Below are 71727 nucleotides of genomic sequence, written 5' to 3' on the forward strand. Positions count from 1 at the left end.
ATAGTGACGTCCCTTTCGCCCGAGGCCTGTATCTCCCGATGCAGGTAATGATTTACAGGTTGATTATTCAGAGCTCTAGGATTCTCGTACCAACTACTTGGTGAGCCCCAATTTTTTCGGGGCATTATCATTACTTCACAGTCTTTCAATATTTACAAACAGTTAGTGTTTTCAGTACTTCATTAGAGTCTTCATAGACTACACATAAGAGTAACAATTAGATAGTGTCGCATGTTTTTCATATTAAGAAATATTTGGTACATATATGTTTCAGAATTATATTAATGTTTCCGCACTTGATTTATATCATTCGGACTTTCTGTATATCATCATGTATTAGCTTATCTTCCGCATTCAATATATTATGATACCACATGTTGATTCAGTCAACCAATTGGTTCGCTCGGTCGCATGTAATCAGGCACCGGATGCCGTATTACATCCAGGCCAGATTTGGGGCGTGACATTTGTTCTGATTATGATGTTTGAGTTTCATATAACAAGACTACGAGTTAGTTATAGACCAAAATTTGAGTTATGGAAGTCCCAACCTTTGAAAGTATAAGTTTTTAGCTATTGTGTTAGTCTTTGATTTATAGTTTTTCTTTTTAGAAGTTCCTTTGGTGGAATGAATCAAGAGTTCCAGTAATCTAGGTTTAGTTACGATCTTTTTTTAGGTGTGTATCTCATGTCTAAAGCTTGAACATGTTAATACTCAAAAAACCCTAGTGAACAATCCGATCACCTTTTTTATTAAGCTCTTCCTGCTTTGGATTTTGAGATATTCAAGACTGGTTTTGCTTGGAGAACTATTTAGAAAGGAGTACAGATTTCTAATGGATAGAAATCTGAAATTGCTATACTCTTGCTCCCAAATTTTATACTGAAAAGTTTATAGCTGAAAAGAAAATTCAAGATATTGAATATAGGATACAGAAACAAGAGGAAAAGGCAAAAACGAAGAAACATGAGAACTTATTAGAGATAGAAGTAAATATGCACATCGGAATACAAACTCCCTGCACATAGTTACACAACAAAAGATTGAAAACTAACTTGCTGCCCTAGAACCTTCGAGCCCAGCCCGCAACTCCCTTGCAGAAGACTCCCACTTCAACTTCACCTCCCTAACCCCTATCTTAAAGGGAAGATGGTTGCTTATCTCCAGAAGGAATTCAAACCTAGGTACGTGGCGACACACAAGGACCAATCCGTAAAGACCATTCTTTTGTCTAATATGCCTAACAGCCGCACAGATCATTCCAGGGGAAGCGTATACACATCATATATTGCAGAAATTTTCTTATTCGGACACTTCTTTTTCCAACCACATTTCTTCCTTTTTTTCCGATTTAAAACCCGGGGGGGGGGGGGGCGCATTGGATAATTTTCTATGTTCTATTCACTGAACATCTAAACTGAAATTGGTAATTGTGATGACAGGTTAAGCATCAATCTCCAGATGAGGAGTACGTTCTTGTATACGCTTCATTCATCTTTGTTAGATATTTCATGTCTTTTCCTCTGTCCTACTTCTACTAGTAAAATTAGAAGAGCTTCACAAACTTGAGATGCATCAGCCTCCATCGGGTCATCGTTTAATGATGAATATACCATCCAAGCATGGTCTAATTTCCGTTTTGGCCTAATGACCACAGACCCAGGGACTTCTGCATCACGACAAGTGACAAGCCCGTCACTCTTCTGACCATACCTGATCTGAAGAAGCTGGGCACATGCCGCCATCACAGCACCAAGAGGCATCACCACCGGAAACGTAGCAGGCTGGGCAGTAGAAAAAGTTGGCATTTCTGCGTGCGCCACACGGGATAATGTGGCCAAGACCGCTGGAGAAATGCTGGCCTCCGTTTGGAAGGAAACAACAGGAAGCTCCTTTGGCAAGTGGTATTTGCTCAAGAACTCCTTCCTCCTCTCATAAGTCAAATCTCCCAAAGCTTGCATGTCACCCTTCAAAACAGTTGCGGATATTAGAATACCCTAAGAGTAAACAGAAAGCTCTGAAAGAAACATAACATGCATCGGACAAATGGAATATGGCATCTATCGGAGTTTATTTCGCTTTGTTGTGTATGAGCAGCATAAAAGCAAACAACATGCAAAGAACATCCAAGACAAGGGATAGGCATGTTTCAGGACAACTCGAACTACACCCATTTGCTCAAAATGTAAATTTTGATGTGACAGAATCTGATCATCCAGTCTAAAAAAGGCAGTGGTGGAGTAGCATAGTACTATTGTAAACCCGTTTGGGATTCTACTACACCTGATGAGGGACATGTGATATATTATCTAACACACTCACATACGTGTGACCTGGTTCTAAAGTTTACACGGGGACTTGAAAGATTTTTTTATGAAGAAAGAATTTTCTTGGTGGAAGTAAGAGTTGCTTGAAAGGCTAACAAAGAGACCTGGAGTAGAGAGAGACAACTGACCACTAGACCTGTATAGCAGATACAAAGAGTAATCTCAACGGGATAAAAGTTAACCGAGAGTAACTTAGTGACTCAGAAGTGCTGAATATAGAAAAGAAACCTACAGAACTATAATAGAGAGAGAGAAGAATCATAAAAATGAGCTTGCCAAGTTTGATTCGGACACAATGTGAATGGATCTGAGCATCCAACCCAATATATTAAGGCAGTGAACAGAGTAGTACTGGACAATTATAATCTTATAAGTTCCAGATTCAGACCATTAATCGGAATCTTAATATCTTAAGCAAGATATTAATCATGATATTCAATTTCTGAAACTTCCATAGGGCATCTCCTAGCTCATGTACAAATCGTTCTCTAAAAACAGGGATGAGAGTCTATCATTTCCACAACCATTACATCCAGTCACCCAATCTAAGCGTGTTGGACCACACAATGTGCTTTCCCCAACTTATTGGAGAAGGTCATACTCTAATTGGCATAATTAAGTCATAAATCCAAAAAAGAGAGAAGGCATGTTTTTCAGTTTATAGATGATTAAAGTACTAGTCGTTTCAAGCTTAACCTCCAAGAAATTTACAAGTAGCATTAGATCAGTTTTGAGTCAATGCTTGGAGCAATATATATGGTTAAAAAATCACTATTCATAGTCGTATCATAACCATATTCAAGCAGAAACCATCTATAACAACTAGGCCATAGTGTCTTGAAACAATGTGCCCTTATGCATGAAGCTACTAATCCATCATAAATAATAAGTGAGAGATCCCAGAATATGACCAAATCTTGATGAGAATTCTTTAGTTTTACAAATTATCGAGAATTCTTTAGTTTTACAAATTCAGGTTGGTTCAATTTGAAACTGTAAAATAATACTTCAAATATATCTCCTCTTTTACACCTCCCTCGCCGGGATTAGTAAGGTAAAGTCCACACAGGAACCTTGCTCTGGCTGGTATTATCTTTTCAGAAAGGAAAAGAAAACAAGAGCTCACTGATACATTCTCACCAAAATACCCTAACAGTACTCTACATAATTTCTCTCCCAATACAGGTTTAAACAGCACTTTCCTGAAAGGAACTAAGATAATGAATATATTGAAATGCCTTCCAACTTCTCATCTATGAAAACAGATTATTTTTCCATACCCTCTCTCTCTCTCTAATCCACTCCTAATAACAGGAAGGGTAAAGAAAAACTGCAAGGCTATGGACGAGTCTCTAGGACACCATAAGTGACTTAGGGGTCGTTTGGTAGGGTGCATAAGAATAATGCTGAATATGGTGTACTAGTAATGCTAGTATTAGTTATGATGACATTAGTTATGCTGACATTAGTTATGCTGACATATTTCTTATCGATTGTTTGATTTGAAGAATTAAAGCATTGCACAATTTCTAAAAGAATTGTTTGTTTACAAAAATACCCTTATAACCAATCCAATGTAGAGTCAAAATTTATAAATTTATAATGAAAAAATTGGCGGGGCATAGATATAAATAGCGGGAGCAATTTCAGTGTCAAACTTGCATTAATATAATATCATATTTTAATCAAGCATAAATTTTGAAGGGTAATTTTGTCTCTAAGGGCCCCTTTGGTATGAGGGATAAGGAATAATTACCCGGGACTAATTTAAGAAGAGTTTATCCCATGTTTTGTTGGTAGAAAACTGCGGTATAATTAATCCCGAGATTAATTATCTCGGGATTGTAGTGGTTTTTATCCCCATGGAAAGGTGGAATAACTAATCCCGGGATAATTAATCCCGGAATAACTTCTTTCCAACCAAACGACCCCTAAGTTAATGCATGTATCAAAACCCATTGTATTGTTAATACCATGGTTTCCTATGCATTAGTTATGCATAGGATAATACCAAATAGGGTGTATAACTAATGCATATGTTCAAAAAATGTACAAAACAAGGTACTATTAATACCCAAAGCTAATGCATGCATTATTTTATCTAATACATCCTACCAAACGACTCCTTAATGCTTTATCACCTTTCGTAGTTTGATGACCTAACTTCAGTAGATGTCTTTAATAAATAACTACGCACCCACTAATACCTCTACTAATGGGTAACTTGTCAACTCCAAGTTTGAACTTTTCTTGACCACAATCTTTACCTTTAATCTCTTTCTTTTTATCGCCAAGAACAAAGCCATACGCAATCCTTGTCAGAAATACGTATCATGGGAATCTTGTATTACTCTTATCTCTTATTTGTACAAGTTGACCCACAACGTGAAACAGAGAATTTCCCTAGAGCTATTGATGATTTTAAGCATGACAGAAATTTCAATTGCTTGTACTCCATTGGAACAGAAAACAAGACAATCCCATCCCACACTCTTTTTTCATCCCACACTAGAAAAACAATGCACATCAATAACAAATAAGCAATTACTGGTGGATATACCTTGATTACTTTACAGATGAGAATCTCCATAATCTTGCGGATGTTTACATAATCACCAAGCTGTCCTTCTCGCAGAATGTCTGAAGCAATTGGACTTCCACCATAGGGACTTTGCGCTAAAACCAGCCCTGCAACCTTATCTTTCAAATCAGACCAATACATGGACAGAGCAGCTGCTGCATCTACTCCACCTTTACTGTGTCCAAGAAGTAAGACACGTTTATTGGAGCCCCAATAAACTTCTTCAATGTAATCCTTTATTTCTCTAGCATTCTTTTCCACAGAGGCCTGCATATGTCATGTTCGATGGTAAGAGATAAAACAATAAACTGCACATATGGTTTACAAACAAGAGAGATACCTCACTATGAATTTTGGCTATATGACAAGTGAGTCCCAGTTTTGAAAAGCTTGTTTTTGTATTAACAAAGTAAAGTGGTCCATGATTGCTAAAGAGACCTGCACAGAGAAGAGACGACTAGCAATTATCAGGAAATATGCTACTAAAGATGATTAGCTTGCTCATAAATTCAAGACTTCTTGAATGATAAGATCATTTTTCCAGCATCCCCTAATAACTAATAATTAAAAAGATCACGGATATAGCATGGTCCAACAGTGGTCAAAGACACGTGCAGGGAAATGAGGGAAAATAATCCACATAATTGTACTGATGAGAGAGACTTTTGGCACAACTAGTGTGCTTTAAATTCTATGAGGCTGATCTAGTTTGTCCAACAGTGGTCAAAGACACGTGCAGGGAAATGAGGGAAAATAATCCACATAATTGTACTGATGAGAGAGACTTTTGGCACAACTAGTGTGCTTTCCATAAATTCTATGAGGCTGATCTAGTTTCAAATATTAACCATTTTGGTTGTTTACTATCGCTACTGATAGGAGGAAGGGTGCTTTTACCTGGTACTAACAAGTAAACCATTGAATTTGGTAATTTATGTAGTCCATGCCTGACAAAAAAGATCCGAACAAGGTCAACTTGTATTCGAGTAGACAGTCGCAGTCAATTTGTACATATGGTGTTTGTACCTAATATCGTCAAGGATTTCCACAAATCTATCAGTTTGATCTTCGACAGGAGGCATATGTGAAGCACGCTGTAGCCATCCAATATCATCAGCTGACCCACGAACTGTCCTTCTCACCTTCTCTATAAGGCTAAAAATAAAATGCAAAAACCATGAGGAAAGGTACTTCAATAAGAGCACGAGTTATACCAACCGGTAGTACCACAAACATCAATTGTTTTTACAAAATCAGTAGAAAAAGAAATAGAGTGAGTTTTACGGAAACCAGCAATTTCTATGTAGTTTCAGTTATCCATGTGCAGATGATTATACATACATGATTATGTCTAACAAGCATATGATCTGGCATTTAACATGCCAAACTTGTATCCATTCAGATAATCATACCCTTGGAAAATAGAAATGCCATTTGGGCTGGCCTGCGTTGATTGAACCTGTGCACAGGAACTGTCAGATAGATCCTCTGAGTTCCTTGTTGCACTACCACTTTGAGAAGACTCTCTAGATAAGGTTCTACTTAATCCTTCATGGAGAAGCGGAGCATCAACAGATGGCTGAGATGAGTTACAAACAGCTAAATGACTTCCACTTGAAGAAACACCACTGAAGGCGGGGGATCCTCTACTTTCTGCAGAACCAAATGTAACCATCTCTTGGCCTCCTAAGCCTCTGGAGGCAGGTTCTGCTACAGCTGGAAGTAGAAAACACATCATACAAGCACTAAATTGCAAATCCATAACTAGATTTCATATCAAATTCTAGGAGAAAAGAAATTTGCTGGCGCCAGAATTCAGGAGTTAAATATCATGTCATTGACATTTATGACCAAATTGCATCTCAAAGAGAAGGGGGAAAGGAAAAACGGAAGGAAGCGTCTAAAATCTCAATTCACAATTTTCCAGAGCCTCAAAACCTAAAATTCAGTGGCACTAAGATACATGGCTTCAATTTAAAACAAATATAATCCAAGCATGCAAACAAAAGAACAGGATAGTTATTGTATCCCTCACCTAAAGGATTAAAACTAGCTTTGCTTTTGATCATGGTAGACAATAGACATCTTACATTAAGGAAATCAACATCTTCCATTAGCTTTTGCCACATAATTTATCATCAGAAGTCTAACCTGGAAGATATTACTTGGGTACAATTGGCAAGAAATTCGGAAGGAAATTTTTTTAATACTCTAAAACAATAAAATAGAAGACTTCAAAAGGTAGAAATTCGACTATTCATGGAGCATATAAAATCTTAATGCATCAAAAATCACGTAGGGACCAATCTCAGCCAATCATCATTAACCAACAAATTGGGGGAATAAAAAATTTACTACGGGGGGAGAGAAGGAACACATGAAAAAGTTCATGAAGCTCACCAGAAAAATCCATGAAACAGCGAGTAAATAATGATGTTGTATCAGCAAGATAGGAAGCAGCATCATTGAGAGCTGGGACAGAAGTAAGTAGCTGAGGGATACCCCTATTGCTTCTCAAAGAACTGTCATTCGCCTGGCCGAAAAAGGAGACAACATTAGGCAAATGATAAAAGACAAGAAATGTTTTCAGAGGTTAGGGACCAAATGATTCAGAACAGTAGGTAGAGGATTATCAATAGACATGTACACTTTAAAAGATGAAACACAAGGATATCTGATAGAAGTTGATAACTTTAGCCCTTAGTTCTTGGACAAAAAGTTGATATCTGAACAGAGACCAAATCTGCACAAAATGGTAGTGACCTTTCCAAGCAAACAGAGACATGAACTTCCTGGAGCAACATGACGGAAAAAGCAGAAATGCCAAATGCAGTTATGGATGATAATGGGCCGACCTTTTACACTATATAGGCCGCCTGAAACCACCTGAGTCTTGATGTGAGTAGATATGTGGATTTGGTACTGGAGAGGAGATGTGGGCAATATAGGTATTCTTAACCACCCAGTCCTGCACCACAGTTTTTTTCTTTCTGGTTATAAATCTTGTCTGACGTAATTTCATGTCAACACAAGGATTTGGATATACAGGACTGGCCATAAGTCACACTGCATAATGATAGTTGAAGATTGCAATTCACACTCCTAGTATCAGGAACTATTTTCGTCACAGCCCACAACCCCTAAGCAGTCAGCTAGTGGATCTGCATAAATTACTGGAGAGTGGAGGCTAATCCAAACCAGGGCGAAAAATAGAGAGTGTGAGTGCAACAACAAGATGTCAGTAGGTTAACAACCATTTAGGATAAACACAATGTAGTCTCCTCTTTTTTGGATAAGTAACTACACAATATATTTACTTAATATATTGGATCCTTCACCTTCAGTTCACATATTCACAACTTCTTTTCTAGGCAATTAATTCCAAGTACTTCAGTCACTATAATTTTCCCAACAGGTACATTTGGTTCAGCCTTAACTCACGACTTCCATGTACTTTACTTCAATTCCATTCAGCACTTACACTAACCTAGGAAGTGTCATTCAGCTTCCTCTAACTCCTGGTTACCATCTCTCATCAAGCATGAAATACAAAATGCAATGCCTGAAAGTCATTCCTCATCGCCAACAATCTTCTAATGCTTTCCCGATAGAAGCAAGTTAATACAAGCTTATATTAATATTGAGCAGAAACGACAGGAATGTCCATTCACAAGGCAAAGGTTTTTCCACGTAACAGATCGAAATCAAAAGTTCAAGAATGAGACATTTCATTCGACAAAATGCTTCCCACTTTCTACTTTCTCCCACCTCAGTCTTAAGTTTCCATTAATTGAAGCCTCAAATTCGTACCTAACTATTTTCACTGTGCTCAGCTGCTCTGTCAAATTCCAGAACTGCATGTGATTTTAAGCCAGATTTGTGAAAACAGAAGGAGGTCAAGAGTGAGGTTCTAGCTAAGTGCTACCGAACAAAGAGAAGTGCTCCGAGTCTCAGATGCTTGGTTCTGTGGGCTATGGCTACCTGAGAACTAGCCCTCCCACTTAATTTTCTTATATAGCCACTACTAGAGGAAAAACGTAAAGATTTATAAAGTGGACAATCCACTAAATTATGATTCAATAATTTGACAAGATCAACGGGGAATCCTGTCCATGCTTAATGCAGATAGTTTTAATATGTCACCATGTCAAAAAATGAAAAAACTCGGACTTAAGATAACTCGAAGAAAAATCACGAAAATTTAGTAACTCTGTCCATGAACCAGTCCTTGTAGGTGACAGCTCCAACGATCCTGGTACTACAAATATAGAGGACTTTCAAGCGGATGGGCTCGTAACCAAACGATCACATTAGTTGACAATGCAGCCAACCCCAACTAATGCACTCTTCAACTAATAGAGAGAAGAGGAAAGGAATGCCACAAGTAATATGTTATTTGAAGTTGAAAGATGTCAAATCAACACATTACAATTCACTGCCACACAAAAAAACAAACTCTAAATTTCAACTGAAAAGCAATCTGAATTACAGTGACCTAAATATAATGTTAAAAGCAGAAACTACTTGAATGTACAAAGAAAGCTATAACAACTATTAGTATTCATGGATAAGTCTTCTTAAACTATTAGTTTTCAGTGGGAAAAACACTCTCGTTTGAAAACAAAACAAGCCAAATTTTGAAAAAAGATTTATCATACGGGACAAGCCTGGGATGCCAGACTAAAAATGAAATGGGAGAATTTTCAGGTATTGTGAAATACGTGCTGGATGCTTAGGGAAAATGACCAACGCATATTCTATGCCTTTATGGATGGAAGACAACTTTAAGGCAAAGGTCAAAGTGTTGAAGTACAGTATAGAGCTCTGCAATTCAAATGGTATATATTTTGTCTCTAAACTTCATTACTCTAGTATATAATTCGTGGTGAATATCTCACACAGGGAGAGCTTCGAATGACATCGAAAATATCTAAAGCTTCTATCCCTACCCAGAGGCAAAATTATAGCACTGTTTTATGTAAGCAAAATCATGGCAAATTCATAAAGATCTTCCTAGCACTAAAGTTTGCTTCGATCAAACTAGACGAGTAATTCAAAACGTACATCCTTGGATATTTAAATTTCCCTATTTGTTTTCAGCATAAATGAAACTGGTTCCCACCATTCAAGATGGATTTTCTATTGTTTTTATTTAATTTCATAAATTAGTAATCATAGGCAGAGGAACCTTACCACAAAGGGGTCACTCGACTCCTGAGTTGTGTTGTTACGTCTGTCCATATCATCCACTGCTAATAAAGCAAACAAATAAATAAAAGTTATCAACAAAATTTAAGTAAAAAACATGAAAACACATCTTCAATGAACAAAATCTTAAAATTAGGATGTGATTAAAAATTTGAAATACACCAAACAATACTTAAAAAACTAAAATTCAGAGTATATTAACAAAAAGCATGTACCTTTAATCTGCAAAAGAGATTGAATTATGCTTAGGTAATTTTAAGATTCTGGGAACAAAAATAATTGTTTTTGCCAACAAAATAAAAATTATAAAGAGGAGGTTCGAGAATGATGGAGAAAGGGTAAATTGCTTAATTGCAAAGCAATGCCAAAGTTAACGGACACTTCATGGAGAAGAGGAAGACGACTAAGAAATCACAAGAACGACGTCGTACCCAAACTTACGTACGAAGGATTACCGATTAAATGTGAAAGAAAATGACGGTTGTCGGGGAAAAAATGACGGTTGACGGTTAGGATTAGCGGAATAAAGATTGGTAAAAATAGCACGCTATAGCCAATTTTGGGACTTGTTATTCAAAAATAGCCAGCATTTATGAAGGCAATGAAAAATAGCCACTATTTTGCTGCAACAGAAACCGATCCAGCATAATATACTGGAGTTCGGTGTACCTCTGTATGAACTCCAGCATATTATGCTGGACCGATATACTTTGCTGATTCAAGTATAATATATTGAAGACTGGAGCACCGGTGCTCCAAACTCCAGTATATTATACTTGAGTTCTAGTGTACTTATGCTGGAACTCCAGTATAATATAGTGGCGTATTTTCCGGGTTTTGAACAATATTTTCGCTCAAATTTATCTTTACATGAAAAGTGGCTAAATTTCGATTACTGTTGAAACTGGACTATTTTTAAACGATAAGTTGTAAATCCGGCTATTTTTGAATTTCTTCCTAAAGATTGGGCACCGCCCTAGGTATTTGGGCTGGGGCCCATAGCAGCTGTTTTTGGACTAGTCTTGAAAATCAATCTATTTCTCAAAATGGATCTTGATCCAAAAAAACATTTTTGAGTTTTGATATAGACTTTTTTCCTAAAAGGGTAAATAAATCCTTTTTACTTTAATTTTTTGGCCAAATTAATTTTTTTTCTGATTGAATACCACATCCAAAAGAATAAAGATGTATATGTCCATTACTTGGTTTGTTTTTATATGTTGATGGCTAGTAGTATTTAACACATATATTAAATATCATATGGTATCCTAGGATAGAAATAGGTGAGTAACATGTGAGAGCTAGTAAGATTATGCTGAATGCATAAACAAGCATGTTCACACCATTAGTGGATAAATTTAAATCATTTCTCCATTAATTTTCTTTCATTTATCATATGACATTGTTCCATAGTTCCAGTAACTTTAACTAAAATTGCATGAGTTGTGAACTCATGTCTCTTATTTTACCTTCGTATTTAGGAAAGGAAAAAAACAGTGAAACAATTTTGTTCTGTCTAAGGACAGTACAAAGAAAATGAACAACCTAATATCATAACATGACATTTAGAGACTCCTAAGGAGAATGCCTTCAAAAGTGATGCCAGGGCCAAATGCTAAAGCAAGTCCCCATTCTTCACCACCATTTTTCTTATTCTTCAACTCTTCCCTCATATACTCCATCACATAGAATATAGTATTGCTACTCACATTTCCATAATCCATCAATGCCCTTCTGCTACAATCCAGTTTCTCACTTTGTAACTTCAGTGTGTTCTCCAATCTGTTAAGTATAGCCGGTCCGCCTGGATGAACAGCCCAGAACAAGTCATTGTACTTAGCTTCCCTCAAATCAGCCTTAGCTATAATTTTCTTGCAAAATTCCTCAATGTTGTCCTGAATTTTCTCAGGCAGGTCCCTTCCTAATTTGAAGTTTATCCCTTCTTCAGTAAGTCGCCCATCGATCACATTATTTGTCCCTGGCAAGAATTGTTGAGTTGCAAAATTCAATTCCATGAAAGGAGATTCTTTTCCCATAATTGGTTCAGTTCCAATTATAACAGCAGCAGCTCCATCACCGAAAAGTGCAGCACCAACAAGATCATATGGTCTAGCATTATTTGGTGGCCTAAAACCAAGAATTGTGGTCTCAGAAGTTGTCAATAGAACTCTGCTCCCTGGATTATTTTCAGCTATATCTTTGGCAACTCTAAGGCCTGTGACACCACCATAGCAACCCAAAAAATACAGCATTACGCGTCCAATGTCATTCCTCAATCCAAGCTCAGTTGCAAGGTAAAGATCACCTCCTGGTAAACGTATTTCGCTGGAGGAAACATACACAATGTGTGTGATTTCCTCTGCTGATCTTCCCCATTCCTTAATGCAAGCTTGGCTTGCTTGTTTTGCCATTTCCACAACTGCTGGATTTGCAATTTCTAGCCTTTGTTTGATTGTTGGTGTGCCTTCAGTTGCTAGTTCTGGATACTTGTCCAAAATTTCTTTTGACATCACTGTATATCTGGTCTTCACAGTAGTAGTTTTACCTACAGAAAAACATGGAAAAGTCACTAGAAATGTTTTAAAAAGTTTAACTTATATACACTGACAGTCAAAAGAGTTTTTCACACAATCATATCATCAAAAATAACTACAGGTGTCCAACAAAAGTTGGACTTGTAATGTGGAAAATTAGACTTTTTACCTACAGCATGTTAAAATACGTTGATAGTGTAAAAAGTCTTTATATTGTTAGTATATACAAGTTAAATTCATGAAAAAGGTCAGGATTATAAGCATGAAACAATAATTAATGGAAGTAAATTTTTGCTTACAAAGGCGCTCTAACTTCTCCTTAATAGCCAAATCTTGACAGTTGGTATCGCGAATGTAGCCTTCAACCAAGCAATCCTGAGGGACAAGTTGTGCAGGGAAGGCTTTGCCCATGGCAAGAATGGTGGCTTTTCCTGGAGTAGGAAGGCGCGTCGACGGCTGAAAAAAGTACTTGGATGCACCATTAATGTTCTTGCCGTTCTGTGACATATTGGATAAAATATGGAAGCTAAGAGAATGTGACTTGAGATTTGCTGTTGTCTGATGAAATCTTAGTATGAGATTGTTTCAAACATGTTATTGCATCAAATATAAATGGAGAGCTAAATCTGTAGTTGGAGAAAGGTTGGTATAATTGTGTTAAGAGAACTTCTGGCATGACAAATTATAAAAACTAGTGCATGCTTTAAGAGTGTTGCAGATTTTAATATATTATGATTGATTCTTGTGGCTTGTTTGTGTGAAAGTATAAATAAAACGAAAGCAGTCTTTTCACTTTTCACACTTCCTTTTGTTTTTTTCTTTCTTTTTACTGATATTATTTTTTAGATTTTTTTATGCGCGGGGGAGGGGGCAAAGAGGGTAATGCACCAACTAGCTGCACCACTAGTCATTGTTCAAATGTTAATTCTATAAATGTGTTGTGTTTGTCTTCTTATTTTTCATTGCTAAAATGTTGTTGTTCTTCTTCTTTTTTTGTCGAAAAGATGTACTTATATTATAGGGAATTAAACAGGTACATGAGAACAGTTTACAAGATACATAAGAGGCATCATAGTTACTAAGCTAGAGTTTACTACAAAGACCCCCGTATGGGAATCATTACAAGAAAGATAGTTAGTACTAGATAGAACACTACTATTAGTACTAGATAGAACAATACTATTACACAAAGTAGTTAGAGCAAAGAGCGGTTGTGTTGAGTTACTGGAGTTGATTGTAACGAACCTCCTTTGTAGCGTGTCGATATGATCTTGGTGGTAAGAAGGCTCTGCAAAAGATGATGGTCTCCCACAAAGTATGCAGCTCTCCTGTGCATGCATGACTTCATGTTTGGCTAAACTATCTGCAACACAATTTTGCCCTTTGTAGATGTATTGTATAGGAGGGCTATCCAGCTGTAGGAGTAATAACCTGCAATCGTTAATGAGATTAGTGTAGTGCATAGTAGTTGAGTTAAACATACCGATGATTGCATGTGCATCTGTCTCAATGATGATGGGGTTGAGATATTGTTGCACAACAAGTTTCAATCCCATGAGTAGTGCAAGGAGTTCTGTCTGAACATTTGCGCCTGGATTGGATTTACCTGCAAATCTCATGATCCAGTTGCCTTGGTAGTTTCGAAAAACTCCACCAATACCATATTTTGCTGGGTAGATGAGCAAGACCCATCAATGTTTAGTTTATAGATAGTAGCATTTGGTGGATGCAATTTTATGTATAGAGGTGTTACAGATTTGTTTTTAAATTTTTGATTCGTTAAAAAATAATATTCAGTTGCCATATTTAGTATAAAAGGAATATTTAAAGGAATTCTTTGATGATCTAAAGTGTTCTTGTTCCTTATAATCCAAAGATGCCATAGTGCAAAACTTTTCCCTTCATTCATGTGGAAGAGTTGTAGTACAATGTTCTTGTAGTGGTTGTGCAATTTTTTGAGAATTTTTTTTTTGATTTATCAAAGTTGATAGTTTGTCCAGAGTGATGTGTAAAGTGAGTAATAGTATTAACAATTGATTGACAAGTGTTGGTTGTAATTTTTGCTGTGAGAATAATATCGTCAGCAAAAAATAAATGAGATAGCTGAGGTCCCTTTTTAGCAAGGGAGAGTGGTAGTTAAGTATGGTAATCAACTGCTGTATTTATTTTTCGCAAAAGCATTTCAAGGCAGAGGATAAACAGATAAGGTGATAAAGGGTCTCCATGTCTTATGCCTCTCGTGGGTGTGAAATATTCCGTAGGGTTTCCATTAATAAGAATTGAAGTTGAAGTAGTTGTTATGCAAGACATAATTAATTAATTTAGTAAAAGTTGGGGGAAAATTTAAGGTGATTAAGGTATTATGTATGAACGACCATTCTAATTTGCCGAAGGCCTTTTTAAGATCCAACTTGAGAAACATATTTAAATTGTTACCCTTCATTTTTTGGAATTTGGTAATGATTTCCTAGACAATAAGAGCATTATCTGCAGATCTTCTATTTTTCTGGACACTAGATTGAGTTGGATGAATAATGTGTTCCAGAATAGGTTTTAGTCGATTTACGATTATTTTTGTGATGATCTTGTAAATAATATTACAAAGACTGATGGGTCGATATTGAGATATGGAAGAAGCATGCCTATTTTTATGAATTAGGCAAATGAGTGTAGTATTAATGGTAGGGTTGATTTGATGGTCAAGAAAAACTTTGTGACAAAAATATTTGACGGAGTTGCCTATGGTGTCCCAATATTTTTTATGGAAGAAAGGGTGTAGACCATCTGGTCCAGGAGCTTTAAAAGGTTTAAAGGAGTGAGCTGCATTAATAATTTCATAATCTTGTAAGGGTTTAGTTAAGCAAAATTGATCCTGATGAGTTAATACATTAGAGGGTTGTATTGTATTTTTTATAGTAGAAGCAGTTTGTTATGTTGTGAAAAGATTTTGGTAATAATTTATAATATTATTCTTAATGATATGTGGGTCAATTATCCAATTTCCCCCTTGATCTTGCATCGCAGTTATACGATTATGTCTTCGACGATTTAGAGTTGTGAGATGGAAAAAATTAGTATTTGCATCGCCATCATTTAACCAATTAATACGAGACTTTAATATCCAAAAGTCCTCCTCAAGCTTGAGTAGATGATTGAATTCCATCCTTAATTGATGTTCCAGATTGTGTAATAAAGTGCTATTAGGATAGTTTATAGATGATTGGAGACCACCTAATCGAGCCAAGATTTTCCTTTTACGTTTAAAAATATTACCAAATGTACTCGATTTATCCCATTCTTGGACTAGGTCAGTGAAATGATTAATTGTTGGTAGCAACAGTAAGTTATCATGCCAGGCTTGTTTAACTATAGATGGGAAAGTAGGGTGTGTAGTCCAAATTGTTTCAAATCTAAAAAAAAATTGCCGAGGTAATGGACAGCGTTGTAATTCTAGTAGAAGGGGACAGTGATCGGAATGAGTACGTGGAAGATGTATGACAAGTGCCTCAGGGTATTGACTTAGCCATTCATAATTTGCTATAATACGATTAATACGTTCAAAAATATTATATTTATTATGCCGACCATTTGTCCAAGTGTATCGGTTTCCTTTATAACCTAAATCAGTAAGGTAGCAGTAGTTTATACAATCTAAAAATTTATTAGAGCGTGAATTGTTAATTTGTAGGCCACCAAATTTATCAGTTGCATGAGTTATTTCATTAAAACCTCCCCCTATAATTCATAGACCTTTATAATTATCATATAACTATTGTTGTTCTCCCGACATATCAACTTATAATATTTGCACTACGAATACACGATATACTGTTAAGATTATTATTATATTATTATTATTATTATTATTGTTGTTGTTGTTGTTGTTGTTGTTGTTGTTGTTATAATTATTATTATTATTATTATTATTATTATTCAAAAAATTACTACTGTATAATAATACTTTTAAGTTTTAACAGTAAGTAGTCCCAATATTCAGAAAATCGCGTGAAACATCGCTTACAAACCCTTTAGTTGAAATCTCATGACTGGTCAAATGAGCCACTTTTTCTTTTTCGAGTTTACTTGCATTCTTTCGGAAAATAAAATTCTTTCTTTTCTTAGCATATAATTTACTTTCTCTTCTCTTGTTAATACTGGTGATCTGAAAGAGAGTTCTCTGTTGAGAAGTTTCAGCTATGGCAGAACTGTAAGTTCTAGAAGGTGGAAGAATGAGAGAAAGTCCGAAAGAAAGCTCGTTATGTTATTGAATACTAGTACAAAAGCTAGTAAACTACTCTAATTATATTTGTACAACTAACTAACTCTAAGTGGTTACAACTAACTATATACTTAATATAAATAGCTGGGACCCAATATACTCAACATTCTCTTACTTTGATCTTTTCTTCTTCCTCAAAAATATTTTTTTTTTCTTTTTGATAGTTTTGATATGGACAAATTATGAAATATGGATTATAACGTGAAACATCAATAAGAATCTACCCAAAATGTAGAGTTGGTCTGAGAAAAAACAAAAGATTGGGTAAGTAGGCCGTCGAAGAAGCCCAAACTAGAATCAAACCTTGGGATAAGAGTGTCAAATAGGCGAGTTGAGTGAAATTTGGTCGGATCATGTTCTGCAGAATTTGTTTCCTTTACATTAGATATTTGTGACCTTTGGATTAACAGCAATAGCTGATTCACCATAAGATACACATATATCTATGGACTGTCTTAAGGAATCAATCGACATGAATGATCCAATGTTCAATCCAAGAGAAATAAGCAAAAAAACAAAAATAAATGACGAGAGCATCACATGAAAAATTATTCAAATTTTTCAAGTCATTATTGACATTAGAAATTTTATTATGTAAAAGATTGCCGGCCAAAGATAAAGACAATAATTGATGTAAATCACTGGGAAAAAAAATATTAGTCGTCTTGCTATATATCAGTATTAATGAGATGTAGTATATATGATTCAGATAGCTACCTCCTACAGTCCTAATATACATCTCTAAAGTCTTAGTTGTGGACCACTTAATAACCATGGAATCCCAAAGAGTCATTCCTGTTATCAGATTTAGCCAAGAAAACATGAGCCCAAGTTCAAGTTGTTGGGTTTCAACATGCCAAGATGTTCGAAAAGCTTTCGAAATCTATGGCTGTTTCTTAGCAATCTATGAAGAAATTTCAATGGAGCTATGTAAACAAGTTTTCCAGGCAGTGGAGAAGTTGTTTGATTTACCTGTGGAAACAAAAGCTAAAAACACTTCGACAATTCCTAATTTTGGTTATATTGGACCAGAATCCGACACTCGGCCTCTTTATGAAAGCATGGGAATTGAGAATGCCGTCAATCTTGAATCAGTTCAAAGCTTCACAAATGTCATGTGGCCCTCTGGAAATACTCATTTTTGGTATGATTTCTGAATTAAGATTTCTTTTCCTCATACTAAATTAGAGCCCGTTAGGACATTTTAAAAAAATCACTTTTTTTGAAATTAAGGTTTGGCCATTAAATTTTAAATTTTCACTTGAAAATGAATTTTGAAATTTTTCAAAAATTTGAAAAACTCCAAAAAACTGTTTTTCAAAATTTTCACTCAGATCACTCACAAAACTTCAAAACAACCCAAAATTATATTCATGTCCAAACACAACTATTTTCACTTGAAAAACAATTTCACTTTTTTTGAAATTTTACAATTCTTATGTCCAAACGCCCACTAAATTTTGGTTTGCACATCAAGGAGGTTTTTTACGATCCTTATAGCCTATTTGGCCAAGTTTCTTTTGGCCAAAAATACTTTTTTTTGTCAAAAGTATTTTTTTCCCAAGATTTTTGGTCAGAAACATTTTTTGAAGCAGAAAAAATAGCTTATTCCCAAAAGTATTTTTTTGAAAAGTATTTTTGTGAAAAATACAGTTATAGCCTATTTGATCAAGTTTCTTTTGGGTCAAAAGTATTTTTTTCCCCATAGTTAAGGTGTTTGGCCAAGTTTTTAGAAGAAAAGAGTATTTTTGAGTAGAAGCATAATCAGTTTTTGAGAAACAGAAAAAAATAGTTTCTCCCTAAAATTACTTTTTGAAAAGTATTTTTGAGAAAAATACACTTAGAAATACTTTTTAAAAGTTTGATCAAACATTAATTGTTATTCAAAAGTATTTTTCAAAATAAGTAGTCAACTTAAACACATTTCTTGTCACCAAAAGTCATTTTCAAAAAAGATACTTTCCAAAATAAGTTGATTTTAGAAACTTGGCCAAAGACTAGTAACGGTATATCGTTACCTTCCCTCCTCAATTTCTCTTCTTTTTTTTTCTCCTTTAATATTCTTAATTTTGTTTTTCCATTGGCCTTTGTGTGAATAGTGGACTACTTCATTCCCATTCAAAGCAATTGATGGAACTAGACAACATGGTGACTAAAACGATGTTTGCAAGTTATGGTGTGGAGAAACATCATGAATTGTGTGTTAAATCTAAGGGTAACCTTGTTCGTGTCATGAAATATGGAGTTCCAAAGTCCGATGGGCCTAACATTGGTCTTCCACCTCATTGTGACAAGGGCTTCATTACTATACTCCATCAAAATCAAGTAAATGGTTTGGAGATCGAAACAAAGGATGGTCATTGGATTTCTGTTGAATTTCCTCCTTCATCCTTTATTGTTATCGCAGGTGATGCACTTAAGGTTAGTCCTATATCTTTTTCCCTATCTATGAAACTTTAATTTATCTGTCACTCCTTCTGTTTCATTTTATATGATGATATTTGACTAGACGCGTACTGAGCATAAGAAGAGAAAAATATTTTTTGTCGTTTGACTAGGCATATAAGAAGTTTAAGAAGCAAAAAACACTTTTTGTCTCATATACCAAAAGTACGCACGGAAATTATGCTCTTAAACATATCAAAATATTTTAATGGCTATAGGGATCAGTGCCGGCTCAAGGGCCAAACAAATGAAGCAATGGCCCAATTTAAAATTAATAGTATATATTAATTCTATGGTAATTTTCTTTAAGGAATATTAACTATCTATAGTAAAAAATTATAAGATATGCATAAAATAGGAAAAGAATTATTTTGTCAATGTGATTGATGATGACTAATACTTAATTTATATTCTAATATTAATTTTTATTTTTTTTGTCATAATAAAACTTGTATTTTATATTCTCTTTTTTCCCTCTAATTACTAAGCTGTCTATTCTCTAAAAAAAGGGAATGAAAAACATGGAATAAATTTTTATAAAAATTTATTATTCTGAAGTCCTCAAGCATTACAACAAACAAGTTAAAATAATGGAATTTTATTCTGATATCAAATTATAAGCTTTTAGAATCGTGTTCTATAGTAGCCTATTACTTTTTATTATTTATCAGATTGCAGGTATGTCAACTATAAAGCATTAATCAAATTAATCAATGTGAATTTCTTTCTAAAGTTTGAGGAATGAGAAGCTGAAAGAGTTTCAAGATAAAAATGATGTCATTCTTTTTAATATACTAAAAATGGAAAGAGTATCATATAAAATAAAATGAGTGGAGTAGATTGTAAACGCTAATTATGCTGTTTAACTTGATCATGCAAAAATTTGGGTTTTTATTGGCTAAGGAATGGAGCAACGATAGAGTACATGCTGTTACACATAAAGTTACAATGAGTGGAAATGAATCAAGATATTCACTTGGGCAATTTTCACATCCAATGAAGATAGGAACACTAGAAGAGCTCATTGCTTCATCCTCTGCAGTTTAAGCCTTTTGATACTATGGAACTGATTCGTAACCATAAATAAATGGGGTGAAGAACCACAAGATGAAGATATTCTGAAGGCCTTTCCTTCAAGTGCTGATAATATTTAATTTGATGTTTTACTTCTACTATTGGAGAATAATGGACTTGATTGTTGTTATCTGTATTTACTGCTCTTTCTGTTCATTTTTACTTTTCACGTCCTTTAAGAAACAATAAATAAAATATATATTTTATAATTTTACCATAATAATGATAGTATTTCCAAAAAGTCTTGAAAAATAATTTGCGGAATGAGTAGTTAATGATAAGGGTAAAACAGGAAAAAGAAAAAAAAAATTGTCTTTCTCTTAATTTAGTATAATGGACAAGTAAAAGTGAAACTAGATTTCTAATACAGTGGATAAGTAAAACTGAATGGAAAGAATATTATATAAGCATGAAACTTCAACACAAAATTAAAATGATGATCGACTTGTCTATGTATCCTTCTTGAAGTGTATTTCATGTTATGATTAATACGTGTATTTATAACATAGAGAACGGTGAGGAAAAGAATTGGAACTTCTAAATCAAATAATATTTCATGTTGCCGAATTGTTTTGTTCCCATTAATTATTAATTAGAAATCTGACCCATCTAGTAGTAATGTATACGCGATTTTAGCAAACTCTATGAAATATATATCATTTCTAACCAATCACATAAACACCTACTTCCTAATTATTTACCTGGATCCTTCTTTTTTGATAGTTACGGAATATTTATTATAATAACTAGAAGTCTTTTAGCTTGTTACAAGTAGATGAAAAGTTCCCACTCATTGGTGGAATATCACAAGAAATATTTTGATTACCTAAAGTTCCAAGCATATTACAAGACGTAGTTGCTACAGATTTTTCAAAAAGACAGTTTCGATTTTGTTCCGTCGTCAATTGTAGCTTCACAAAAAGAGGTGGAGTTGCATGGAGCCTTGGCCTGTCCGAACTAAACGGCTTAAAGTCTTTTTTGGTGGCGTCTTTAGCTAGTAGATACACCACTTGATTGCCTTCGTGGAAATTATGTCGAAGCAGGAGGTCCTTCTGCTGGTGCTTTAATGGTCTGTATGCATAAACAATGTTAGAAAAAGCTATATGGTCTTGATGTATTGCATTGATAGCCGCTGTTGAATTTGTTTCCACCTCAAGGGGAAAAAGTTTGAAATTTGTGGCAATTTGGAGCCCCTCGTATATTGCTTGCAATTCAGCATGTATAGGAGAAATGGCAGTATCTTGTTTTTGGAAGCCAATGATCCAATTACCTGTGTGATATCTGAAGACTCCTCCTATTCCTGAATTCGTAGCACAATTTTTGTATGCTCCATCAGTATTAAGTTTATATCAATTTTTATGTGGTGCATGCCAGCTTATTTTGACCGACATTTTGCTTTGGAGAGGTGCACTTGTGGAGTTTAGCAAGAGGAATTCCGGAGCATGCTCTATTATGGTTTTTAGTAAGGGTGGGAAATTTGTTTTGTTTGAGTTGTTTTTGTTTCTGGAAATCCAAATTAAATACCCCATAAGATGAAAGGGAGTATATCAACCCATTTAATAATATTCATTTTTAATGTAGGATTTAAGTACCTTAAATTGAGAAGCCAATGGTTACTACCAAGAATACTATTGATGTTGATGTCAAATGACTTTCATATTTCTCTAACATAGGGGCATTTTAGAAAAATATGTGTAATGTTTTCATCATCTCTACGGCAAATAGTGCATTGAGGATCAATATTTAAATCTATACGACAGAGATATTGACGACAAGGAATTCTATCATTGAGACATTGCCATAGGAAGAATATAATTTTATTGGGGCAGTGTAACTTCCCTATCCAGTTGAAGTCAAGTTCCACTGGGGGTATATCATTAATCAATTGATAGCATGTTTTAGCGGTGAATGCCCCATTGTTGTTCAGGCTCCATAAGGGCTTGTCAGAGTTGCCTTGATTGAGAGGTTGTGGGATGGCTTTTATGTTATTAACAATGGTAGTTGGCAATTCGAAGGAGATCAGAAAATTTTTAATTACCATTATGAATGATATTTTTGACCTTAAGATACAATTTCTCAATATAGGAGAATTAGGGATCCAACGTGTGTCTCAAATGTTAAGATTTGAGTTTTGGCTTGGTTGCCAGAAAATACCTTTAGAGCACGTAGCCCATCCTTTGAGGATGCTTTTTCCAAATGAAAGAGGGATTTTTTGTTTTTTTTGATGAGAATATTTGTCCATGGGGCGATGCGATTGGTAAGGATTCACCATGTTAGGCCACTTAGAAGCGTCATGTTCTTTGAATTAGCATTTTAAATGCCAAGCCCTCCAAATTCTTTAGGCTCTGTAACGGTATTCCAATTAATAAGATGAAGCTTTTTCTTCTCATTAGTAGTTTCCCAAATGAAGTTTCTTTGTATTTGATCAATTTATTTTTGGATTTTGGTAAGAAAGATAGTGCATTGCATTGCATGATTAGGGATAGAGTTTAAGGTTGATGAGGCTAACGTGGATCCTTCACAACTAAATATCATGTAATTCTTCAATTTCTCGGAAGATAAAAGCGATTTAATTACATTTAGATTATTAAGTTTCCTTATTATGCATAGCTAGATCTATACCACAATTACAAATCCTTCATTTTTTTAGTAATTACCTAATTTTACAGAATTCAAATGAGGAAATAATTTATATAAGTAAAGTTTTAGTCGATTTTTAAATTTCTAAATATTACGAGTTCCTACATATATATAGTTAAAATAAAGAAATATAAAATATTCAAAACTTTAGTTAAATTTAAAGTTCTAAATATTATAAAATTTTAATTGATAATTTTATCTTATGTGAAATATATATTTAAAAGGTAAAAAAGTATATACTACTTTAGTTGGGTGCTTTATATTTTTAGTTGTGTGTGTGCACGTTGCGTGAGTGCATGCGTGTGTGTCACACATTCACAATTGAGTGTCTCTTATTTTTCAAATAACTAGTTTCATTCATTATGAGCAGTTAATTAAAATTATTTTTTAGATGGCAAATAATATTTAAAGAATTTACAATATTCGTATATAAAAGTTAAACTCATATCTAATGTAAATAAGAACAAAGTCTTAAACTAAGCTCGGTAGTTGAGCTTAGCATGATCTTATGATTAGTTGTTATGTCCAATCTAACAAGTTGATATATATATATATATATATATATATATATATATATATATATATATATATATATATATATATATATATGCTAATTTAATACGAGCAGATTAAAAGAATATTAAAAACAAACCACATGCATTAGGTTGTGTACGATAATAGACCTGAACCTATCTTAATCAACAAATTTAGAAAATTATTTGTTTCTTGACGTCATACGTACGATTGATAAATATTAATCATATTTAAGCATGTCTTGATTAGTTGAATAATCCTACGCCAAATAACTCTGTGGCATTTTTATTTATTTGCTAACATTTTGTTAAATATAGTTTGTTTAAAACAAAGTATTTAGACTCCAAAAGTGCCCCTTCGGAACATTGGATAAATTATTTTTTTTTTTAAAAAGGACTCCAAAAAGCTAATTATAGTTTGCGCAACGATATACAACCAAGGCAAAATACAAAAAAATAAAATGCTTCTGTGAAAGTCGAACTCAAGACTTCCACTTGCTATGGGGCACTCTAAGTCTCTAACCAACTAAATTACGAGAGCTTGTTAATCTCTTACTTCAGTTCAAAAGAGTTAATCTCTTGTTTCAGTACTACAAGCGGATTTGCTATAAAATTCAAATATAGCTACAAAATGGTAATTTTCTAAAAGTATAACTACAAACTATAAATACAATGTATATATTTATTGTATCGCGTAATTTTTTCCATAAATGATCTAGCTTTGACAGAAGACAGTCGCCATATTTTAATTTCATTAATTCTTTAGTCAATGCACTTATGCACCCTAAAATCATAAATATATAACAAATATGAGCTCATGCATGAGCACATCAAAATTTTATCATAAACGAATCAATCCCAGTGATGGCTACTTGAAATTCATTTACAATATATCGTACCAACTATGTATCATAACTAAAATAATTCAGCTTTGATTTTACGAAATAGTTTGCGAGGTTCGGTAATGAGAAAGACAAGTTACATTTCTCAAATTGACAGTATGCTGAAAATTTCATTAATTTGAGCAATCAAACTTAGTAAATTTGTCATAAATTGATAGCTCATGTAGCTTACTTGGTCTCGATTCAAGCGTTATAATCGAAGAAATTCTTGACTGAGAATATTTTTTCCTTAAACAAATCCTACGCGACATGAATCTAGTATAGCCGGGCTAGTGGATTTCGATAACAGATGGTTAAACCCCAAGAAATATTAAAAGTTTGATTTAAAAAACTCAAATAAATTTGTCATAAAGTTTAACATGAACAATAGTCATTTGTGGCCTCTTTATCTCAATAGTGATGATTTAACCTCAAATTTTCACTTTTGAGCCATAACTTTTATCCTTATATAAAAGTGGTTTTGATCCCTCCATTGAAAATTCCCAGAAATACTTTAGCCTATTCTTTATTTCTTATCTTGGGATGCGGAATACAGTTCTAAACTAATCTTCTATAGCTTCAGAAGTTGGAAAAAAAAAAAAAACTCACTTTTAAACTAGATATTTGGTCTTTTACTAGGCAACAAAATGGGTGAAAACTTACCCAACGTCTACTCATTGATATTTCATTTTCCATGATGGATCTGATCGATCATTTATTATTTTTTCATGACAGAAAACAGTAAACCCCCACCCAACCCCTAACCCAAAATACTTTTGGTTTTCTTATTTATTTTCTAGTGTTCAATTAAGTATCAGAAAAACTCTTATATACTATATATATACTGTGTATAACTTGAAAGAGTGACATGCATTAATATTCCCCACATACTTTGAAACGTTCTTGCTAAATAAAACAAAACATTATGTCTCAAACACTTTCTAATGCTCCTATTATTGATCTCACCAAATTAGAGGATTCAAATTCTTGGCTAGAATTGTGCAATGACGTTCGTCATGCACTTGAAGATCATGGTTATTTTATATCACTTTATGATAAGGTTTCTTCTGAACTTGAGAATGAAATTTTTGATGTAATGGATGAGTTGTTTGATCTTCCCATTGAAACAAAGAAGAAGAACTCTTCTGACTTTTATTTCTATCGATGGGTTGGTCAGCTTGAGGCAGCTCCTCTTCATGAAAGCTTTGGGATTGTATGTCCAACTGATATTCAAGCATTACAAACCTTCACCACACTCATGTGGCGACAAAGCAACGAAAGATTTAGGTAATATATATAGTTACTTGCCCTAATTTTCTTGGTTTATATAATTTGACTTGACACCAGAGGCGAATCCAGGATTTAAATTTTATGCGTTCAATTTTTAAAGTTGTTAGCATATTTTTAGAGTTATAGGTTCATATCTACTGTTTTTGCAATTTTAATGAATTTTTACATATAAATTTTATTCCGCGTTGAAAATTATGGGTTCAATTGAACCCGCACTTAACACCCTACGTCCGCCTCTAGTTGACATGAAATTTAAGAAAAATAAAGTTAAAAAATAATTATATATTTGACGCATATAATATGAGTACAATATACTTAAATACCATCCACAACAAGCGCTAAGTCATTTCAATAACATATTAACAACAATAACAACAACAACAACGACCCAGTATAATCCCACAAGTGGGGTCTGGAGAGGGTAATATGTACGCAGACCTTACCCCTACCCCGAGGGGCAGAGAGGTTGTTTCCAGGAGACCCTCGGCTCAAGAAAGCAACAAGAGACGATATATTAGTACCACCAATAGACTCATAATAAAATAATAGCAATATAAGAGATACGAAATACGGAATACGAAATACGAAATAAATGGATGGTGTAGTAAAAACCAGTAGATAAAGCCATGCATCAGTAGACGACCAATAGCATCCTCAGACTAACTCCTAACTGGCTAGTCTCACTCTATTGTGCTGTTGAAATATTCACAACTTTCCTCTAACCTACAACCTTAATGCTCGACCTTCACAATTCCCTGTCAAGGGCCATGTTCTCAGTAATCCTAAGTCGCGACATGTCCTGTCTGATCACCTCTCCCCAATACTTCTTAGGTCGCCCTCTACCTCTCCTCGTGCCCACCACAGCCAGTCGCTCACACCTCCTTACCGGTGCATCAGTGCTCCCCCTCTGAATGTGCCTGAACCATCTGAGTCTTGCTTCCCGCGTCTTGTCCTCCATGGGTGCCACGCCCACCTTCTCTCGAATATCTTCATTCCTAATCTTATCCATCCTTGTATGCCCGCACATCCACCTCAACATCCTCATCTCTGCTACTTTCATCTTCTGGATGTGTGAGTTCTTAACCGGCCAACACTCAGTCTCATACAACATGGCAGGCCTAACCACTGCTCTATAAAACTTACCTTTTAGTAACGGTGGCACTTTCTTGTCACACAGAACTCCCGACGCAAACCTCCACTTCATCCACCACACCCCTATACGGTGTATGACATCCTCGTCGATCTTCCTGATCCCCTGAATAACCGATCCAAGGTACTTGAAACTACCCCTCTTGGGAATGACTTGAGAGTCAAGCCTCACTTCCACTCCCGCTTCCGTAGGCTCAACCCCAAATTTGCACTCGAGGTATTCCGTTTTCGTCCTGCTCAACTTGAAACCTTTAGACTCAAGAGCATGTCTCCAAACCTCTAGCCTCTCGTTGACGCCGCCTCGTGTCTCATAAATTAGAATAATGCCATCAACAAATAGCATGCACCATGGCACCTCCCCTTAAATATGATGAGTTAGTGCATTTATCACCAGGGCAAATAGGAATGGGCTGAGCGCAGACCCTTGGTGCAAGCCCGTAACAACTGAAAAATGCTCGGAGTCGCCTCGTACTGTCCTAACCCGAGTTTTAGCTCCAGCATACATGTCTTTAATCACCCTAATGTAGGCAACCGGGACCCCTTTATCCTCTAAGCAGCTCCATAAAACCTCCCTAGGAACCCTATCGTACGCTTTCTCCAGATCAATAAACACCATGTGGAGATCCTTCTTCCTATCCCTGTATTGTTCCACCATCCTCCTAATAAGGTGGATAGCTTCTGTGGTAGATCGCCCCAGCATGAACCCGAACTGGTTGTTTGAAATAGGCACCGTCCTTCGCACTCTCATTTCTACCACTCTCTCCCAAACTTTCATGGTATGACTCAATAATTTGATACCCCTATAGTTGTTACAACATTGGACATCACCTTTGTTCTTATACAACGGAACCATTGTACTCCACCTCCACTCTTCAGACATTCTGTTAGTCTTTAATATAACATTAAACAATCCAGTAAGCCATTCCAAGCCTGCTCTACCCACACACCTCCAAAGTTCAACCGGAATTTTGTCTGGCCCGGTAGCTCTGCCCCTTCTCATCTTACGCATTGCCTCCATGACCTCATCGATCTCAATGTCCCTACAATTACTTAATTCATGGGGACTGTCGGCATTCCTCAATTCCCCTAGTACAATATCCTGATCCCCTTCTTCAGTTAAAAGTTTATGAAAGTAAGTCTGTCACCTCCTCTTAATCCGGTTATCTCCCATCAAAACTTTGTCGTCATCATCTTTTATGCACCTCACTTGGTCCAGATCCCGAGTTGTCCTCTCTCTCACCTTAGCGAGTGGAAATAACTTCTTTTCCCCACCTTTGTTCCTTAGTTCCTCATACAGACGAGCAAAAGCTATCGTTTTAGCCTCCGTTACTGCCATATTCGCCTCCTTCCTAGCTACCTTATACCTCTCATTGTTCGCTCTCTTCTCCTCCTCGCTAGTGCTCCCTACTAACCGCAGGTAAGTCGTCTTCTTTGCTTCTACTTTACCTTGGACAACTGCATTCCACCACCAGTCCCCTTTGTAGCCACCGGTGCGGCCCATAGAAATCCCTAACACCTCTCTCGACGCCTTCCTTATACAGTCTGTCGTCGTCGACCACATAGTGTTTGCATCCCCACTACTTTTCCAAGCTCCCATTGCCGATAACCTTCCTTCCAACTCCTTATCTTTATCCTGAGTTAAGGCGCCCCACCTAATTCTCGGGCGTCCTCGTACTGAACTCTTCTTCCTCCTTATCATAATACAAATGTCCATCACCAAAAGCCTATGATGCGTTGCGAGGGTCTCACCTGGGATAACCTTGGTCGCATCTCCTGAGGAGGAGATAGTCAATCTGAGTCTTCGCCACCGAACTTTGGTAAGTAACCAAATGCTCATCCCGCTTCGTAAAACTTGAGTTCAAAATCACTAGATCGAATGCCTTGGCAAAGTCCAACAGCAAAATGCCCCATCCGTTCCGCTCCCTGAAACCAAAGCCGCCATGCACCTTAGTGTACCCACCTGCAGATGACCCAATATGACCATTGAAATCTCCTCCTATGAATAACCTCTCGGAAGGCGGAATACTACGAACAATCTCATCCAACCCCTCCCAAAAGCGCCTTTTAATCTCCTCATCCAAGACTGTTTGCGGCGTGTATGCACTAACGGCATTTAAAGTACCCTCACCCACCACCAACTTAATAGTCATTAGTCTATCATTCACCCGCCTGACCTCTACCACCGACTCTCTAAGATGGCTATCTACCAGGATACCCACTCCATTCTTACCCCTCAGGAATCCAGAGAACCACAACTTATACCCATCCACGTTTTTCGCCCTCGATCTGACCCACCTAGTCTCCTGGACACACGCTATATTAATCTTCATCTTCTGAAGGATTTTCGCCAACTCTATGGACTTACTCATTAGTGAACCTATGTTCCATGACCCGATTCAATAACATATTAAGCAGATAAAATTTGTTATATCCAGTTTATCATAGGTGTGGACTGTATATAGAGCTTTTGTACGATGAGTTATAAAATTAAAGACGCATGTATACTTTTCATTAGCACCAAACACATCAACCAAATTTTAGAATTTGAATAAGAGAAATGAGTTGTTTCCTATCCTAGGCAAAGATTATCTATATGTTTAATTATGTAGAGGCTCTTGTATAAACGGGTGATTTTCTTAGTCATTTTTTCAATAATGCTGAATGATATAACTTTTATTAATCTGTATTAACTCAAATATTATTCTACAATAAATATCCTGTAACAAAAAATAGAAACAGTGAAAACAGAATTAATGCAGAAACTGGAAATAATCAGAAAATAGAATCTAAATATATGTTGGAATAAAATCGAGCCCACTGAATGCATATTGTGCCCTTAAGAAAATTATTCCCCTCAAATACCTGAGATGATGGAATATTATCCTCCCAGGTTAGAACGATTAGACTCACCAGAGTATCGGTATCTAAAACGCTAGTGAACTGCGAACCACTCGATGGTTGTAATTCACACTAGATTTTATTTGAGCAGAAGAAGAAGTTTAGAAAATTTCATTAGGAAATATTCTGGGATCAAAGCGAATTTATAGCCATTTTATGGAACTGTTTTTGAAAATTTGCAACCTTTCATAAAGTGGGAATATCTGGATCGCGGTTCTCGCGCGCGGATCCTGGGTTATTTTGGGTTGATCACATTAAATAATTAAATAATTGAAAGAAAATTTGTCCAAAAAATTAATCAATCAATCACTGACCAAAGCCGAGGCCGAGCAATGACGACGATGGCGTGAGGCTTACCTTCTTTCCAATCCATTTAACACCAAAGGAAGTGCTTTCTTAATATAAGCACATTCCATTTTCTTTCCACTACCAATGAAGGAAGCGCGCTGGTTGTTTTAGTTCGAAATGGAAATTCCTTCTCTCTCTTTTGAATCCCAGGGATTGCCTCAGGGAAAAGGCCAGACCCTGAAAAAGCCATCTCGATTGGTATCATTCAAATGCGCAATTGCTCTTTCCAAAGCATAAGGGAACAACTCACTTTCCCTTCTCATTTCTTCCCTCCATTTCCCATTCACCAACATCCAATCCAACAATCCCTCATATGAATGGGGAATGACTATAAGACAAAGGAATACACGGATAAGTTTGTGATTTACAAGCAAGGATTAATTATATCTGGACAAGTATGTTTTCCTTTGAACTTTTAGTAGTGAACTTATATCGGATATACTTGATCAATCAGTAGATTTGATATTTTTGAACCGTTGAGCTTTGTTGTATACCTAGACAACATAAGTCACAGAATCAACTATTAATCATCTATGGTTCTCACGGTTGTGTTTGTTTCAGCCATGAATACCGCCTGATTTTATGAGTGCATAGAGAATGGGCCTTTACTGAAGCGGCTTACACTTCACACCCACATAGGTGATTTCTAAACACGTAGTCCTATAGCCACATTATCTAGTAATTTTCTTTCAGACTTAGCAAATCATTAAAAAGCTTTAAGCTTTATTGACTCATCAAAAAGCCTTAATGTTTTACCCTGATTTCTTAACATTGTCTCCATCACGAGAATGGGTTGAGTTACTTGACAATTTTAAACCATCATTCATAACTTTGTTTGATCTCTTTGAAACTAACTCTTGGGATCTCCAGTCTGCTAGGTAAAGTTACCGCCATGATGACTTGTCCTAGACCTTAACCCCATTCCCTTCGATGAACTTTCAACTGTCTCTCTAGATAGGCCTTTTGTAAGTGGATCCGATACATTATCTCGTGACTTCACGTAGTCAATCGTGATAACACCACTAGAGAGTAGTTGTCTAACGGTATTGTGTCTTCGTTGTATGTGACGAGATTTTTCATTATACATAAAGCTCTATGCCCTACTTATTGATGCTTGATTATCACAATGCATGCATATAGGTGTCAAAGGCTTGGGCCAAAATGGAATATCTTCTAAGAAATTTCAGAGCCATTCAGCTTCTTCACTGGCCTTGGCTAAAGCTATGAATTCAGATTCCATCAAACAGTAAATATTCTGTAACAAAAAACAGAAACAGGGAAAAAAAGAGGTAATGCAAAAACTGAAAAACATCACAAAACAGAATCTGAAAATATATGTTGGAATGAAATCGAGCCCATTGAATGCACAGTGTGTCCTTAAGGAAATTATTCTCCTGTACAAAAAAATTCGTTAGGAATTTTTCTGGGATATTTCGGGTTGACTTTTGATAATTAATTAAATAATTGAAAGAAAATATGTCCAAAAAATTAATCAATTAATCTTTGAGCAAACCCGAAGTCGAGCGATGATGACAGCGTGAGGCTTACCTTCTTTCCAACCCACTTAACACCAAGGGAATTGCTTTATTAATAAAAGCACATTCCCTTTTATTTTCATTACCAATGCCGGACAATTGCTCTTTCCAAAGCATAAGGGAACAACTCACTTTCCCTTCACATATCTTCCCTCCATTTCCCATTCACCAACATCTAATCCCAACAATAACTAATGAATAATCGGATAAATATGTTAGTAATATTCATGCTTGTTAGAACAAAATGATATTTTTTAGTAGTGGGGACGCAAGCGCTATGTGGACCACGACTGCGCAGTGCATTAAGGAAGCCGCGAGAGAGGTGTTAGGGGTTTCAAAGGGTTACTATGGTGGTCACAAGGGAGACTGGTGGTGGAATGGAGAAGTACAAGGAAAACTGAAAACTAAGAAAGCAGCGTATATGAAACTAGTGGAAAGTGTAGATGAGGAGGAGAAGAGGGCGAATAGGGAGCATTATAAGTTGACTATGAAAGAGGCAAAACTAGCAGTTACGGCGGCCAAGACTGCAGCTTTTAATCGTTTGTATGAGGACCGAGGTGGGGATAAGAGTTTTTTCAGGTTAGCTAATGTGCGGGAAAGGAAGGCGCGTGACTTGGACCAAGTGAAGTGCATCAAGAAGAATGTAGAGTTTTGTTGGACTCAGATGGGCTTATCCGTCGAAGATGGCAAACCTACTTCCATAGTCTCAGGAATGGGGAGGGGGACAGAAGCATTGTACTGGGTGATTTGAAACTCTCCGGGAGTCGCTGTGACTTTGGGTATTGTAGGCGGATTAGAGTTGATGAAGTTTAGGGGGCTATGCGTAAGATGAGCAGAGGCAAAACGACCTGGCCGGATGAAATTCCGATAGAGTTTTGGAAGAGTGCGGGCAAGGTAGGCTTGGAGTGGCTCACTAGGTTATTAATGTCATTTTTAAAACGACGAAGATGCTCGAATAGTAGAGGTGGAGCACGATGGTTCCTGCATACAAGAATAAGGGTGTATCCAAAATTGCAATAGCTATCGGGGTATCAAGCTGCTTAGTCATACTATGAAAGTCTGGGAGAGAGTGGTAGAGCTAAGGGTGAGAAGGAGTGTGTCTATTTTCGAGAACCAGTTTGAGTTTATGCCGGGATGTTTGACTACAGAAGTCATCCACCTTGTTAGGAGATTGATGGAACAGTATAGGGAGAGAAAGAAGGACTTGCATATGGTGTTCATCGGCTTAGAAAAGGTGTACGATAAAGTTCCAATGGAGGTTTTGTGGAGATGTTTGGAGGTTAGAGATACCTGTTGCCTACGTTAGGTTGATTAAGGACATGTATGATGGAGTAAAGACCCGAGTGAGGACGGTGGGTGGGGACTCGACCATTTTCCAATTATGATGGGGTTGCATCAAAGGTCAGCACTCAGCCTTTTTTATTTTCTCTGGTGATGGACGTACTGACGCGCCACATCCAAGGGGAGGTGTTGTGGTATATGCTATTTGCAAATGATATTGTATTGATCGACGAGACGTGAGACGGTGTGAACGCGCAGTTAGAGATATGGAGGCAGAATCTGGAATCTGAAGGTTTCAAGTTGAATAGGACCAAGACAGAATACTTGGAGTGTAAGTTCAGTGGCGAGACTCAGGGAGGGGAAAGGGAGGTGAGGCTGGACTCGCAGGTCATCCCTAGGAGATGGTGTTTTAAGTACCTTGGGTCTATTATTCAGGGGGATAGAGAGATTGATGAAGATCTCACACATCGTATTGGGGTGGGATGGATGAAATAGAGACGCGCTTCTGGTGTTTTGTGTGACAAGAAGGTGTCACCGAAACTTAAGGATAAGTTCTACAGAGTGATGGTGAGACCAACGATATTGCATGGGGCTGAGTGTTGGCCAGTCAAAATCGCTCATGCCCAAAAGATGAAGGTAGCAAAGACGAGGATGTTGAGATGGATGTGCGGGCACACCAGATTAGATAGGATTAGAAATGAGGTTATTCGCGATAAGGTGGGTGTGACTCCTATTGAGGACAAGATACGGGAAGTGCGGCTTAGGTGGTTTGGTCATGTGAGGAGGAGGAGCACAGACACCCCAGTGAAGAGGTGTGAGAGGTTGACATTGGAGGGCCTACGAAGAGGTAAAGGTAGGCCTAAGAAGAGGTGGGAAGAAGTGATTAGGCAAGACATGGCGCAACTTCAGCTGACCGAGGACATGACCCTTGATAGGAAGGTATGGAGGTCGAGGATTAGGGTAGTAGAGTAGGTAACCTATATGTTCATAACAATAGTATTGACACGCAGTCTCGCTTTCTGTTGGTAGTAGATTTTTATGACCAACCGTTGTTTTCTTTCATTGTTGATCACCTTACTGTCTTGTTTTTATTCTGCTTTTATATGGCTTTTTGGTACTGTCCCTTGTCTATATTTTCATTATTGTGGTGCTTATGCTTTCCTGAGCCGATGGCCTATTGGAAACAACTTCTCTATCCTCACAAGGTAGGGGTAAGATCTGCGTACGCACTACCCTCCCCAGATCCCACACCATAATATTAGGTATGTTGTTGTTGTTGTAATCGATCACAACTAGTTGTCATTGAGACAATCGTTTGAGTACATATAAAGTACAGTATATTATTAACTTGAAAAATAGTTCTTGATAAATAAAATTAATTTTTGTTTTTTTCTTTTTCCATTGTTGGCTGAGGGGTTAGTGAAACAGTAACATCGTACGTAAAGGCAGCAGCAGAACTAGAACAGTTGGTGGACAAAATGGTGTTCCAAAGCTATGGAGTAGCAGAAAGGCACTATGAATCTCATATAGCAGCCACTACATATCTCCTCCGTCCTACGAAGTATGCAACGCCACCACCGTCTGCAGACGATGACGGCGCAAATATTAATAACATAGGTGCAAATATACACACAGACAAGAGCTTCTCCACACTGCTCTTTCAGAATCAGATTAATGGTTTGCAAGTTGAAAGTAAAAGTGGTGATTGGATTGCCGTTGATGTCCCTCCTTCTGCATTCATCTTCATGGCTGGAGATGCTTATGAGGTCTAATATTTTTTAGTATCTGTTTATTTTCTTCTTGAGTTTAACTTCATATGACAGAATAAAAGAATTTTTACAGCATACCTGAAAGATACCAGTAAACTGCACTAGACCACAATTTTTTTAAAAAAAAATTAGACTATTACTTTAGGTTAACCTATGGTAACTCTCCAAGTCGAATTTTGTTTCACTAGGAAATAAAGTAATAATCTCTTATAACCGATTAAATTGCCAATGTCAAAATTCTTTACACTATTAACTCAAAGATAAATATATAATAAGGGGAATTAACTAGTTACCCGAAAAATAAGACAGATAACCAGTTACAACACATAAAATTACATTATCAATACATATAAGTTAAACTTATCCTTCATTTTAAATGACACAGTCATTCTTTTTCGGACAGATAAGACGTCTTAATATTCAACAATGTATGTGTGTTTTGCTGTGGAATAGGCATGGAGCAATGGAAGAATATATGCACCGCGGCACCAAGTGTTGCTGAAAGAGGAAAAGCAAAGGTACACATTGGCCCTGTTCACGTTTAACAAAGGAATAACAGATATACCTGAGGAATTAGTGGATGAAACACATCCTTTACAATACAAGCCTTTCGATAATTTTGGGCTAGCTTGGTACTACCTCTCTGGTGCTAACTCCATGATTCACAGCACGGCTAAAGCTTACTGCGGCATCAATAATACTGCATCCATCGCTTGAATTTCATTTCTGTAACGAAGTCCTTAATAGCATATAGAGAGAGAGAGAGACGGCTTGAAAATTTCATGTTTCTTTAACCAAGTACTTTGTATGGAAAAAGAAAGTAGGTAAAAATGTGTGATAAATCATACAATAAGTGCTTGCTGACGTGTAATCAAATTTAGGCCAGTGGTTCTACACCAGCCGAGTGATTATCGGCAAGTGACAAAGGGGTATTGATGCACAATGTTTCAGATAATAATTCCATTGAAAATACATCACATATATTTACAAGTAACCTAGTATGGTTGTTTTGTCAAAAAACAAATGCAAGATACCAAATTATTGATTAGCTTGTATAACAAGCTGAAAGTTGCTTTGACCATAGTTATTGGTCTGAAAAACATAAACCTCCATCAAGGAGATCTCCACATAATATTATCATTGCTTAACTCACACCTAGACCAAAAGGATACAGGTATTATAACTGTTGACATCTAGAATGTCACAGGCTGACCAACTTCATACTGCATAAGGTTAATCTACACTAAACCGGATTTTTTCCAGACGTGTCCATTGCGTATGGAACACTGATACTGTCCCCCTCTTAGCTCTGTGCTGAACGCCGGAAATAATACCTGAACACATGAAATAAAAGGAATTATGCTTATGGAATCTGAGGATGAATGCTTGTTCTTGGTTTAAAATTGCAGTAGCTGTTATTTGACACTTTAGCCAACTAGAAAGGGGAATTTGGCTGCTTCTTTTTTCCTTTTTTCCTTCTTCTGGAGAAGGGGTAAACTGCAAACTCAAGTCTTCTCATGTACAAGCTAAAAACGCAAACATCCAATGAATACAAAATCTACCATAATCCTTCAACAGCCAACTTTGCTAAAGCATATACATGCACTGATGCACATGTACAACTAGATTAGATGTGTGAGCACACAGAAACACAACAAATTGAAGGAACTTACACAAAGATATTTATGCCATAGAGAGCAGCATGCTTCCGCAGCAGACGTTCAATTGTATACCATTCTGACCTGTCAGAACCATCCTGATAACCAATTCTTGGCATGTGGATTGATGCTTGAAATATCAAAAAGTGTTGATAAACGATTAGGATATTGTGCCGGCAGAAAACAAGAAGTCACCATCAAATGATACTATTTGAGCAATGCTTCCAAATGTAAACATGATAATAGTTGGACATGCACCATGTTATAGCCAAGGAAACTTCTGAACAGATACATTTGGCAATACAATGACCTGGTAATATTCAAATAACTACAGAAATTTCTTGTAATTTGTTTTTTACCAAGAGCTGGTATAGGCACAGAACTACTGGCACATTGCACATATGTACCCGCCACATCCCACAAGGCCACAACCATTCTTGACTAGGAATAAACATAGCACATCACTTTGGCGAAAGTTTTTTTGTACAACCATTTCCATAATACACTTTTTCTACATATATGTACAAGTTGGTTGCAGTATAACTGACTAATGTTTAGTCTAATTTTCATAGATACTGGTCTGCTCGGATAAGTTACTAATATTTACTAATACAACTTCTGCTGTTCTGAGATTAATAATTATTCGGAATATTACATCAGTCTCCTTTGTTTCATATGGTTCCAACAAGAAGGAAACATCATTAGATTGATGTGTTCTCGACTTTCCTTTGTTCTCTTAAATGAATATCTGTTTATTTCTTCTCCATTCTTGTATTTGAAAGCACCTAAATCCATTTTGTAAACATTTCAAAAACATCCGATATCCATTTCAGCAGCTCCAAATATCAATCTCAGTTTTTTGCGCTTATTTCACTTGTTTAAACAGCAAATGAAAAATTAGTATTTAAACTCCAACCTAGCTGTAACTCCTTGTCCATAATTCTACACATCTCAACATTAGAAAGTATATGACCAATTTCTCTCTTAATTTGCTTAAATGACAAATGATCTAGTCTTTGAAGGAAATGTGCATGAACAAGAGAAGTACAAATACAGAAAATTCATATTGCCCGCCCCACACTAACTTGGATCGAGGAATAACTAACTGATTGATATATACTGGTTGATATATCTGTACCAGAGTAGATCGCTATGACTATATTCGAGGAGATGCAACAAGGCACTTGGACCATTATGAAATGTCTTAAAGAATGCCTGGTGGCATGGCCAAAACCAATGATCTTAAGCTATATCAACACGATTCTGAATGCAACTTCCCATGGAACATGTGCTATATAAGACGTATATTATCTCCATTTTTAACCTAAACTCATGTCAAACTTCGTCTCAGATTCTTGTAGAGTTTTGAGTAAAGTGCTCGAAGTTGGCACATTTCATGGAGCAAAGAGAAGCACCAGGAATGTCCCTTCAGGGTCATCCAACTAAAAAAAAAAAGATAGAAAGAGGAGCATTGGGAACTGCCAACTTTAAGACGGAAAAAAGAAACTTCTTGTTTTTAAGGCACCCATGCTAGAGCGCCTCCATCTCTCCCCATTCAACCTGTCGTTATACTGTCCTACTAAGTTCCCAGAATATCTCAAATACCAAATTTATACTTGTGCAAAGATTGAAAAATAGGAACCCAACTGCAGACCATACAAAAACAAAGAGAATTCAAACCACAAGTAGAACAGAAGAAATTTCTCCAGAAGCATGGAAATTGAATGTACCAGACTTTTGAGCAGCTGAATATGATGCTTTTGATAGACAATGCTCCAAGTCAAGGATGGAGATACTGCCACGTGGGACTTTGCGCCTAGGATTGTAGGACTGCACAACAGCCAAAGCTACCCACTGAGGAGCATGAGGTGAACCACTGCCACTAGTGAGATCCTCTACATAACAATGTCATGTGGAGATGGGAAAAAACGAATTAAAGGTAAAGCCTAAGGCAAATAAAGAAGATTGACAGAAGTGACCAGAGGATGAAGAACACAGAAAAGAAAAGAAAAATACAGAACAAATAATCTTGAGCTATTTTTATTTTCCCATCTAAAGAATTTAGCTGTTGCACTGCATGCGGCAATAAACAACTCCTGGAAACCACCAATCAACTGCATCCCACGCGGATCTATCATTTCTTTCTCTCATTTCTGCTAATTTGGACTTTTATTTATTTCCCATCTCAGCAAAAGACAAGGTCTTTTGTTAAAAGCAACTCCAAGAAAACTTCCACTAAGACCAGCGTGAACCCTCAGCTTTTCTAGCTACAGTGTGGATATCTACTATCTACTACCATATCATCTCATATACTTCCAGCCAGTCCTAATTTACAAGTCGATACATGCCAAGTTAAGCAAACATTGCATGGTTTCAAACTGATATCTCGGTAGACTTGACTATGGACGCAAATATTGAGTTACAGCAGTTATACAGATATGTATGCAAAATGGTACTACTAAACTCTATCATAGAAAGAAATCTTCTGACATGAACTGGATGTAAGCTGATAAAATGGATATCAAGTACACCTGAATAATACAAGTCAGTCAGTTCCTTAATTAGCTCAGACGAGTAACAAGAATAGGACAAGTTTAAAACCTTGAGTGTCAGCGCTAGTGATGTCGGGGAAAACAAGCACATGATTACTCGTAAAAGAAACCGAATTTACCTGTAATCTCTATAAGATGGAGATCACCTAGATGAAGATCATGAAATTCAGAAGCTCGCTCATATGCAGCAGGTACACTAGACGATAATCTCGCCAATGCATCAAACATACCCCCATGACCCCAGCTTCCGGATGTATCAACACAGCTGCCAAGAAATATTGATAAGAAATACATGCAGTATAAATAAATTTTTGCCCAGCTTGGAGTGCTTTTAAGCATTTATCAGATACAAGCGTCCTCTATTAAGTAATTATTAGTTACATACATATACTTCCAAACCATTCAACAATGGAAGCTTGCAAGGAAGAGTCAAAATTGAAAGGAAATTGCAGTTACCATGGAATCCTCTCTGTCATAAAACACAATATACGAAGATTCCAAGCAAGCAAGAGAAGAACTTTTGGAAAGAAAAAGAAAAGAACTTGAACAAAGAGAACAAACAAGATTTCACAACAAAGTTTCAAGAGAAGCTAAATACTTGTGCAATTAGAACAACAGCCAAGAAACTTTCTATAGAAGCTGCAACAAGCATCACAAGCTTCACAAAGAAAGGTAAGATATCACAGAGAGCATATAAAACCTGAATATAATGGTCGGCTCTGATGGAGACACTTTAGAAGGATGAGTGCAGTCCCCATAAACAAAATGAACAGCACCGGAATCTGAGGAGATATCAGTATCAGGAGCTGATACAGGATATCTGACAGATAATGAGTGGTATCCAAGAGCTTCCCACTTTGACAACTTCTCCTCCTCTTCCTTTCTCTTTGCAGCTTCAGTTTTTACCTGCTTTTCTTCAGGCAACCTTCTCCTATTGCCCAGCTCGAAAATTGGACCATGGTTAGCCTGTGATGCTTCCTTGAATTTCTCAACCCACGCGAGATATGAAGCTTCATCAAGACGAGGATCCAGCTTAATAGATTCTGGACCCCTTTTTGTGACAACATTGAACTCGCTTAACCTGTCAACTGGCTTTACCTCAAACTCATCTTTGGCAGAACGTTCTTCATTACGAAATGCAATAATCGTTTCTGCCATTGCAGCCAACTCAGTCCTATCAAATTCATCTGATTCCTCATTGGTTATCTCTGCAGGATCTAGCATATGCAATCCAAGTATAACAGATCGCAAGTCACCAGCTTCAGCTCCTGCGATCTCTTTCCCTTCCTGATCCAAGACATCATCTCCTACAATATTCTGGCTAAGCTGTAACTTCCGTTGTGCTCTACGCATAATGACCTACACAGTTAGAACCCTCACTTAGAGGAACTAAACATCAACTTCGAGATAGTTTACAATCCTCTTCTCACCTCCTCGACCGTCTGCTCCGTGACTAAATTTATAGATAACACATGGTTTGTTTGACCAATTCGGTGAGCACGCTGCAAGGCCTGCCTGTCTACCTGGGGATTCCAGTCTTGCTCATAAAATATGACCTACACCACCATAACTTGTCAAGGAGCTGAAAGAATTAGATGCCAAATCAGGGTTCGACGGGTCCATATGTACACAAAACCACTCTGCAGTGGCCAAAAGAGCAATGGCTATATTTGTGCACTTGAGTCTTGAGATCAAATTTAAGACAATAATTTAATTATATCATGCAATTAACTTGCAAGATATTCACCATTAAGCATTTTTTCAGAAAAATCATGGCTTCCCAAAACATGCTCCACCTATCACCGGGTAGGTATCAATTGACATCACTGTAACGTATGTAATACGAGCTAAAAGCATTTTTCCTTGCCTGTATAACTCAATAGCTAAACATCATAATGACAATTATTAGGAAAAGAGGAGTGCATCAATATCCACGTATGCAGTTAATGTTCTTTAACAAATTGGAGATTAAGCATCCAAACAGTCTAAGCTTGAATGGCACAGATGATTTCCACGTGCATTACGGCTTCGCTACAGACATGATCCAAGCGTTCAAATCACCACTTTCCATCTCTCAATAAGAGAAGAAGTTCATGAAATGAGAACTACAGACTAGAGAAAATGACTTCAGAAAAGCATGTAAAGAAAAATGAATCACTCCTTGTACAATATATAGATCATAAGATCAACCCAAGTGTATAATATTAAACCATTTGATGATAAAAGTCGGGGTAGCAATTGGCACTTACAGTATCAGCAGCCACAAGATTCAATCCGACTCCACCAGCTCTTGTTGAAATCAAGAAAACAAATGCTCCATTTTGATCAGCTTCCAACTTTGATCTTCGCTTGGCTGACTGTTGACTGAAGCTCCTTATTGCAGCAAAGCGCTCTTCTGCACGAATTGAACCATCAAGACGCTCGTAAGAATATTTCCTCAATTCCAGATAATCCTGCATAAGATAAACAAAGAAGTAGAAAGATTAAATAAAGCTTGTAAAGTTCAAACATTCCGCTAGAGTTTGCAAAAGATACTAGATACAAACACTTACCTGCAATATATCCAGTGTTTGAGTCATCTGAGCAAACAGAAGGACTCTATGTCCATAAGCATGAAGTTTTTGAAGAAGATGATCCACAATAAGCAATTTCCCGCTAGCCTGAGAAGTATTTAATGCTGAGAAGATAAGAATTTATGAACAAGCAAATACTTCTTTTACACAGTGTGATCTTTTGCCCCAAAAGAATGTAGCATAATCTTTTGCCCCAATCTTCAATGCCAAAATAACTAACAGCTACATAACTATTAACTGCCGGGTGGATCCAATTATTTACGGTGCATAACAAGCGCGAAATCTAGAGTCATAAATAAATATAATGACAATCAGCAGAAAGCAGATACAGTACCTGAACCAGGTGTTCTCCCTCTTCATATGGTTCAGGTTCTATACCAGCAAAAAGGTAAGGATGACTACATGCTTTTCGTAGTTGAATTACCTGAAAGCGAGCCTGCAGGTTAGTTTTAGGGAAGAAACAAGCTGAGTTCCGACAAATAAATCTTCAACTCCGAAGCATTTGTCTCGCCCCATAAAGGTTAAAATCAGATAGATACTAAACATGATATTTCGAAGCGGAGATGCTGAGCAGCAGTAAAGATACTTGGTGGAATCTCACTGAAAGCAAATTCAACTCAGAAAGGAAGTGAACAGCTTAAAAAAGAATGCCATTAAACCTCTCCTAAATGCAAGAAAATGTCCCAACAAACTCCTTTCCATCTGATAACAAAAACTCCAACTATCCAACTGTAATCAACAAAACGCCTTAGTCTCACACAAGTTGGGGTCGGCTATATGAATCCTCACTTACCACATTACACCATTTAAACTATCCCATGCCAATATATGCAAATGCAAATAAAAAGTATTAGAAGTTCCGCATATTTTCTAAATATATAAATCTCTGAAAGGTTAAACCACACCTAGAAATTATAAGACCATAAAAGTGTTACTGTCTAAAACTGTTGAATTTGAGAAGAAGAAAAGGCTTATTTGTATATTTCAATACCTATACAACCTATGGACTAGGATATTTACAATCAAATAAAATAAGATCTCTATAATTAAGCTAATCAAATAACAACAATTAAGCTAATCAAACATTCAATACTCCCCCTCAAGTTGGTGTAAAGATATCGTACATGCCCAACTTACAAATCAATGTACGGAAAGTTCGTTTGTTGAGACCTTTTGTAAGTACATCAGCTAGCTGTTTTTCTGACGAAATATGAAGCAACCTCAGGATACCACTTGTAACCTTTTCTTTGATGAAGTGTCTATCAATTTTAACATGTTGAACATGATTATTAGTTGTACTGAGTGTAGCCTTGTTGTCGTAGTACAAGAAAAGTTCCCCTTTTTCAGAGAGTCCCAATTCCTCTAATAACTTTTGCAACCAAATAAGTTCACAAACACCTTGGGCTCATGCATAAACTGACTAACTAAGCTCACTGAATAAACTATGTCTGGTCTAGTGTGAGAGAGATAAATAAGCCTTCCAATATCTCTCCTTATCAACTGACTCTCTAACCCTTATTTGTAGCTTGTGATTGCACTCAATGGGTGATTCTGTTGGTTTGCAACCAATCATACCGGTTTCTTTCAAGAGATCCAGAATGTACTTTCTTTGAGAAATGAAGATTACTCTTTTTGATCTAGCAACCTCAATTCCCAAGAAGTAGTGTAGTTTTCTAGATCCTTGATCTCAAATTCTTGTGCCAACAAATTCTTCAATCGGGTTAATTCCTCTTTGTCATCTCCTGTCATTACAATGTCATCAACATAAACGATGAGAAGAGTGAGTTTACCGCTTTGATGTCTAATATAGAGAGTGTGATCGACATTGCTTTGTTGGTAACCAAAGGGGATCATTGCTTTGCAGAATCTGTCAAACCAGGCTCTAGGAGATTACTTCAATCATACAAAGTTTTCTTCAATCTGCACACCTTTGCTTGACTCTGTTCAGTATCAAATCCAAGAGGAATCTTCATATACACCTCTTCTTCTAAGTCTCCATGAAGAAATGCATTCTTCACATCGAACTGTTGTAAGTTCCAATCAAGATTAGCTGCACAAGACAAGACAAAAGAATTCTGATAGCGTTCATTTTAGTAACAGGGGCAAATGTCTCTTGATAATCCACTTCATATGTCTGAGTGTAGCCACCAATCTTGCTTTTAATCTTTCAATTGAGCCGTCAGCTTTGTGCTTCACAGTGAAGACCCATTTGCAGCCAACCAACTTCTTGTCAGGTGGTGCAGTGACAAGTTCTCATATTTTATTTTTTGACAAGGCCTTCATTTTTTTTTATTCATAACTTGTTTTTATTTAGGATCTGCAAAAGCTTCCCTCTAATTCTAGGGAATTGACACAGAAGAAATAGACAAAGGCAAAGGCTCTATAAAAGGGAGACAAAGAATTATAGGAGACAAAATTAGATAAAGGATGTTTGGTGGTGCAGGATCTGACTGTTTTTCTGTGAGCAATAGGCAAATTTAACTCATTAGGAAATGTAGATAACTCACCAATAGAAGAAGATTCAGCTTCGGCATATTGCATGATGACTTCTTCTACTTTATTTCTCCTTGAGTAAGTTTTCAAATCAGACCTATCCAAATGCCCAATAGTCTCCCCTGAATTCTTTCTCCAATTTCATTTTCCCCGGTGGTAGTGGCAATGGTTTCAATAGTGGAACTTGGGAGAATCATCTCTTCCTGCTTATAGCTCTCCCCCCCAAGAGGTGATGGTGTAATACTAAAATAGCGCTCAGATTCTCGAAAGGTAACATTCATGCTGACGAAGGATCTCCAGGAGGGAGGATGATAGCACTTAAACCCTTTCTGTGTTGGAGAATACCCAATAAAGACACACTTAAGAGCTCTAGGATCAAGTTTCTCAGAGTTTCTAGTGTGAACAAAGCAGACACACCCAAATACTTTCGGAGGAACAATATAATAATTCTTACCCTTTAAAGCTTGCAAAGGACTCTAGAAATTGAGGATTTTAAGTGGCATTCTATTGATGAGATAGGCAGCTACTAGAATGGCATCCTCCAGTAAGGTTTTGGTAGATTCATGGTAAACATAAGAGATCTAGCCACTTCTAACAAATGCCTATTTTTTCTTTCAGCAACCCCATTTTGTGCACTAGTATAAGGACAACTAGTTTGATGAATCATCCCATAAGACTCCAAATAAGCACCAAAATTTTTATCCATGTATTCTGTGTCATTGTCAGTAGTAAGATTTTTATCTTAGCCTCAAATTGAGTACTAAACAACTTATGAAAAGACTGAAAATAGGAGAAAACTTCAATTTTGACATTTAACAAATACACCCAAGCCATCCTAGTGCAGCAATCAATAAAGGTAACAAACCATCGACTACTAGACAAAGAAACTGTTTGAGTAAGACCCCACACATCAGAATGAATAGTCGAAAAAGGAGTTGTACTTTTATTATCACTCAAAGGATAAGAGTTTCTAGTATGTTTGGCAAATTCACAAGCATCACAAAACAAAGATTCAAACTCGGTTCTAGAAAACAAACTAGGATATAACTTCTTTAAAGCAAAAAATGATGGGTGCCCCATTCGTCTATGCCACTGTATTATTTCTTGATTGACATCCTTATTTCCTCCAAAATAGGCCCGAACAAAGTCTTGAGTTCCATTAATCCAATATAAGCCATCTGTCAATCCTATTCCTTGTTTGAAGATCCTGAAAAACACAATGATCATGAAAGAACTCGACACTACAGTTTAATTTTTTGGTAATGGCGCTAAGTTAACGGGAAACTCAGGTACATGGAGGACGGATGATAATGTAATATCAGGTGTGACAAAACTTGTTCCAAAGTAAGAGTTAGGGAGTCATTGGCTATTCTGACATAATCCCCTTTGGGACTAGGAGAGTAGTTTTGAAAGCTTTTAGAGTAGCTTGTCATGTGTCTATTCGCACCAGAATCAATAATCCAAGAATTAAGGTGAGCATTAAAGGCAATACCTAACTGCACATAATTGGAAGTAGCAATATTAGAAGAGTAAAGTTTATTCAGGAGACGATGAAGATGTTGAACTTCATCCAAAGACAATGCTTCTCCAAAAGTAATTTCCTTGGATGTTTTCATATTTTATGTAATATTAGCTAGGCCACTTTATTGACCTACATGCTTTCCTCCACGGCCTCTAATTGGTCTACCATGTAGTTTCCAGCATGCCTCCTTTATATGCCTTGGCTTTTCACAGTAATCATAGTGCATGTGATCTTTATCAGAAGTGAATGCTTTTGGTTGCTCATGAGACACAGTTAACCCAGACTTCTCCATTGGTGTTGAATAAAGCATGACCCCTCGTCGGCTCTCTTCTTATTGAACATAACAATATGCATCCTCAAGAGAAGGAAAAGGAACTTTACCGAGAACTTGAACCCTGATCTGATCATATTCTTGGTTCAAATAAGCTAGAAAATCATAGACCCTTTCCTTTTCAACCAATTGTTGAACGAGAACTGCACCATCAGTACACTTTGCTTGGAGATCCTGATAATAGTCAATCTCTTGCCACAACCTACTTAACTTAGAATAGTAATAAGTGATAGTCAATTCACCTTGCTTAGTTGCGTGAATTTTATTTCGAATTTCAAAAATCAGGGCATCATTTCCCTTGCGAGAGTAAGTGCGCTTAGTTGAATTCCAAATTTTTCCAGCAGTATCAAGCAATAAATACTGTTTAGAAATTTGAGGGTGCATTGTATTCAACAACCATGTCATACCAAGGGAATTATCAAAATCCCATTTGTTATAACTAGCATCAGTCACAACAGGTGCTTTTGTTTCTCCGGTAATATAACCAGGCAGCTTTCTAGACTTAATAAAAAGTAAACAAGATCTTGACCAAGCAAGATATGTACCAGCCCCTTCTAATTTTACCGCACTAATTTGTGAAATACCATGTGAAATAGCATTGTCTACAGAATTGATAACTACTGCCTTTGAGTCTCCCATAATTTGAAAAAAATAACAGTTCTCAAAAAATAAAATTTTGCAAAATCAAGGAGCAGTGAACCTCGTTACTCTTCAGAAAAGAAAAATGGGAAATCTGGCTGAAAAAAAGGTTCTGATATGTTGGAACCATACATGTGCTACTCCAAAAATTGATGAAACTGATAAGGTAGGCTTGAAATGTGTCGGCGACACTCAGGGAGAAAAACTCAATCTATTTGATACAAAAGGAACCCTAGCTTTGCAGAGGGAGATAGCTCACCTCAAAAAAGGCAACAATGGCTCTTAGGGATGACAATGGGGCGGTGCGGGTTTTAGCATATGCGGGCGGTGCGAGTTTTAGACATATGCGAGTACGGGGCGGGTCAAAATAATTTTTTCAAAATTCGTTGTGGGTGCGAGTTTTATCTTTTTGCAAAATTATAATGTTTCAGCTATTGTTAATATTATTACAACCTAGAAATATTTACTTTTTCAGTTTTGAACTTGTGGTTCCTTTCACCTATGCATTGATTATTTTAGTCTCAAACTAATTTGGCTTTTTACGAGGAATATATTTCATATTGAACATTTATTTAGTTAACTATAAATACATATTTTTCTGTTATTTGCATCTCTAGGAAGAAAATATTATGTCATATATTTTTAGTGTTTTAAAATCCCACTTTAGCTATATAGTTATTTTATTTGAGTCAAGTAATAATTTTTATTTTTTTTGATTTTGCACCAGGTGTCCGAGTCTCTTCGAGCCCCGACTAATCCCGGGGGTGTTTAGGCCCTCGGCAAGGAGTTTCCCGCAAGTGCACCACGATTAATTCAGGTTTTACCCAGTTCGATGGCCCTCAGAAATTGTTTACACCCAGTGGATTTCGAACTTGAGACCTTGAAAGGGAGCAAACCCCAAGGCTCAAGTCAATTGCCACCAGGCCAACCCCTGAGGGTTGTCAAGTAATAATTAGTTGACTTGACAACCCCCTGAGGGTTTTAAGTCAATTGAGTCAAGTAATAATTAGTTGACTCAAATTTTATATATCCGATCTCATTATCGTGTACAATACATGTGAATCACTAGAAATGGCATACTGATGTATCAAACTAAATTCCAATATTGATGCATGCAAAATCAAAAATAAGTATATTAAAAAACTTTAAAACCGAACACTGTCAATACTTAAAACTGACAGCATTTGGTAGGATTTATAGTTATGGACTTATGGCTATTCAAAATTGGACTTTATTGGCTTGCAACTTGGATTCCAACGAGAACTTGGACGCGGGTGTTAATGCGGGGCGGGTGGACGCAGGTGAACATGCTATGTGGGGCGGGGCGGGTTGAAATTTTGTGGGTTAAGGCAAAACCCGCCCCGCACCCGCCCCATTGCCATCTCTATAAATGGCTCTGACACAATATTGAATTGGAGAAGAATTAAAGGTTTCTTTGTATATTTCAATATCGGTACAACCTATACACTAGGATATTAATACAATCGGTCTTATCTCTAATTTAGGAAAAAAAATCAAAGACAATAATGCTAATTACAATCAAATAAAATAAGATCCTATAATTAAGCTAATCAAATAAAATCCTTATAATTAAGCTAATCAAATCCTATGTTGCGCGGACTCTTCAAAATGTTGTCGTACCCGTGTCGAATCCTCCAAAAATACACTACTTTTGGAGGATCCGACACGTACCCAGCAATATTTTCAGAGAGTCGGAGCAACATAGATCAAATCACTACAATTAAGCTAATCAAATATTCAATAAAACATATACTCAACTAATACCTATCGCCTACAGATATCTTTTTCTTCCATTGCGCCCTATCTTCTGCAGAGAATGCTAACTCTAAAAATATTATTAGAAAAGAAGTGTTTATGTCTTTTTGACGGGGCAAAATGGTGTATATATATCTTTGAATCACTCAAAAACGTGACTGGGAAAACATTGCAATAACTGAAAAGATTATAGACAGCTAATGTTAAGGGTATGCCCAAATACTAATATGTACGTTACTATACAGAGACAATGGAGCAATATTCTTATCTTGTTATTCAAAGAATGAGAGCTATTTGTAGGTGTACAAGTGTATCTATTTAAGGAAACAAAATCAAAAAACCCCTAAATATCTCTACATATGATTGTGTTATGTATACTATATGAAATTATGTCTGTACATTCTGCAATGAAGCGGACAGTGTTCGCCTTGAGATCGCATCTGGTGGTAATCACAATGGTGAGACAAGTCAAATTCATGCTGCAGATACGCCAACGCTACATATTTCCAATTCGGAGCTTGATAAAATGGTAAACGATGTCGTGGCAGCTATGATGATGAACACAACCCCAAAAATTTGCCAACTACAATATCCAGGTAGTAGCAAACAACAACTTGCCAAGAACACAGGTGGTCGACTTATTGTGTCGAAGGACATTGTTCCTGTTGATGCGCAAAAGGCGATGGCAATTAAATCCAAGCTCTGGGATGACCAGCATGAGTATGATGATGAAGAAGATTGTGGTGTTGATTTTGCTGGATACTCATCTGAAGAGGCAGATCATGAGGTTGATCAGGAGAGTGCAGGTGAAGAACTTGATTCACTAACACTGCCTAAACCAGATGGTATACCAAACACGAGCCACAAAAGCATGTTGAATCTCAACGCTCCAGCTTTCATTCCCAGGTACTCTCCAGTTGCTGCTCTAAAAGTCAAGGATGCAGTAGCTGGAAACATAGTTCAAAATGCAGCCACACCTAGTAACCAGATTGATCCAGCTGGTCGAAAGTATGGGCAGCAGCAGCTGAATGCAAACACCTCAGGAGCTATAGTCACACTTCCAACTGGTGGACAGCAGCAGCAGGATACAACGCCACCAGCTATCACTTTGCAGGATGGAAAGTTGCTTGATGCATTGCAGCAGCAGAATGAAAACAATGCAGGAGCAGCAGTAACTTCTTCAACTGCTGGACAGCAACAGTTATCTATAAGGGCACCTGTTATCACGATGGAGGACAGAAAGCTACTTGATGCAATGGTAAGTTCTAAGCCCCTAAATTCTCTAAATACAAATCAAGTTGGTAGCACTGGGCGTGGGGATTGGACCAGCAACCAGGTGAAAGGCACAAAACAAAGTCAAAACAAGGCAATTATGGTTAACAGACAAGATGGAAATGGTTTGATGGCACAAGAATTTTTACAAGACATGCCAGATCCAGTATCTGTGGGTAGAGATATGTATGAGGAAGGAGAAGAAAATGCAGTTTTGAAAGAATGTCGCGCACATGCAGCAAGAAAAGGTGATTTATCACCTATGCATAGGGGAAAAAATAGGAAATCTCATACAAGGAAAAATAGTTGGGACGACAAGGTTAGTGATTTTTTAAATGTTAGGCGACCTCCAATGAGAGTTGCCAAACAAAAGCAGGCTGCCCCAACTACATCAACGAGGTCCAACCGTTCAAAAAAGAAAGGATGATTTTTGAATACATTTTGAACACGGTTGAGGAAAACAACAAAGAATTACAAATTGAAGATTTTACAAGTTTGCAAAAGAAGGGACATGAACCAAATTGGTACTTCATTCTATTATACCACTTTATTAGTATTCTCATTTGTAATATCATCACAGAGTATGTTATAAACTCTGTGATGATCATTGAATATTTGGTACTCTCCAGTTCTTATTTTTTACATGCGTGCTAGTAGGTGAGGCCTTTTCTCTGCCTCAATAGGATTAGTAGGGTAAGGTTTAGCCCGGTTTGAGTTGTCTTGGTACTATGCCTTTGGAAAAATATCCACACGGCTATGAGATTATATGCCCTCGTGAGACTTTGCCGGCAGCTACACCATGAATCCTCTACATGAGGCTGCCATCATAAGGCAATGTGAGGGGCAGAGGAGTGATTATATAGCCAAGGCATATGGGTAACAATACCGGTGCTATTGTCCCCCTTATTTGTACTGTTCCTAATTGTTGTATTTTTCTTTTCTTTCATTAATAAAAAAATTAGCCCTAGGCGCTTGCCTAGCGGATTGCCAAAAAAAAAAAAAAATACTTCCCTTCAAGTAGGAGCATAGATATTAATCATACCCAACTTGTTACAAAGATATTCCACCCGAGTTCCATTTAAAGCCTTCGTGAATATATCACCCAATTGTTCTCTTGTCTTTACGTAGCCGGTAGAAATCATATTTTCTTGAATCTTCTCACGGACAAAGTGACAGTCAATCTCAATATGTTTCGTTCGTTCATGGTACACTGGATTATAACACAAAAGTTTTGGTGGAGACAAAGGCTTCAAACCAACCTCAGCTAAAAGGTGATGTATCCATAGTATTTCACATGCGGATTGAGCCATAGCTCTATACTCGAATTTTGCACTAGATTGAGATACAACATTTTGTTTCTTACTCCTTTAAGATATCAGGTTTCCACCAACAAAGACACAGTAGCCAGTAGTAGATCTTCTATCAATTCTTGATCCAGCCCAATCAGCATCTACAAAACACTCAATACGATATGTCCGTGATCGCCATACAATATGTCAAGGCCAGGAGCTCCTTTTAAATAGCACAGAATGTGTTTCAAGGCTGCCCAATGTTTGACTGACAATACTAACTGCATAGGCAATATCTGGATCATCAGAAAGGTCACCATCATCCTTAGTTAGATGTACATTAGGAACCATTGGTGTGCCACTGTTGATTAGCATGATTCAAGCATACTTGATTTAGGAGTGTTGATTAGCATGATTCAAGCATATTTGATTATACTTACGAGATCTGATTTTATTCTGATTTTATTTGATTTGATAGCTGGATTGATTGTATAGATTTATTTTATTTCCTTAATTAGCATTAGGAGCTTTGTATAAATTCCCTTGCTCATGGGATGTAAACAAACACATAAATACAAGAAGCCTTTTCTTCTTCTCAAAATCTACATGGTATCAGAGCCATTGCTCCCTTTATGAGGTGAGTTATCTCCCTCGCAGTACTAGAGTTCCTTTTTTATTGAAAAGGTCGAGTTTTCTCTCTCTTATAGGTTGTCCGCAACACAAACTCCTTCTGATTTCCTTCTGATTGGGCTGAAATATGGAGACATTCAAGGAGACGGTTTCTGGAGAAATCTTATCTTCGGATGAAATTCAGCTTCTCCGTCACCTCCTAGCCAAACTTGACTCCGTTAAAGTAGCCACATCCAATCATGTGCAATCAGGTATTGCCTTTGCTGATAACCTTAATTCTTGGATTGTCGATTCTGGTGCAAATACACACATGACAGGCTCTTCTAAAGGCATTCAAAACTATTCTGTGTCCCAAAGGAGATAATGTTAAAATAGCCAATGGTTCTTTAACACCTATCTCTGGAACAGGTTCTGTCATTTGTACTCCTAATATTAAACTATCATTTGTGTTCCATGTCCCTGAGTTCCATATCAATCTTTTATCTTTTAGTGTCATCACCAAAGCTCTAAACTGTAAAATCGAGTTCTTTACCGATCATTGTATTTTCCAGGATCTTCAAACAGGGAAAAGGATTGTCATTTGTAGATTGCGTAATGACTTGTATATATTAGACGGGATTCAAAACTTTGGTCAAGCCTTTTTTGGGGAAAGTAAGGATGTCAACCAAGAAATAATACAACGGCGTAGACGGTTAGGACACCCATCATTCTATGTTTTGAAGAAGTGATAACCTGATTTGTTTTCAAGGACTCGATTTGAATCTTTGTTCTGTGATGTGTGTGAATATGTCAAGCATACTAAAAACTCTTATCCTGTGAGTGATAATAAAAGCACAACTCCGTTTATGACTATTCATTCTGATGTATGGGGTCCTACCCAAATAATTTCTTTGTCTGGTAGTCGATAGTTTGTTAATTTCATTGATTGTTGCACTAGGATGACTTGGGTATATTTGTTAAAAGCCAAAAGTAAAGTTTTCTCTTGTTTTCAATCATTTCATAAGATGATTTGTACTCAGTTTGATGTCAAAATAAAATCTTGAGAACTAACAATGGCAGCGAATACATGGATAAAAGATTTGGTGCTTATTTGGAGTCCAATGGGATAGTCCATCAGACTAGTTGTCCTCACACTAGTGCACAAAAAGGTGTCGCTAAAAGAAAAAATAGGCATCTGTTAGAAGTAGCAAGATCTCTTATGTTCACCATGCATCTACCAAAACCTTACTGGGGGATGCTATTCTAGCGGTTGCCTATCTTATCAATAGAATGCCACTTAAACCCCCTCAATTTTCAAAGTCCTCTGGAAGCTCTAAAGGGTAAGAATGAATATATTGTTCCTCCAAAGGTGTTTGGGTGTGTTTGATTTGTCCACATCAAAAATTCTGGGAAACTTGATCCTAGAGCTATAAATTGTGTTTCATTGGGTATTCTCCGACACAAAAAGGTTATAAATGTTATCATCCTCCCTCTAGGAGATCTTTTGTTAGCATGGATGTTACCTTTCGAGAATCTGAGCCCTATTTCAGTATTAACTCATCACCACTTAGGGGGAGAGCAGTAAGGAGGAAGAGGTGATTCTACCTAGTACCATTACTAGACCTCTTGATGACATTATTACAGGGGAAAATGAATTTGGAGAAAGAATTCAGGGGGAGACTATTGGGCGTTTGGATAGGCCTGATTTGAAAACTTACTCAAGGAAAAATAGAGCAGAAGAAGCCATCGTGTAATCTACCGAAGCTAAACTTTCTTCTACTTGTGAGGTATCTACGTTTCCTAATAAGTTAGATGAACAACCTACTGCTCTCAGAAAAGGAGTCAGATCTCGCACCACCAAATACCATCTATCTAATTTTGTCTCCTATAGTTCTTTATCTCCCTCCTATAGAGCCTTTGCCTTGTCTACTTCTTCTGTGTCTATTCCCCAGAATTGGAGGGAAACTTTTGCATATCCTAAATGGAAGCAAGCTATGATTGAAGAAATGAAGGCCTTGTCAAAAAATGAGACATGGGAACTTGTCACTTCAACACCAGACAAGAAGTTGGTTGCCTGCAAATGGGTCTTTACTGTGAAGCACAAAGCCGATGGCTCAATTGAAAGATTCAAAGTAAGATTGGTGGCTAAGGGATTCACCCAGACTTATGGAGTGGATTATCAAGAGACATTTGCCCCTGTTGCTAAGATGAACACTGTTAGAATTCTTTTATCTTGTGCAGCTAATCTTGATTGGGACTTGCAACAGTTTGATGTGAAGAATGCATTTCTTCATGGAAACTTAGAAGAAGAGGTGTATATGGAGATTCCTCTTGGATTTGATACTGCACAGAGTCAAGGAAAGATATGCAGATTGAAGAAAGCCTTATACGAACTGAAGCAATCCCCCAGAGCTTGGTTTGACAGATTCAGCAAAGCCATGATCTCATTCGGTTATCAACAAAGCAATGTTGATCACACCCTCTTCATAAGACATCAAACGGGTAAACTCACTTTTCTCATAGTTTATGTTGATGACATAGTAATGACAGGAGATGACAAAGAGGAGATGTCTCGATTGAAGAAGTTGTTGGGAAGTAGATTATTTAAGTGAGTTTTGGTACTGACAAAATCTAACAAATTCTTCCGCGGAAACAAGAATTGTCTTGTTTGTCATTCCTCAACTAAGACAACTTAGACCAGCAGCGGACTGAGGGTAATTTTTGATAAATAACAAGGAGTTCAACAAGTCTGACCCAACACAATCCCTTTCAAATAAATTCACATTGAACCAGATTGACGAAATACCCAATGATTCAGAGGATCAGCAATATAAGATTAAGAATCAGTGAACGAAATAACACTCAAACAAGTCAGAGAGCCATTACGATCAACAACGGAAACAAAATGGTCTAACCAGAACGTCTGAACTCGACTAAACAACTGCTGTCAACCAACAGTGAAACAAAAGAATCACCAAACCAAATTTCTGAAACTCAAATCACCGAATCCCAGCAGCAATGGAAGCAAAAGACGAGCAGAGGCAGACCTGGAAGAAAGAACAGTCTCCAAACAAGGTTTTAATACCAGAGAAACACCAGCGTTCTGCCGGATTTGACGGGGCGATGCCGGAATGTCAAGCCGTGGACCCTGCCTGAGCAAGTGCCTCCAAGCGCCAGTGCGTGAGAGGCAGTGTTGAAGAACAGGTAGCACGTGAAGACCACTCGCTTACTGCCAGGTTGCCGTAGTTGTTTCTTCCAGCAGGAAATTCTGTTTAGAAAACTTTGAGCCTAATGGCTCTGACACAATTTGAAATACAGAGATAATGGAGCAATGGTTACCTTAATGACTATAAGGTAAAATCAGTCCTTTTATGTCAGAATAACTTGTCATTACAGACATGACGTAGAAACATTATGATTGAATTACATATATTAATGGGAAAAAATGTCTACATTCAGTTCGTGATTACATAACAATTCTCAGCCTCGTCTAATTATTTGCTAATTCTTCAGTCTGCTGTTTACCAAGCTTCAGATACGAGTGTTAATTAAGATTTATTTTCAACTTAAGGAGGCTGTAAAATTCCTTCTTAGTACTAAAAGGTTCACACATGGAGTATAATACCATAATCTTTTACACGTAATAAGATCAACTTTGAAGTATGAATAGTTATTATAAACATAAGTTCACCGCATGTAACTGTCTGTAATTATACATGGTTTACTAACTAGACTTCCTCTTAGACGGAACCAAGGTTCATAGCTCAACTCTTACCTCCAGTTACCAACTCACCTTCAATTATGCCAATCCTGCTGATCAGCATAGGCAGAATTTGGCATGCAGAAAACCTTATAAAGAAGCAACATAGCTCCTCTCCACTACTCAGGATATGATAATGCACTTAGATGTAAAGCTTATCCTTGAAATGTCAAGTTGGTTCATTAAATAGTACTCATCACCTCCAGAAGCTTCTTATACTCCAATGGCATAAAGCATAATAAGAAACCTCTTGTTGCACTCTCTTATTGACACAAAAAGTTAATTCACCACACCAGATTCCCACACAGAAGAGCAAATCAAAAGCATAAATCTGGGTGTCACCAACCCAAAATGAGAAACAAAATGAGAAACATCCAGGCTAATAAAGATAGGTATGTACAATATTCTGTAACGACCGAGTACTGGGTGCTCCAGAAGCAAGTGCTAGCAGCTGTGTTAGCTCCTTCCTTAATATGGACATATATACCTTCTTTTGCAGGGCCGCCAATGGTGCCATCCTGGAATCAAATTTACAAACATATTACCAACACTACACAAAAGTAAGTCCATGGAAAATCACATGAGATTATTGTCAACCATCTAAAGAGAGAAATATCCTCTACAAGCTCTAGTGAGAGTTCTGCAGCAATCATTTGCAAAATCAATGACCCTGACAAAGATGGTTAACTTACACAGTAATCTCAGTAAGAGGTGGCAGCACAAGAGTCCCCAACTCAATAAGCTGAGATTTAGTTCTTCGGAGCATAAATGCCCCTATTACATATTTCAAAATTTTGAATTGTTCCTTAGCTTTGTCTGCATCACGGCCTGTTAAAATGGAAATATGTTAGAACAAGAATAGGGGCGCCCCATGTTGCTGTTCAAGGAATGGTAATAGCATATAAACAAGTGACATGGCCTTGCGGGAATTATAGAAAATCTTCAATGAACCCTCCTAATTAATTCAATGCAATCTAGGTGTTTCCTAGAAGCAAAAATGGAAAGATGAATCTCAATCTTGTATACTTGTAAACTGGGAAACTGAAGTCATAGACACAAGATCTTTAGGCAACATGTAGTATCATTCTCACCTTCTTTTTCTATTTGCTGAAAATTACTTGAATTATTGTAATATCATTTTGTGGCCTGTACACTTGATTCACAGTTGAAAACCTCCATTTATAAAAGATTTAGGCACCGTGTCTGTTTTATTGTTCCAAAAAGTTACAGGAGCAGCGCTCTGTTTAACTGGAAAAACATAGGACTGGACAATCAAACCCTTAGAAGAGCCCTACGTATTTTTTGTGGGTGAGGGGGGAGATGAAGAACAATAACTTTTTCTCAGATATATGAAAATGAATGCTGTTCTAGCTCTGTCACTGGGAGCTTGTCACTAGCAAGTCACGCCTCTTCCCACCACTGCCAAACCCAATCCATAGGCCTCCTTTTTTTTCAGTAAGCATAGCAAATTGTTACAGAAGTATGTCAGAGAGAGAAATAGAAGAGCCATCAGCATATTGGAAGGGTCTCACGTATCTTCAATCAAATAAGTTCAGACTAGATCATGCTCAATCATCAGTTCAATAGGAAGACATGAAGGCATCTAATTTAGTGATCACTATCAGCAGGTAAATGTGCAAAATGATTCGCGATATTAGCCTCTAGAAGTAGAACATGAATTTTCTATCTTATCAGTCCCTAAAGCACGAAAATATAAGAGCAAAGATCATACATCATTGGCAGACCTAAGTAAATAAGCTATAGATTGTGCTCTAAATGCTATAAAGTATCATCAAGTGCCAAAACTACAGAAACCACGCGTGAAATAAATAAATATTTATCTAGACCAGAAAATGATCACAATTGCAAAAAATGATTCACAAAGCAAATAAGCAGTGCCCAAAAAATTTCACGTTTATCTTTAAAGGGAAAAAGAAGCAAGCCAATGACTCATTACAGGCTTAAGTATTACATGAAGGATCGCCAGCTTCCTTGAATGCATAGAGAAACTGATCCAGTGTTCCAAAAACTGAAGGCATACAAAAATGCAACAGAGCCCAAAGCTCTGAAAGGTTGTTTTGTATAGGTGTGCCAGTCATCAGCAATTTCCTAGGCATAACAAAACGCTCTTTGAGCACATTATGCAGCACCTGTAAAGATTTCAAACACGCAGCATAAGGTATTTGTGTTATAGGGTTGGAGAAGATCAAGAACAGTTGCTTATCACCCACCCCCCTCGAAAAGGTTTATTGAAACATAAATTTTGCTCCTGAACTTTGAGAAATAGACATTGTCCTACTTTCTGTAGAGCAGTTGAATGCACTCAACATTTCAAGACTGCACTACTACAGGATATTGAAATCTACTAACGAAAAAGTTAATCAAAATCTTTTTCTATAAATGCCTTTTGCATTTCAAGGAAATTTGGAAGAACTTTATTTTCGAAGTAATAAGGATGTTGAAGAAATATCACCTATTTACCCTCAAAGGGGCATTTAGTTAATACAAATTTAAAGGTAGTATACGGAATTAACTTCAGTAGACTTTGAGCACACATCATGACTGCATAAGTAGTCAATATTCTATCTCATACCAAGATCAGGTGTGATATCTCAGTTGCATTTTATGTGAAAGAAGAATTCCAGACATACACTAGATGGATTTTTGAGCCTTTGTGCTTCATCAATTATTGCATAACTCCATGGAGCCTGGGATAGAAAATCTTCATCAAGTAATAATATGTCGTATGTAGTCAACAGCACATCAAAAGACAGTGATTCTGCCTGTAAGAAATGAGGAAATTCAGGGTGAGATAAGTAATAGAAATAAATCGACAGTTCTTGAAGAGAAAATAAATGTATTGTCAGTAGTGCAATAGGACCCAATACTTACATCACACAACGCCTTCTTGTTCACATGCTCATACATCTTCTTACGTAGATTGCGCCGGTGCTCCTTTTCTCCAATATAGGATAGCACTCTTAATTTTGGGGCGAAATTGGCCATTTCAGACATCCAACCATCCGTCACACTAAGAGGACAGAGCACCACTGCAACATTTTGCAAAATCTAAGCATAGAATGTTTACCTAAGATGTGTTTCGGCTACTATTAATTATTAGATAAAAATTACATGTCTTCCCACTCACAGAATGGTCCAGGAGTCTTTAGGAAGAATTTCAGATAGCTCAGCAATGATATAGCTTGCAAAGTCTTCCCCAACCCCATCTGTCAATAAATCATTCATAGCATAGAGAAAATCAAGACACTATCCGTTGACAACAAATATTGCTGCTTAATAAATCACTATTTTCAATTTAAATGCTGGTTTCAGTGTTGGCAGTTATACCTCGTCCCCTGTAAGAACAATAAAATGAGAGCATCATTAATTATGTCAAATTAGGCCAATCAATTAAAAATAAAAATACTCCCTTCCGTCCCATAAACACGGCAAATTCAACCCATTAATTATCAGAGCAATTTCAAATAGTCTTATTATTTTTTTTCCTGAAAGTCTACATCTTTGAGCACACATAAGAAGTGTGAAGTTTCTAGAAGAAGAAAATACCGAGAATGACGTTGACGCCTAGACGGTATCTTCGAATGAGCCATGAGACTCCTTCGATTTGGTGAGGTTTAAGAGTCGCTTTAACTTCCAAGTCAACAGTGTTGACCGGCGGAGAATCGTCAGCTGAGTCGCCGGCGTAGACGAACTTCGATGCGGCGATTATTCTCTGCTCGTAATTCATCGGCGAAAGCAATTGAAAACTGAGGACGGGGACGGTGGTGGAAAGTGGAAACTACCATTTGATTTTCCAGGGAAACAATATTTATTCGAACACCGGGAGACGTGCGCGGGGAGCGTCAATTTACCAGAATGTCCTCAAACGGATAGTGCAGTTTGCTCCCTAAAGTTTGCCATTTGTTTCACAAAACTAGAAAGCTAGTTTTGTATAAAGATGTATATCTATCTATATATATCTTCTATATATTATTAAAAGGAGAGGAAAAAATTCTATCCTTAAGCCAAGTGGCAGCCTAGGAAAAAGGCACTTGACATAATTAATTAATTAATTATTTATCTTCTATCTATATATTAAAAGGAGAGGAAAAAGCCCTCTCCTTAAGCCAAGTGGCAGCCTAGAAAAAAGACACTTGGCATAATTAGTTATTTAGTTAATAATTAGTTATTGGTTATTGTTTTTGAATTTAAATATCTATAAAAAATGAAAATAAGAAAAAAAAATTAACAATTTAAATTGGGGAGTAGTTTCTTCCTAATATATATATATATATATATATATATATATATATATATATATAAATTCACTCATAGATTTTCTTCTAAATTACCTAGAAATCTATATCTATATCTATATATTATCAAAAGGAGATAAAAAGCCCTCTCCTTAAGCCAAGTAGTAGCCTAGAAAAAAGACATTTGGCATAATTAGTTATTTATCTTCTATATATTATTAAAAAGAGAGGAAAAAACTCTCTCCTTAAGCCAAGTGGCAGCCTAGAAAAAAGACACTTGGCATAATTAGTTATTTAGTTAATAATTAGTTATTGGTTATTGTTTTTGAATTTAAATATTGATAAAAATGAAAATAAGAAAAAAAATTAACAATTTAAATTGGGGAGTAGTTTCTTCCTTAAGCGAAATGGCAGCCTAGAAAAAAGACACTTCGCATAATTAGTTATTTAGTTAATAATTAGCTATTGGTTATTGTTTTTGAATTTAAATATCTATAAAACATTAAAATTAGAAAAAAAATTAACAATTTAAATTGGGGAGTAGTTTCTTCCTAATATATATATATATATATATATAATATATATATATATATTAATTCACTCATAGATTTTCTTCTAAATTACCTAGAAATATATCTATATCTATATCTATATATTATTAAAAGGAGAGGAAAAAGCTCTCTCCTTAAGCCAAGTGGCAGCCTAGAAAAAAGACACTTGGCATAATCAACCAAACAAGTCTATATATTATTAAAAGGAGAGGAAAAAGCCTTCTCCTTAAGTCAAGTGGCAGCCTAGAAAAAAGACACTTGACATAATTAATTATTTAGTTAATATTTAGTTATTGGTTATTTTTTTGAATTTAAATAACTATAAAAAAATGAAAATAAGAAAAAAAATTAACAATTTAAATTGGGGAGTAGTTTCTTCCTAATATATATATATTAATTCACTCATAGATTTTCTTCTAAATTACCTAGAAATATGGAGGTAAAAAATTAATTAAAAAACTATAATTGGGAAAAATAAAAAATATATAAAAACGTAATATATTATTAAAAGGAGAGGGAAAAACCCTCTCCTTAAGCCAAGTGGCAGCCTAGAAAAAAGACACTTGGCATAATTAGTTATTTTTCTTCTATATTATATTTATTATTATATTATTAAAAGAAGAGGAAAAAGCCCTCTCCTTAAGCCAAGTGGCAGCCTAGAAAAAAGACACTTGGCATAATTAGTTATTTAGTTAATAATTAGTTATTGGTTATTGTTTTTGAATTTAAATATCTATAAAAAATGAAAATCTATATGTATATATTATTATATATTCACTCATAGATTTTCTTCTAAATTACCTAGAAATATGGAGGTAAAAATCTATATATTATCTATATCTATATCTATATATTATTAAAAGGAGAGAAAAAGCCCTCTCCTTAAGCCAAGTGGCAGCCTAGAAAAAAGACACTTGGCATAATTAGTTATTTAGTTAATAATTAGTTATTGGTTATTGTTTTTGAATTTAAATATCTATAGATTATTAAAAGGAGAGGAAAAAGCCTTCTCCTTAAGCCAAGTGGCAGCCTAGAAAAAAGACACTTGGCATAATTAGTTATTTAGTTAATAATTAGTTATTGGTTATTGTTTTTGAATTTAAATATCTATATCTATATATTATTAAAAGGAGAGGAAAAACCCTCTCCTTAAGCCAAGTGGCAGCCTAGAAAAAAAAACACTTGGCATAATTAGTTATTTTTCTTCTATATATTATTAAAAGGAGAGGAAAAGACCCTCTCCTTAAGCTAAGTGGCAGCCTAGAAAAAAGACACTTGGCATAATTAGTTATTTAGTTAAAACAATTTAAATTGGGGAATAGTTTCTTCCTAATATATATATATATATATATATATATATATATATATATATATATTAATTCACTCATAGATTTTCTTCTAAATTACCTAGAAATATGGAGGTAAAAATCTATATATTATCTATATCTATATCTATATATTATTAAAAGGAGAGGAAAAAGCCCTCTCCTTAAGCCAAGTGGCAGCCTAGAAAAAAGATACTTGGCATAATTAGTTATTTAGTTAATAATTAGTTATTGGTTATTGTTTTTGAATTTAAATATCTATATCTATATATTATTAAAAGGAGAGGAAAAACCCTCCAAGTAGCAGCCTAAAAAAAAGACACTTGGCATAATTAGTTATTTTTCTTCTATATATTATTAAAAGGAGAGGAAAAAACTCTCTCCTTTAGCCAAGTGGTAGCCTAGAAAAAAGACAATTGGCATAATTAGTTATTTAGTTAATAATTAGTTATTGGTTATTGTTTTTCTATATATTATTAAAAGGAGAGGAAAAAGCTCTCTACTTAAACCAAGTGGCAGCCTAGAAAAAAGACGCTTGGCATAATTAGTTATTTAGTTAATAATTAGTTATTGGTTATTATTTTTGAATTTAAATATCTATAGGAAAAAGCCCTCTCTTTAAGCCAAGTGGCAGCCTAGAAAAAATACACTTGGCATAATTAGTTATTTATCTTCTATATCTATCTATATATTATTAAAGGAGAGGAGAAAGCCCTGTCCTTAAGCCAAGTGGCAGCCTAGAAAAAAGACACTTGGCATAATTAGTTATTTAGTTAATAATTAGTTATTGGTTATTGTTTTTGAATTTAAATATCTATAAAAAATGAAAATAAGAAAAAAAATTAACAATTTAAATTGGGGAGTAGTTTCTTCCTAGAAAGTTGTTATTTATCTATTATGATTTTCTTCTAAATTACCTAGAAATGTATCGAATGGCCTAATCTATATATTATTAAAAGGAGTGGAAAAAGTCATCTTCTTAAGCCAAGTGGCAGCCTAGAAAAAAGAGAGGAAAAAGCCTTCTCCTTAAGTCAAGTGGCAGCCTAGAAAAAAGACACTTGACATAATTAATTATTTAGTTAATATTTAGTTATTGGTTATTTTTTTGAATTTAAATAACTATAAAAAAATGAAAATAAGAAAAAAAATTAACAATTTAAATTGGGGAGTAGTTTCTTCCTAATATATATATATTAATTCACTCATAGATTTTCTTCTAAATTACCTAGAAATATGGAGGTAAAAAATTAATTAAAAAACTATAATTGGAAAAAATATCTATCTATAATAAAAGCAGAAGACAAAAGCACCTCATGAAGCCAAATGGCAAAACAATAGAATGACACATGACATAATTAGTTATTGGTTTTTCTTTTTAATTTAAATATATCTAAAAATGAAAATAATTAAAAAAACTACCATATATATGTATATATATATATATATATATAATTGGTTATATATATATATATATATATTAACGAAAATTAAAAAATACAAAACTACCATATATATATATATATTGGTTACTTTAATTGAATTAATAAATATAGATATCTTATAATTAACTATAATAAAAAAATCAAAATATAAATATATGTAAAAATAACTACTCATTCAAATTGGGTGGGATTAGTTTAAAGTTGGAGTTTTTAAATTATTTTAAAATAAAAAAACAAAAAAAAACTATAAAAAACAAATAAAATAGAAGAAAAACAACTCATTCAACTCATGGAGTAGTTTCAAGTTGGTGTTTTAAAATAATTTTAAAATAAGATATAGATATTTTATAATTAACTATAATAAAAAACTTGTGGCAAAGAGTTAGCCTTTAACTATGTTGATTGGGGGAGGGGGGGGGAGTTTGAGGAGACACATAATGATACACCCTCAAGATAAAGCTAAATTTTTTCAAATTAAAGTTGCGGCCAGGAGGCCAAGTCCAACTAGTCAGCCTGACCCCAGTACCAGGTCAAATCAATTTCAACCGGGAATTAACACTGTTATCGGTGATATTTTATATTTTGTCTCAAGAAAAGATAGGGAAGAATTGGCAAAAATGGTTACTATTCTGTGCTTACTCTATAGTTTTCCGTCTAACCCTCACTTTGTGCATTATATTAGAAGAGTTTTTAATCCTACTTATAAAGGATAGCCTCGCACAACTGTAAAGAGCGATATTTATAAATATAAACATGAATATGAACAATATTTGCGCTATTATTTACTCATATTAATTTTCGTGTTGGTATTACTACTGATATTGGTAGAAGTGGTAATGACTGTGATTATCTTAATGTTACAAGTCATTAGATTGATGAGAAGTGAATAATGCAAAAGCGCATTATTGCTTATAGAATAATTAATTCACATCACATAGAGCAGTTTATCTCTAGCACGGTTACAGATATTTGTAGATATTTTTGCATTAGTGATAAAATAATGTTAATTTCAATGGATAATGCTACTAGTATCACTAATGCTGTAACCTTGCTAACCACTACACTAAATCCTGCATTTAGTAATATTTTTCATGTTAGATGTATTTGTCATATTTACCATTTAATTATGGGTGATGGTATGAAAATTTTAAATATTGAAATTGAAAAGGTTAAAATGGCCCTTAACTGTCTTTTTTATTCAAACCGTAGAAGTAGACTTAGAGAATATTTTACAAGATGCGATGAATTTGGACTAAGAGAAAGAAAGGTTCTTAAACCTTGTCCAACTAGATAGAATTACATGTATGACAGTTTAGTTGTTGCATATGAATATAAAAACTCCATAAACTCAATGTTTAATGCTCATGTAAGTGATGATGATGAGCACCTTCTAAATGCGGATTGGACTAATGTTAAAATGCTTGTAGATTTCTTAGAAACATTTCATGTTGCTACAAATGAATTTTCTGGGCAATATTATCCTACTATTTCGAAATGTTTAGTTTATCTTGTAGATATTGCAAATTTGTTTGCTCATTTCTCAGAGGGTGGGGAAATTTATAAAGTAGCTATTGATTCTATGAGAAAGAAATTTAAAAATATTTTTTTCCTATTGCCCCTATTTATGGTATTGCTGCCTTGTTAAATCCTACTATGAAATTAGGTGGTCCTCAATATTGGCATCAATCTATTTATAATGGTTCAGCACTTGCACCTAAGGAGTTCTCTACACTTTCGAACGCATAAGTATCAATTAAAATAAATGCTCTAACTATTTATAGTGCTTATCAAATTGCACTAGATAATGCTAGACCAGATATTCCAACTTCTTCTTCTTCTAGTTCTCAATCATCTAAAATAACTACAGGAGTAAGAGCACTTAGTTCTTGGACCGAGTTCAGGGGTTCTCAAGGTTGTACCACTAGTGATTGTTTACAACTAAATGAGCTTCAAGTTTATTTGTCACAGGGACTTGAGCAGGAGAATCCCGACGACTCATTTAATCTTTTGGAATGGTGGAAGGGCAAAGAAAAACACTTTCCGGTCTTTTCAAGAATGACCCGAGACATTTTATCCTACTATTTCGAAATGTTTAGTTTATCTTGTAGATCTTGAAAATTTGTTTGCTCATTTTTTAGAGGGTGGAGAAATTTATGAAATAGCTATTGATTCTATGAGAAAGAAATTTAAAAAGTATTTTTTCCCTATTCCCCCTATTTATGGTATTGCTACCTTGTTAAATCCTACTATGAAATTAGGTGGTCCTCAATATTGGTATCGATCTATTTATAATGGTTTAGCACTTGCACCTGAGGAGTTCTCTACACTTTCGGACGCACAAGCCTCAATTAAAATAAATGTTCTAACTATTTATAGTGCTTATCAAATTGCACTAGATAATGCTGGACCAGATATTTCAACTCCTTCTTCCTCTAGTTCTCAATCATCTAAAAGAACTGCAGAAGTAAGAGCACTTAGTTCTTGGACCAAGTTCAGGGGTTCTCAAGGTTGTACCAATAGTGATTGTTCACAACTAAATGAACTTGAAGTTTATTTATCACATGGACTTGAGCAGGAGAATCCCGACGACTCATTTAATCTTTTGGAAGGGTGGAAAGGCAAAGAAAAGCACTTTTCGGTCCTTTCAAGGACCCGAGACATTTTATCCTACTATTTCGAAATGTTTAGTTTATCTTGCAGATCTTGTAAATTTGTTTGCTCATTTTTTAGAGGGTGAGGAAATTTATAAAGTAGCTATTGATTCTATAAGAAAGAAATTTAAAAAATATTTTTCCTTATTCCTTCTATTTATGGTATTGCTGCCTTGTTAAATACTACTATGAAATTAGGTGGTCCTCAATATTGGTATCGATCTATTTATAATGATTTAGCACTTGCACCTGAGGAGTTCTCTATACTTTCGGACGCACAAGCCTCAATTAAAATAAATGCTCTAACTATTTATAATGCTTATCAAATTGCACTAGATAATGCTAGACCAGATATTCCAACTCCTTCTTCTTCTAGTTCTCAATCATCTAAAAGAACTGCAGGAGTAGGAGCACTTAGTTCGTGGACCGAGTTCAGGGGTTCTCAAGGTTGTACCACTAGTGATTGTTCACAACTAAATGAGCTTGAAGTTTATTTGTCGCATGGACTTGAGCAGGAGAATCCCGATAGCTCATTTAATCTTTTGGAATGGTGGAAGGGCAAGGAAAAACACTTTCTGGTCCTTTCAAGGATGACCCGAGATATTTTAACCATTAAGCTTCAACAGTAGGTCATGTTTTCTTAATGTTATAATAATAAAAATTATAATGCATTCCTTTGAATATCCTTTTATTATTTTGTGTTTTAAATTTGAATTAAAAAATTTTAAGTCACAATTATATAGTATAATTTACAAGAAAATTCCTTAGATAAAAAATTTAAACAAATAAATAGCCCTATATATTATATATATACACACACACACACATTTAAGCAATGTATAAAGTATATATATATAAAAATAGTCCCGGGCCCACATAGCCCGGGACTATTATTTCACGGTCCCGGTCCCGGTCTAGTTACACCCAAAATCGTCAAGGCCCATTTAGGCCCGTTTAGGACCGGCCCCGGCCCACATAGCCCGGGACCATTACTACGCAGTCCTGGTCCCAGTCTGATTACACCCAAAAGTCTATGAAGCCCGGATCCGTTTAAGCTCGGCCCATGAAGATCGGGTCCGTTTGAGCCCGGCCCGTGAAGCCCCCGTGGAACCGGGCCCGAACCGTTTGCCAGCCTTGTATTAGATGCTTCATATATTTAAGTAGGGATATATTGATTAAAGCTCTAGCTTATATCAGGATGTAAGGTACAATTATCATGAACTTACTTGAGATGAACTGGCTGATCATCTCCTATTGTAGATTCGCAAGCAATCAATCTTTTATTATCAAACAATCATATATTGCTAGGTTTGACAGATCACAGTTATTGTTTCTAGTAACTTAAAGAAGTCACTATAAGAGAAATTATTAAAGTAAGATTTTAAATTATGTAACTTAAACTCTTTTTTAAAATTTTTACATTATAAACATAAGTTACTGTATATTGAGTTCTAATGAAATACAATAATCACAAGATACGTGCTACCAATACGTTGTTTGAGCTGTAGCTTTTGTTTCATTTGTTATTTATTTACCATTAGAGATTCATATCTAATTTTGATTGGTAATCTTGTCAAAAATTAGATACGATTAGAAATTCATATCTAATTTTGATTGGTAATCTTGTCAAAAATTAGATATAAGGAACCTTCGTTGTTCTATTGTAGCGATCCGGCCGGTCGTTTCATGAGTTACCGCTCCGTTTCCTCCACTTCTGCTTCTTTACAAGTTGTTCAGTGGTATTATGTGGTATCGGGTTGGTCGGTCCGGTTTCAGAGTGGTTTGGAGAGGAATGAGACACTTAAGTCTCTTTTGAGTAAGCTTAAGTTGGAAAAGGTCAAACGGATGTTGACTTATGTGAAAAGGGTCTTAGATGTGAATTCTGATGGTTCGGATAGCTTCGTTAGGTGATTTGGGACTTAGGAACGTGATCGGAATGTATTTTGGAGGTTCGTGGTAGATTTAGGCTTGAATTGGCGAAATTGGAAATTTGGCATTTTTCGGTCGGCAATGGAAATTTTGATATCGGGGTCGGAATGGAATTCCGAAAATTGGAGTAGGTCTGTTATGTCATTTTTGACATGTGTACAAAATTTCAGGTCATTCGGGTGAGGTTTGATGAACTTTTTGATCATTTGCGGAATTCGGAAGTTTGGAAATCCTTAGGCTTGAATTCGATGGTGATTTGATGTTTTGATATTGTTTTGAGTGTTTCGAAGGTTGGAAAAAGTTTCAATGATGTTATGGGATGTATTGTCATGTTTGGTTGAGGTCCTGAGGGCTTCGGGTGTGCTTCGGATGCTCAACGGGGCATTTTTGGACTTGAGGAGATAACAGGTTCGATGGTATTCTGTTGCAGACATTTTGTACTTCGCGATCGCGTAGAAGAGTCCGCAATCGCGTAGGCTTTGTTGGGCAGAGGTGAAATTTATTCAATGCGATCGCGAAGGTCATAACGCGATCACGATTGGTTGTAAGGTTATGGTTCGCGAACGCGTGGCCAAAGTCGTGTTCGCGTAGAAGAGAAGGAGCTGGTGTAAAGTGGTAAGGTTTGTTCTATGTGATCGCGTGGGAGAGGCCGCGATCGCGTGAGTTAGCAAAGGCAGTGCTTCGCGATCGCGATTAAGGAAAAATACCTGGGCAGAATGTTTAAATAGAGTTCGCGATTTTAGTCCATTTTTCACCATTGTTGAGCAGTTTTGAAGCTTTTTGAGAGGGATTCGAAGGGAAACACTTTCGATTCTATGATGATTTCTAACTAATTAGACATGAAACTAGTGGGATTTAAAGCCTAAAATTGAGGAATTAGGGCTTGAAATTGGAGAGTGTAAATTGGGAATTTGAGAGACCATTTGAGGTCCGATTTTGATATTTTTGGTAGGTACGGACTCGTGGGAGGATAAGGATTCTATTGATGTAATTTTTATCGGATTTCTAGACGTGGGCCCTGGGTTCGGGTTTGATCAATTTTGGAATTTTTGATGTAATTTGATTCTTTTCGCATGGGCTTCGTTCCCTTAGCATATATTGATGTTATGATTCTACTTTTGGATAGATTCGATGCGAGTTGAGGCCAAGTCGAGAGGCACGGGCGTCGCGTAGTAGTATTTCATTCTGTTTGAGGTAAGTAACGATTGTAAATCTAGACCTGAGGGTATGAAACCCCGGAATTTTGTACTGTTTGATAAATGAGGTGACACACATACTAGGTGACGGGCGTGTGGACGTGCACCCGTAGGGATTGTAACTTGGTCCATCCCGTCGCGACTGAATAATGGCATATTTTGATATACTGTATATGATATCCATGTGTTTTAGAAATGAATTTGTTAACTTGGTTTGAATACCATGTTTGGGGCCTTTGTGCCGAACAGTTTAGACCTTTAGGAGTATTTTACTACTTTCCTCACGCTATTTTGATTTGAAAGCATATCCTCAGTCATGTTTTACCTGTTTATTGTTTAATCTGATTTCATTATTCTACTTCTTAATACATGAAAACTGTTTGGGCTGAGTTTCCTTGATTTTCACTGATATGTCCGAGTGGTCGTGAGGTTAATGACTGAGAGAGGTTGAGGACCTAATGGTGAGGATTATATATATGTTATGGATCAGACTGCACGTTGCAGCGATATGACGCTTGGGCTGTCAGAACCCCTTTGGAGTCTGTACACCCCGAGTGAGCGTAGTCGACTATATATTATGGATTGGGTTGCACGCCACAACGAATATTATTATTATGAGATATCTATTGAGCCGAAGTGCTCAGTGTGAGTACTGTTTGACGAGAGCTGAGTCACGAGTGACTGAGGGGCTTGCCCGATAGGCTATACTTATGAGTGATACTTTGCCCGAGGAGCTTATTTATGAGATTTTCTATTTTCACTTTTCTTTTATATTGAGCCTCTATTGAAAATGTTGAATAGATGTTTTAAAGGATTTTCACTAAAACTGGAGTTTTTACAAGGTATTTGGTTATTGAACTGCAGATTTTGACTTTGATATTTCTATTGAGATTCCTCATTAAGTATGCATATGATTTTTAAATGCTCGTTACTGCACTCGGACTTTATTTACCTTAGTTACTTACTGAGTTGACGGACTCACATTACTCCATGCACCTTGTGTGCAGATCTAGGTGCCCGAGCATGAGAGTGAGAGCTTCCAGCACTCTTAGAGTCTTATCTAGAGATCGCAAGGTAGCTGCACGGCGTTCGCAACCCTGCCTTTATCCTACCTATCCTAGTACTTTGTATTTCAGACTTATTTTGTATTTAGCAGATAATGTTGAGTGTACTTAGTGGCTCATGACTAGTGACACCAGATTCAGGCTGTATTGATGTATTTTCGTACTTGTTTCCGCGTTTTTCTCTTGATATTTTAAAATGAAAGAATTGAGACTTAATCTGTTTAGAAAAAATAAATTTTACAAAAGATCTTTCATATGGTTCGTGTTGTTTCGCCTGGCCTAGTACTGTGATAGGCGTCATCACGATCGGGGTATTTGGGATCGTGACATCTATATAATCCTTTTCTTTTTTAAGTTAGTTCATTGTGCGAATTCAAATTAGGTGAATTAAAAAGCGTGTAGTAGAAAAAAAGGTTATGTATATTAACTTTGGCTCAAATTTTGTAACTGTATTAACATTTATTTCATATGTACAAATAATCTATTTAGAACTCAATAGACAAAAAGAATTGTGGTTCACCCGTAAACTAGAAATCTTGACTCCGCCACACTTACTAAATTTTACTAAAACTTTATATATAAGTATGAGTGTGAGTGTGAGTTTGTACCATAGCTAGGAAGAGTTATAGTGAGTACAATAGTACTCTGCATTCACTTGATTAGTGGAAGTAGCCATTAATGCTTTCATTAGGGTAGACTGATTACATCACACTCCTTGGAGTGTGGCTATTCCCTAGACCCTGCATAAACACGGGATGCCTTGTGCACCAGGCTGCTTTTTACTCACTTGATCCGCTTCTGCTTGAGGTAGTAAACCCTTTCCAATTAAGACCTATAATGCTTTCTAAATTATACTCCCACTAAGGTGCTTCTCTTTTCTCTATACTTTTTTTTATTTCATGCAACCCAACCATGCTGCATTTCTGATTCGGTGGAGGTTTGGCAAGACCCCTACCTTATTTATTGATACCAAAAATACATGGAGGGGCACATAAGGCCAAAACCTCCAAAGAGCATCAAAAGGATCCGATACAATATAAATACAGTATTGAAACGGGGACTATACTATAACAAGTATCGGGTCAGGATAGGGAGGATTTTCTATAAAGATTTGCCCTTCCCTAAGGTTTTATTTGAGGAGGCTCCTAGTTCCATCCTGAGTGCTTTCCCTTTTTGAATCTGAAGGAGCCCAACCGGAGTTTGTTCATTTTAAGGGGCCTTCTTGAGTTCTCTAGTATGTCCTCTTCTGTGAGGAAGATTCTCTCGTTGTTCATAGTAATAACCAATTTTGCAAGAGTCTGCTACTGCATTAGCTTCCTTTTAGTAGTGTTTAATTTGGAAACGTATCTACAACATCTTCTTTTGCACCACCTCTACAGCTCTTCGTAGCTTCTAGGGAGGTTTACCCTGTCTTTGAATCATCTTTACAATTACTTGTGAGTCCATTTCTAGCGTAAGTTATGGAGGGTAATTAATTTCATAGATAGCAACCTATAATTCATAGAGAATGTTAGTAGAGCATTGCACTGGTTTGGCAAAAGCTATAATCAAGTCCCCATTTTCCTTCCTAACAATCCCCCATAATCTTGCTTGCCCGCTAGTTGTTACAAAACCTCCATCAATGTTAATCTTCCAGGTATCCCCCAAATACATCTCCCAATACACCATAACACTAGTGATCCTAGGCTTATAAGTTTTTGCTATATGACAAATAGTATCCCAACTCTAGTTAAAATTGAATTTGCAATAGCATTTAGAAATAGTAATATGCACATTGAAAAGAACTTGGTTAGGAATTCTAAAAATAACTGTGTACTTGTTACTATATTTCTTCGTGCGTCTTGCTTTCTACTGTTCCCACATGATGTACCAAGGAGTGATATTAAGAAGTAATTTATGGAGTGCATTCTTTGGTCGTATTTTTCACCAGCAACCCAGGACCTCTTGGATTGTAATTTCTCTCTGAGCAATGATGCCTAGTGGGCCTGCTAGGTGTTTCTGGACCTTAGAGGCCATGTAGCTAGTTATGAAGACATGGTCCACAGTCTCAAGATAGGCATTTCTGC

The 71727-nt window shown here is 36.2% G+C and overlaps 5 protein-coding genes across 11 annotated transcripts; 2 read left to right on the forward strand and 3 right to left on the reverse strand.

Moving 5' to 3' along the window:
- Positions 1 to 963: 963 nt before the first annotated feature.
- On the reverse strand, positions 964 to 10560 carry LOC107781265 (uncharacterized). 2 transcript variants are annotated; one of them, XM_016601950.2, is made up of 9 exons: positions 10333 to 10560; positions 10103 to 10158; positions 7310 to 7442; positions 6322 to 6625; positions 5936 to 6064; positions 5807 to 5856; positions 5250 to 5347; positions 4889 to 5176; positions 964 to 1968 (listed from the first exon to the last, which is right to left on the reverse strand). In XM_016601950.2, exons 2-9 carry the CDS (start codon positions 10148 to 10150, stop codon positions 1489 to 1491), a joined length of 1530 nt encoding a protein of 509 aa, XP_016457436.2. In that variant the 5' UTR covers positions 10151 to 10158; positions 10333 to 10560; the 3' UTR covers positions 964 to 1488. The 2 variants fall into 2 exon arrangements, with proteins under 2 accessions (XP_016457436.2, XP_075073502.1); XM_075217401.1 differs by having other exon boundaries at positions 10103 to 10161; positions 10333 to 10550.
- Positions 10561 to 11492: 932 nt separating this feature from the next.
- Positions 11493 to 13215, reverse strand: LOC107781266 (type III polyketide synthase A-like). The gene is made up of 2 exons (XM_016601951.2): positions 12951 to 13215; positions 11493 to 12662 (listed from the first exon to the last, which is right to left on the reverse strand). The coding sequence occupies exons 1-2, from the start codon at positions 13156 to 13158 to the stop codon at positions 11683 to 11685; spliced, it is 1188 nt and encodes a 395-aa protein (XP_016457437.1). The 5' UTR covers positions 13159 to 13215; the 3' UTR covers positions 11493 to 11682.
- A 4408-nt stretch (positions 13216 to 17623) lies between these two features.
- Positions 17624 to 20605, forward strand: LOC107781267 (putative 2-oxoglutarate-dependent dioxygenase AOP1.2). The gene is made up of 3 exons (XM_016601952.2): positions 17624 to 18074; positions 19030 to 19351; positions 20279 to 20605. The coding sequence occupies exons 1-3, from the start codon at positions 17704 to 17706 to the stop codon at positions 20420 to 20422; spliced, it is 837 nt and encodes a 278-aa protein (XP_016457438.1). The 5' UTR covers positions 17624 to 17703; the 3' UTR covers positions 20423 to 20605.
- Positions 20606 to 25370: 4765 nt separating this feature from the next.
- LOC107781264 (putative 2-oxoglutarate-dependent dioxygenase AOP1) lies at positions 25371 to 35580 on the forward strand. Of its 2 annotated transcripts, none has more exons than XM_016601947.2 (3): positions 25371 to 25790; positions 34425 to 34770; positions 35227 to 35580. In XM_016601947.2, exons 1-3 carry the CDS (start codon positions 25429 to 25431, stop codon positions 35488 to 35490), a joined length of 972 nt encoding a protein of 323 aa, XP_016457433.1. In that variant the 5' UTR covers positions 25371 to 25428; the 3' UTR covers positions 35491 to 35580. The 2 variants fall into 2 exon arrangements, with proteins under 2 accessions (XP_016457433.1, XP_016457435.1); XM_016601949.2 differs by having other exon boundaries at positions 35177 to 35370.
- Positions 35581 to 35718: 138 nt separating this feature from the next.
- Positions 35719 to 59191, reverse strand: LOC107781263 (putative helicase CHR10). Of its 5 annotated transcripts, XM_016601942.2 has the most exons (17): positions 58815 to 59131; positions 58596 to 58603; positions 58396 to 58474; positions 58140 to 58297; positions 57899 to 58030; positions 57220 to 57397; positions 55940 to 56075; positions 55648 to 55765; positions 41891 to 41980; positions 41536 to 41643; positions 41233 to 41436; positions 40414 to 40539; positions 39684 to 40342; positions 39103 to 39248; positions 38162 to 38326; positions 36447 to 36561; positions 35719 to 36107 (listed from the first exon to the last, which is right to left on the reverse strand). In XM_016601942.2, exons 1-17 carry the CDS (start codon positions 58993 to 58995, stop codon positions 36077 to 36079), a joined length of 2634 nt encoding a protein of 877 aa, XP_016457428.2. In that variant the 5' UTR covers positions 58996 to 59131; the 3' UTR covers positions 35719 to 36076. The 5 variants fall into 5 exon arrangements, 3 of the variants coding, with proteins under 3 accessions (XP_016457428.2, XP_016457429.2, XP_075073503.1); XM_016601943.2 differs by lacking the exon at positions 58596 to 58603 and having other exon boundaries at positions 58815 to 59191; XM_075217402.1 differs by lacking the exons at positions 38162 to 38326; positions 58596 to 58603 and having other exon boundaries at positions 58815 to 59191.
- Positions 59192 to 71727: the final 12536 nt, after the last annotated feature.

The sequence above is a fragment of the Nicotiana tabacum genome, chromosome 7 (genome assembly GCF_000715075.1).
Source record: "Nicotiana tabacum cultivar K326 chromosome 7, ASM71507v2, whole genome shotgun sequence".
Classification (NCBI taxonomy): domain Eukaryota; kingdom Viridiplantae; phylum Streptophyta; class Magnoliopsida; order Solanales; family Solanaceae; genus Nicotiana; species Nicotiana tabacum.

Coding starts and splice junctions, on each gene's coding strand:
- LOC107781264 (XM_016601947.2), top strand. CDS start 25,429: ATGTCTCAAACACTTTCTAATGCTCCTATTATTGATCTCACCAAATTA. Junction 25,791..34,424: donor CAAAGCAACGAAAGATTTAG/GTAATATATATA, acceptor CTGAGGGGTTAG/TGAAACAGTAACATCGTACG. Junction 34,771..35,226: donor TGGCTGGAGATGCTTATGAG/GTCTAATATTTT, acceptor GCTGTGGAATAG/GCATGGAGCAATGGAAGAAT.
- LOC107781267 (XM_016601952.2), top strand. CDS start 17,704: ATGGAATCCCAAAGAGTCATTCCTGTTATCAGATTTAGCCAAGAAAAC. Junction 18,075..19,029: donor TCTGGAAATACTCATTTTTG/GTATGATTTCTG, acceptor TTGTGTGAATAG/TGGACTACTTCATTCCCATT. Junction 19,352..20,278: donor TCGCAGGTGATGCACTTAAG/GTTAGTCCTATA, acceptor TTATTGGCTAAG/GAATGGAGCAACGATAGAGT.
- LOC107781266 (XM_016601951.2), bottom strand. CDS start 13,158: ATGTCACAGAACGGCAAGAACATTAATGGTGCATCCAAGTACTTTTTT. Junction 12,663..12,950: donor GGAGAAGTTAGAGCGCCTTT/GTAAGCAAAAAT, acceptor GTTTTTCTGTAG/GTAAAACTACTACTGTGAAG.
- LOC107781263 (XM_016601942.2), bottom strand. CDS start 58,995: ATGAATTACGAGCAGAGAATAATCGCCGCATCGAAGTTCGTCTACGCC. Junction 40,343..40,413: donor CGGAGCAGACGGTCGAGGAG/GTGAGAAGAGGA, acceptor CTAACTGTGTAG/GTCATTATGCGTAGAGCACA. Junction 38,327..39,102: donor CCATCTTATAGAGATTACAG/GTAAATTCGGTT, acceptor ATTGTTATGTAG/AGGATCTCACTAGTGGCAGT.
- LOC107781265 (XM_016601950.2), bottom strand. CDS start 10,150: ATGGACAGACGTAACAACACAACTCAGGAGTCGAGTGACCCCTTTGTG. Junction 6,065..6,321: donor GGCATTTCTATTTTCCAAGG/GTATGATTATCT, acceptor TTTTATTTTTAG/CCTTATAGAGAAGGTGAGAA. Junction 5,348..5,806: donor GGTTTACTTGTTAGTACCAG/GTAAAAGCACCC, acceptor TTCTCTGTGCAG/GTCTCTTTAGCAATCATGGA.